Source organism: Saccopteryx leptura, chromosome 13, assembly GCF_036850995.1.
Source record: "Saccopteryx leptura isolate mSacLep1 chromosome 13, mSacLep1_pri_phased_curated, whole genome shotgun sequence".
NCBI lineage: Eukaryota > Metazoa > Chordata > Mammalia > Chiroptera > Emballonuridae > Saccopteryx > Saccopteryx leptura.
Window position 1 is genome coordinate 540,330 of NC_089515.1, and position 72,089 is coordinate 612,418.

The following is a 72,089-nucleotide window of genomic DNA, read 5'->3' on the forward strand; positions in this document are numbered from 1 at the left end:
AGTGATTTGTTTTCTGAGAATTTATTGGTTCTGTGTGTGTGTGTGTGTTTGTGTTTGTGTGTGTGTGTTTGTGTGTTACAGAGACAGAGAGAAGTACTGAGAGGGACAGATAGGGACAGAAATGAGAAGCTTCAATATTTTATTATGGCTCCTTAGTCTCCTTAGTTGTTCATTATTGCTTTCTGATATGTGCCTTCATGGGGAGTGGGAAGGTTTTCAGTAGAGTGATTGACCCCTTCCTCAAGTCAGCAACCTTTGATGTTATGTGTATGATCCCATGCTCAATACAATGACTCTGCACACTCAATCTAGTGAGCCCTGTGCTCAAGCCAGCAACCACGGGATTCAAACCTGGGTCCTCTGTTTTCCAGTCTGAATCTATATCCACTGTGCCACCGTCTGCTTAGGTGGAACGTATTCATTCTGAAAGAGGCATGCTTAGTCTAGAAGGGGAGAGGCATTGTGTTAAATGTGTTATGATTATGCATTTGTTTATTTTTTTTTTTGTATCTCTGTTCTGTATAGAAGAATTTATGTTATTGATCACAGACCAATTTGGAACTCCCTAGTTAACTGAAGTCACTGATATGAAGTTCTGTTCATTTCTGTTAATGCATTTTGCCCTCAAGTGTACTGTATGCTATTATATAATTTTGAATGTAATACAGATAAGTGTGAAAGAAGGTTTACATTTGTAAATATGGAAACAAGACTATTGTTCATAAATAGTAATCCCACAAATAACTGTTGATATACTTAAAAATGTAAACTTACTTTTGTACCAATTGTGTGCCTTTACCCATTCTTTAATTTTCAATTTTTTTGTACCTTTATCAGAGGTGGATTTTCCGATGGAAACACCGGGCATGTACCCCGGTGAGCCCGTGGTACATGAGGAGCCTCACAACTTCTGAGGGGCCTCGCAAATGCCCAGATTGACAGTTTATTCCAATGAAAACGGGCCCAGGATTTTCTTCTGCACCTGAGGCCTCAACCAAACTTAGGCCATCTGTGTCCTCTATGTTTTAAGATTTAGGTGACTCCATGTCCTATATTAGTAATGAATAGTCATTAAAATCTAAATGGAATGGAGTTTGGTCAAGGTTATGATATAAGGCTCCAATATTTTTATTTACATTTTTCACAGTATTTATTATATAATGCATATTGTTTCTACGCAAGTAAAAAGATATCTCAAACAATATTTTCATATGGATATGCAGGTATTACTGGGCATTTTTTTCTGTTTTGTCATTTGGTCTATTCATGTGTCATTTCCCTACTGTTTTAATTATTGTATCTTCATAATGGAATGCACCTCTTGTCTAGTTGTACAAGCTTCTGTGTTTTATTTTGCTTTTCAGAATTGTCCTTGCATTGTGGGTGCTTATTGTTCTCAATTCTGTTCACTTACTGCCTGCCGTTAAGTCCCTTCCTCAGCCCAGGTTCATGACAATCCAAAGTGTCTGAATACAATGCAATTGTCCCAACCTGGGTGAAAAACACATGTTCAAAGATTATTCTTGAACCAGAACAATTGGACTGGTAATGTAGAAACCCTAGCCCATTAATGCAGTGACTTAACCTCGGAGGATTGAAGAGTAATATAGGTATACACCAATGAATATGTAGGGTCACAATGTTTTCTGTGTTCTTCTTCAGGTCTCAGAGTACTGATATGGGGAAAATATTTGCTCACATTCTAGAATTTAAAGCAGGACCTATTGAATCAGTCAGCTCTGGAATGACCATCTTTTCTGTTAGGTTGAATGTGAAACCTTCCCATTAACTTCCCTAATGGCCAGGTAAGATAGTGAGCAAGGAAAAGGTGGAGGGGCTCTTTGGAAGCTTGCTTTCCCCATGTAGCCTCCTATGAGCAGGCAGTTATTTGTTCCAGGAAAGCCAAGGCGCCAAGTGACTTTCCATTCCCATCCTGAGAAACTAAGGGTGAGACCAATCATACATGACTAAAGACAGTCGCATGTCCAGGGGAGACCTCAAGTACATGATGCTTGGCTCTGCTTGAGCTTTCTGCAGGTCAGGATACAGACAGCAGATAATTTGGTGTTATGTCTCAGAAAGGGCAAGAGAAATCTAATTAGTTTTCAAAACTAAATAATATAATTTGACACTGAATTCTGCTTGTTAATTTCTCATGCATGATATTATGTTTCTACTTAATAAATTGGAGAGCTGATTTCTCTCAGGCACCTCAGTCCTTGAGAGATTATGGTCCTTCACTTGCAGTATTGTTGCTGCCTCATTCCTTTGTGGCTCCTTTACCTAGATCCCAAAAAACAACAACAAATGGCACTTAAACAGGGGACATGAGGAGGAAATAAGCCTTCAGGACTGCTCTTAGTTTTTGGCCCAAAGGAACCAGAGGAATTCATGGGGACAGGTAAGTCCCTACTATGGGACAGTGGAGCAATGAAAAATTTTCCATCAAGTGACTATGAAGCCTATGCCTATTCACAGTTTGCTGGCCGGGAAACATACCAATCGATGCTTCCTGCTCCTCCCCACCCTTCTATGTCTTCTCTTTCTAAATTTAATAAATAAAAACTTTTAAAATTAATTAATTTTTAAAAATTTATAAGTTTTAAATATTAATCTTTACAGGACCCGAGTAAAGCCACATTAATTACTGCTACATGTTGGGAATCTCAAATTAGATGCCAGTAAAGAGTTTAGAGAAATCAGCCCAGTGGCCTGTGGGTCAAACCGCTCTGTGCCATAACCAGTTTTCTTATAGAGAAGGTCAAGAGCAAGTCATAATAATGGTGGAGGTTATGAGCACTGAGTCCTTCTGCCCTTTTTCTCCAGATGTGTGCCTTTTCATGTGGCCCCTCAGTGTCCCTTCTCAGACTGTGGTTTCCAAGGAATGAGGAGGTTGTGAGAGTGCAAGGACTGGGACAGTGTCCACAGCTAAGCTTTGATTTCAGGTGCTTGGTCAGATAAGTTTATTATTGGCCTGGACGTTACCTGGAACTGGCGAGGACAGAGTGTAGGGGGGGCATCCTTAGCTCCAAAGTCTCACATGCTATGTGGTGGTGGCTGCAGAAAGGAGGGATCTGATAGGAATGTTGTATGAGACATGGGTCAAAATAGCACAGAGGAAAAGTGCTGGTCAAATGGTTTGCAGGAGGTAATGAGCATTGCTTTCCTGAATCCTCACAGCCACCTGAGTGGGATTGGTTTCCCCATTTGACAGAGGAGGAGACTGAGTTTTTATTTCTTTGCTTGTAGATGTTGGAGCCAGAAGTCAGCTCTCGTGTTAATTCTGAGCCAGTAGGAAGCTTCTTACAGGTGAAGCATCAAAGAAAGAACACATTGGTAGAAGCAAAACAGTGCCCTGGACTGAAGAACAAATTTTAAAATGCCATCAGACAGGAAGGGGGTAGAAGTGGGGAAGACACTCTTAAAGGGATCTGTTGTTGTTTCAGCACCTGGGAAGGCCAGGCCACCTTTTCACTCCCCTCCTTTTCTATCCTATCCTATCCCATTTTCTGCCAAATTTCCACCCCAACTTAAACTTTCTTGAGTGCTTGACAAGCTGGAACAATAGCTTATGTGCAGGTGTTCTTAAAAAAAACCAGTATGCAAAAATACCGAGGACTAATTTGATGGCTGTATGTGTCCCGGATACCATGTGTGTACACTCTTCTGCCCCATCCTGGAACATCGTTTCTGGATTTTGAATTAGGTTAGAATAGGTCTTTAGTTCAAATACATGTGAAATGCAGATAACAATCATCCCTCTCTCATTTGGCAAATGGGAACATTAAGTGAGATGAGGCATGTGCTGTTGTAAAAATAGGAATGAATAGCATGTCTGGATTCTTAGTCAATGCTGTGGGTAGGAAAAATGTTTTCTGTTGCCCTTTTTTTTACTTTATTTTTTTATTTTTTAAATTTTTTATTTTTATTGAATCCAGAGAGAGAGGAAGGGGGGTAAGAATGAGACAGAAACATCAATCTGTTTCTGTATGTGCCCCAATGAAGGACTGAACCAACCACCTATGCATTGCAAGACAGTGATTCATCCAAGCGAGCCATCCAACGAGGACAATTGCTGCTGCGTTTTGCACACATTTAGTTTTACTCGACCATAGGAGTTTCTAGAGAAAAACAAACAAACTTTTCTGCTGCCACCTCATGAATATCTTGAAAATAACAGCTAGGTAAATGTCAACAGAAAAATGTCTTCCTCTGCTGCTATATAATGTACATTTTGAAATTAAAAGCTAGTACATATAACCAGAAACTGTCAAACAGCTTTTGCATCACCGATGTGTCTTTCCATCTATTCACTCTGCATCTCATTGCTTACTTATATTTTAGGGAACTCGATATTTTATATTAGTCATGGAGTGGTATATTCAAATACAGAGAAACAGTTTGGTGAGAGGATTGATATAGAATTCTAATATTTTTTGTATTTTCCTTTTCTCACAATATTTATTTCTATATTGCATCTATTTTCAATTAGATCTGCCATTTATATTTTTTTTTTTCCACTCCATTAAGTGCTGAAGGCATGGATAAAAGGATTGACTGCAGCTGATGCTGATGAACTCTTTCAACATGGCAGCAGTGAGACAGCAGAAGTGACAAGGGGGTTTCTGTGAAATGGCTTGAGTCCCACAAGAGCTTTGGAAAGAAAAGTAAAAGGATTGTGGTGGCAAATTCCTCCCTGATATTCTCAAGACTGGGAAGTGATTGAAACTCAGCCAGGTAAAGAAGCAGTATGTTTGAGAAATGTCAGGGGTGGTAGCAACTCTGAAAGTGTGCAGAGTAGGGCATAGAAAAAATTATAAACAAGTGCTGAGACTGAGCCAGGTAAATGATGTCATAAAAGCAGAAGTGAGAGTGGGGCTTTGTAATGACAGGTTGGTAATGGAAAGATCAGGGTAAAAAGGAAAATGGTTGTGGCATGTTCACCTAGAAATAAATGGGGAATATGTAAGTCAGACTTTACATAAAATAGAAAAGTTATTTAGAAAACGGAGAATTTGTCAGATTTGAGGACAGACTGGAGAATAATTCATGGGCAGTGAAGCATTGGAGGGAGTGAGGTTGGATGGGCAACAGGACAGTGTGCTGCATAGTGGAAGAAATTTGTGTGTTTATTTTCCCTTGGTGGAAGGAATTGTGAGCAAAGTTAAGCAGCATCAGCTGCTAACGATTTTAATTACTAGGGCTTCCAACTTTAATAAGGTGGTAGTGGCATCAGAAAATGGTCATTTGCTGATGAAGAATTGATTTGGCTGAGAGTTCAACTAGATTTACCCTGAAAAACTTACTAAATTACCTCTCTTGTTTGTCTGGCTTATGAAAAAATAAAAGAAAGACAAGGTAGAAAAACTTATGTTACAGAACTGTGGTAGGAGCAAGGAAGTCGTCCAGATTTTAGCAGTGCATCAATGTGTTTATAGTCTTTCTGTTTTGCAGCCATATATGCTAAAGTGGAATTGTGAAAGTTCGGAAAGGGGAGCAGAAAATGAAAACCAGAATGCAGGCAGGCAATGCTGGAGAAGTGTTTCCTTCCTCCACATCCTCATCATCTCTGGTTGTTCATTGATTTGTTAGTGAAAGCTCTTCTGACAGGTGTGAAGTAATGTCTCATAGCAGTTTTAATTTGCATTTCTCTACTGATTTCTGATATGGAGTATTTTTATATGCCCATTTTTAGTTGGAAGTTATTTGAACACAATATCACTTCATTTTCTAAGGTTTATAGTTTCCAATTGTGTTTTGACATTTTTAGAAATCATGGTATATATTGCTTCAGTTCAGCTTGATGTTTCACCAATTTAATGGATTTAAGCAGGAACTGCTAGAAGGAGTCAGCCACTAAACTGAGTGAGGTATAGGCTAATCTGCCCCTTAAGCAGGCATAAGGTACCTGAGCTGCCTCTCTGACCCAAATGGCACTTGCATATTTTTATTATGGTGCACATTTAAGATAAGCTTTACCTTATCTGAAAATGCACCTGAGATAGTGTCTGCTTCTTCTAGTCATGCTGAGGCAATTTAAATTGCTCCAGCAGCCACTTGGGAGGCATTGCCATGGAACTGAGAGAAAAAGATAAGATCAGAAAGAGTCTATATACAGAGGACCAGCAGAGGAATGTTTTGTTATGTAACATTGTGGGTTTTATAAAGAAATTTTTTGTGGTGTAGGGCCATGGAATTTTGCGTAAGAATTAGAATTATACGTTTATTTATGCTTCGCTTTATATTACCAAGAAACTAAGCATATATGTGACAACTAGTAAATATGTCTTGTAAAGTAATGAAAATAATCGTGCTACCAGTAAATACAGCTCAACCAACAACAAGATTGATTTTGTTTATGAATATTAATGTAAAGAATACTGGCATAACATATACAATTACTTAATTTTGGTTTTTACCAGAATTAAAATTTTCTTATAGGATTAGAATACTAGTATATATCAATAAAGCTACAGAAAAATCAATAACAAAATGAACTCTGTATAAAATGAAAAAAAGATATGTTCTAATTGAATTAAAATGTATGATATACTAGGATAAGTTTTTGAGAGAAAGAGAATTAGTTTTGTCTTAAAGTAAAGATTGTTGTTATTGATGCAAATTTGGTTTTATATTACTTTGTTAAGAAAAACAAACTTTTTCTATACTCTGTAGCACAAGGTAAGATATTGTAAATTTTTATCTGCCTATAAAACCTAAAGATACTATGTTTTCATAAATTATGTTACTGATTTCTATTTTTTCATAGAGGTCTTTGATTACTATACGGACAATTTTCTCAATCTTAAATACCAAAGATGTGATAATCATAACTCTATCCAATCCTGATGTGACAGGACCCTTTTCCCAACACTCAGAAGTAAAAGCTTTAGATATTGCATGCCTCACTCTTTCTTGTGTAATTGTGGAAAGGGTCATGCCAAAAAGAGAAAGGTGTTTAGTCACTTTAGTTGTTCTTTGATTGCTTTTCATATGTGCCATGACTGGGGTGCTTATGTTGAGCCAGCAACCTTAAGGCCCAGCCCAGCCACCTTAGGATAATATTGTTGATCCCATGCTTGAGCTAGTAACCACAAGGTTTCCAACTAGGCACCTCAGTGTTTGTGGTTGATGCTCTATCTACTACCACCACTGGTCTGGCTGCAATGTTCTACTTTAGATCCTCAGATTTATTTATGTTAGAGCAGAATGTTTGTACCTTTGTGGGGCCTCTGGCTTGAGTGTGGGATCATAGACATGACCCCATGGTTGCTGGCTTGATCCAAGATCACTGGCTTGAGCAAGTGGTCATTCACTCCACTCTAGCCTCCCTATCAACACATATGAGAAATCAATCAGTGAACAACTAAGGTGCCACAATGAAGAATTGATGTTTCTCATCTCTTTCTTTTCCTGCCTGCTCTGTCTCTATCTGTCCCTCTCTCTATCACTCTCTCTCTCTGTCACAAAAAAAACTTACTTGTTTGATCATATGTTCTAATGTCCTGATGAACTGTGCAGTAATAGTTTGGTTATTTTGGCCTTACAAAGTCAATTTGAACACCATTGTAAGACTTGCCTAAAAATCCATTACTTTTTTTCAACCCATACATTCTGATACAGATGAATATTAGTAAAAATGTCACAGAAGATTTATGTCACTTGAATTTCCCTTTTTAAAGTATGTGTGTAATTTATCTATTTCCTTTTCTATATCTTCACCAATTTGAGTTGATATACACTTTTTAGAATTAAAACATTTGTTGACAAACTACTGTATAATAACTTTCTGGAAATGATGTGCTTCTTTCATAGGATACTAATTTTTATTAATATTCAGATGCCTATAAGTACACATTTTCATAGAGAAAGAGCCCCCTTAGGTTTTATGGTACTAAGCTCAACCCATTGATTGTATGCATACTGTTCAGTACCCTCATGAGATTTGCTTTAGGGATCAAGGCTTCACCAGATCAGCTTTTATGAATGAGAACTAATGGAAATACCAGCAAGGACTCAATGGGGACTGAAAGTGGAGATTCATAATTCTACTTAGAAGCCTGTTAAGTGTAAAATGTCCCTCTGAGAAAGGTAAGCTTGGTCAAGGTCAAGCAGAACATTTCTTCTGGCTGACAATGACAAGAACTCTTGCAAGTCTGCAAAGTGGCACAGACTTCGATGATTTGAAAATCAAAGGTCATCACTGAGACTTTAAAACTCTGTGTCATAGAAGATGACAAGCTTGGCAACTGGCTTAATCTGTTCTCCTAAGCAGTTATATTTCTAATTGTAAAGTAATATACTGGCTTTTGACACATAAGTTTTTTTTTCCCTTTCATGGCCTGAACAAAGCAGGATTTGTGATTCAATGAAGATTCCTAATGTGTAGCCATGACAGAATAGCCCCAGGAACTGGCTGGCGCTTTGTCAGCACAGTGGTACAGGGCCCTAACTGATAAGCTTAAAGCTTGCTGATGATACATTTAGCCTCAGGTATAAAAATGTCAAGATAAAAATTATTCGAAGTTTTTAGTTAATGATGACTGGTAATTTAACCTACTTTTACCCACCCCTGCCTTTTTAGGGTTGACACTTAACAGGGACAGACCGTATAATGTAATGTAGTAGGACTTCTTTGGAAAGATTTAGGCACCCAGTCTCTTATATCCATTCTATCATAAGTCTTCAAAAATGACTCCCACTTTTCTAGGATGAAATATAATGAATTTATCTTCTCTAATTCCTTCCTTCTCTAAGATATTCTGGTGTCTATATATTTATCTGTAGTAAAGTTAGAAAAAATAAAAAAAATATGAGATGGTGTGCAAATATTTATGAAAGAAAAAATGGTGTACAAAATATATAAAGAGGGAGACAATCTGCTTTCTAATTTTTTGAAAAATATTGACACGTGTTTAGTTGAACCAGTAACAACCTCAGTGGGGCTTAAAGTGCCTTAAAGTCACTTAGTGGGGCTTAAAGTGATTTCAGTTATTATTCATTTACCTGAGTGTTCCCAAGTTTACAATGGTCTAAGTCAAAACAGAAAAAAAACATGGCAGTCCTCTGCTGAGAAATCTTAATACTCATTGCCTACTAAATCTGGAATACATCATGTTGAGGGAAAAGAATGCAAGCTACAGAAGTGACATTCACAATATGGTGCTATTATATTTATGTAATTAAAAACATTAATACTTTGTATATTTTATGAATTCTAGGTATGTGGTAAAGAGTGTCATGCATGAGAATGAGGAACTGACAAGTTCAAAATAGTACTTCGCTCTGGGGTAGGAAAAAAAGAGAATACATTTGAGAAAGGATTCATATGTATTTATAACATTTTATATCTCAAGTTTGTGAATGCACAGATGGCCCATTATATTTTCTTAATTTTTTTGTAAAATCTATTTTTTAAAAGTTTAATTTAAAGAGAAGATGAGAATGAGAGGATGTGTTATTTTAATGAATATGTTAAGTCTTTGTATAAGTCAGCATTACTTTATTTTCCTTCATTTCTACAAGAGGTTTGTGTGAGCAAATGCCAAGCCTAGTTTGTGTGACTCTGAGTATTCTCTGCTCCGGACGGTCTGGTAGCCTCCTGTCTGCCTCAGACTGTGAACAGTTGGCCATGTACAGGCTACTTCTGAATGTGTTCTGAACAGCAGCATTCTATGCACAAGTTAACTGCTTTTACCTTTTATTTTGTGCATGCCTACCCTGGGTGTGGTGGGGGTTATTTTTTTTTTTTGACCAGAAAACTACAGTGAGGCTCAAAAGCATTTTTAACCAATAGAATTTTGAGCCACTAAATTCATTTATGGGCTCAGTAATTCTTCCCTTTGAGGGTGGAATCAAGGGTGAGAAGGCCATGACCTGGTGGTTTGTAAATGAAAGAGTATGGTTGACATCTTTTCAAGTGAGAATTTTGTTTTGAGTAGTTTCTGGGTATTATTACTTCTGCATATGTGACTGATCCAGTGTTAAAGACTGATGGAAATTGTTTTATTCCCCTACCCCATTTGTTCTGAAAGCACAACTTGAGTAATTCCTCTTCTCTCTAGGCTCTTGCTAGTTATGAGAATCAGGTAAAGCCTGATAAAAGGAATGTGCATTACAATAAATTGTTGTCTGTGGGTGGCATAGTTGGGTGTACAAAGGAAAAACGCTAAAAGTGAGCTGAGAAAGAAAAAGAGTGTGGAAGCAAACACATAAGCCATAACACATTACATGGATCACAGTCACCTATGTCAATTTACAAGAGACTCCATCAGAGTGTTTTTTAATCAAAATGTTAATCTCCAACAGGTACATTTTTGTATTAACTGAGAAAAGTTTTTTTTCTTATTACACAATAATATACATATACATATGTGTATATATTTATGTGTGTAGTTATATTTCTTTATCATGATTTTACAAAGATTGCAGTCTAAACCAGATGATAAACAAGTACTATCTGTCATTCATAGTTTCTGCCACTGTTATAGTAAAAGAGATGTCCCCTTTCCCCAAGTTTTCAGAGATAGGAAATACAACTACTCTATTGCCCCATGAAAAATATTGGGAAGAACACGTGGTCTCTATTACATTCTCATGGAACTTCTTAGAGGAAATGAGGGACATATGATTGGTGTGTGGAAAATGACAGTTTGATCATAGAGGGCTCAGCCTTGCCCAGGTGTCTCTTGGAATGACTAGTTCTCAGCAGCTCTTTGCTCAAAACTGTGATGAGATCATGATTGTGATGAGCTTTCTAGATAGATCCTGTTCCTACAAGAGGAAGCAGAAAGTTTAATTTAGTGGGGAACATATAACTTGGAGTGTTTAGAGAGTTCTTCACTGGCTACTGGTCAAGCCAAACTCTTTAGCCTTACCAGAAATGATACTGTCCTTTTATTTGTTTTGTTTTCTTTTTTTTCTTTCCTCTACTTTTTAATTTTTCTTGGTTTTTTCTTTGTGACAGAGAGAGGGACAAATAGGAACAGACAGGGAGAGAGATGAGAAGAACCAATTCTTCATTTAGTTCCTTCATTTATGGTATATACTTCTGTCTCCCCTTTTTGCTTGACTTTCTGTTTTTGTTCCTGTGAGTTGAATAAAATTGTCATCTTGCACAGTCTTGAAAAAGTTGACTTTGTTACATTGTGTGTTAAAAGAGATTCAGCCTGCCGGTTTTCACGGGGGAGATGCACACAGTGCCTGTCATGTCACCTGGCCTGAGTGGGTTCTCAATGGGCCACCTGTGGTGTGTGAGCTTCCTTCCCCTTTTAATCTGAGCAGGGCTGCCTGATGTAAAATGGGCTGCATGATGTGTGCTTTGCATTTCCTGTTTTAATTATCTGTTGTCAGAGCACGGTCTGCGCTGGGTCCCTGTTGCTTTCTTGTATCTCACCTCCCATTAGATCCACCCTTTGTCCTGGTGGGGTAGCTTCGGTACACACACAGCCTTAATTTGTTCATTCTTTACCTTCTCGGGGCTTGGCAGCCCTGTGCACATACAGAGCCTTGCCCAACTCAGTCCACACTGGGCTGAAAGGTTTTGCTAGCTTTGTTTTTCTTTGGTTACAGCAGCCCAAACAGTGCGAGCAGCAGCACCCCCAATCTCTGCACATTTTCTTATCAGGCTGTCTTGTGTGCAGAAAAAAAAAGAAACAGCAGGGAGCCTGTGCCAGATAGCTCAGGTGGTTAGGGACATCCACCAGAAACACGAATATTGTGGAGTTGATCCCCAGTTAGGGCATAACCAATGAGTTCACAGCTGAGTGGAACAACAAATGAATGTTTCCCTTCCCACTCCCTTTTCTCTTCTTTATTTTCTTTGTCTCTCTATAAATCAATAAAAATTAAAATCTGGCCAGATAGCTTCATTGGTTAGAGCTTCTTCCTGGACCACAATGTTTGTCGATTTCATTTTTTGGTTAGGGCACATACAGGATCATCTCAATGTTTTTGTCTCTTTCTGCCTCTTTCTCAAAAACAACAACAAAGACAGCAGGGGAGAACTAATTGTAAAACCAAAGACCATAGCCAGTTTTCTACTGTAAAACTCGGGGATTAAAAGAGTTAGGTATTGCCCCTGTCTTCTCAGAAGGAATTCAGTCCCTCGAGGTAGCTCCATACAGAAAATATCAGCTGATGAGGAGGGGAGCTGGTCCTACCCACCCTGCCATGCAGCAGGCTGCACGCTGGTCTGGGGGCTGGTCTGGACAAGAGCTGGGTTGAGGATGAAGGACTCGTGCCAAGCACATCCCTTTTCCCAGAGGAGCCACCGGCCTGTTCAGGGAGACACAGGGCATCCCTGAAAGTGCTGGGCATGAGAGGGAGGGAGATAGAGAGGTGGACCTCCGTTTTTCCAGACATGCCACTAAGAAGGATGCAGCCTGTGGTGACTTGATTAAAAACATTCTCACTGCGGGAGGGTGATTGGAAGCCACATAAAACATGCTGAAGGCCACTCAGGCCAGAGGACCAGGTGAGCCATCTAGGCGTAGTGAGAGGAAAGGCAAGGGCAGGGCCCTGGGAGAAGGAGACACAAGTAGGAGAGCTGCAATGCCACATGCTGAAGACAGAGCCCCTCGATGAGGTGGGGACTGGAGATGAGGGGCAGGTTTCTGGCCAACAGCTTGTTAGGGCAGGGTGAATGAGACCACTGGTGCGGATCCTTGGGAGGTGGGGCTTTGTGGTGGTTAGGGTTAGTGTTAGGGTTAGGGTGAGGGGTTAGTATGAGGGGTGAGGGTTAGGGAGTGTTATGGTGAGGGGTGAGGGTGAGTTGAGGGTTAGGGTTATGAAAAACTGATGCTTCTCACCTCTCCCAGATTGTTTGTATCTCTTCTTTCTCCAAAAAATAATAATAAATAAATTATGAACAGGTGGTATTAGTTTTTTAGCATCTGGGGTCTCCACAGTTTTCTTATATCACTGTGCTGCTCTAGATGTTTTTCTCTGTTGTAGCACCTAGTCATTATTTGGCTTCTCCACCTGACTTGTTGCTTTTAAGCAAAAGGGACTGAGTTTTAACTATCACTGGATTCCCAGTGCCTAGCATGGAGCTTAGCAGATAGTAGGTGCTTAAGTAATATTTATAGAATGAATGAGAAAACTGGGACCTACAGAGAACACGTGTTTCCGCCTTGGTTTTTTTGACTTATGTAAAGACTTTCTTTTGTGCCAGGCACTAATGCTAAGTGCTTAACATGTAGCATCTCATTTAACTCTCATAAATAACCCTGCTTTTCAAATGAGGAAAATAAAATCATAAGTATGAAGCAGTTTCACTTAGTTATAGAGCCTGCAAAGTGTTGCTGAGGTGTTCAGCCCATCTATTGGGACCTTACTCAATTGTCTGCTGGATCTCCAATTCTGAATTGAGGTTTCTGGTGTGTGCTTGTCAAGACCCAATGTGTTGTCATGGGTCTCTCCAGACTCCCTCCTTTAGCAAACTCTTTATTATCTCTGATATACTGTGGCCTAGCCTAGTGTATAAAATATATAGTATGGTGTGCATCATATTTTCTGTTACTGCCATGTAACAGCACTCCAAAAATTGCTACCCTTTGGAATCAGAATTTCTACATCATTTAAAAATTTTACTGGTGGCAGGGGAAGTTTGGGATTATGAGAGATCAAAACTTATTGGCCTGATTGTCACTAATAACTTAAAAAGTGACGCATGAGTTAAAACACCTGAAAGAAAGATTTAGTGGATTTTGGATTTCCAATATGAGGAGTTAAATTTAGTAACTGGTAGAATTTCTACATATCCATATTCTCAGATATAAATAATTAAAAAAAGGAAACTTGTAAACATTTAGTTCATATAAATAACCTGCGGTTTTGCTAAAATGCAGATTCTCATTCTGTAAGTCTGGGATACTACAACACTCCCTTTGCTAGAGTTTAAGAAACCATACATGGAGTAGCCTGGACTAGATGCACCCAGGAGTGGAGGTGTGAGTTGTGGGCATTTTTTCTATGGCAACTGCCAAGGAACCAGAGAGGAGTCTCTGGGGACTGGGATTTTGGGGTGGAGGTTTGTTGACCAGTTATTTTAGTAGAAAAAAAGAAAGGAATTTTTGTGAAACTGAGACTAGAGGTCTCTGTTTGCCTTACCAAATATGCAGGCACTAAAAACAATGCTGTAGTATCTCAGACTGCAGCAAACACCAAGGAGCAGAAAGTAAATTTGAGGAGATAATGAAAAAAAGTGATAGAAAAAAAGCAAAATATAATGGTTTGACATGACTTCAGGGTGAACATTTCACTCCCCTTTTTTTTTGAGAAAGAGAGAGGGACAATCAGGCTGGGAGAGATGAGAGAAGCACTAATTCTTCCTAACCCTAAACCTAACCTAACCCTACCCTCAAACTACCCTAACCCTACTACCCTCACACCCACCCCTAATACTTCCTAACACCCCACCCTCATCTACACTCACCCTCAACACACCTACTAACCCTTACCTAACCCTAATTCCAACCTAACCTAACCCTGAAACCCCCCCAAGTCTGCACCAATGATCTCCTTCACCCTGCCATCAGCTGGCTGCTACATACCCCATCTGCCAGGCCCCACCTCACCAAAGGCTCCATCTTCAGGGATGTCACTCAGCCTGCTCTACCTGTCAGGCTTTTTCTCCATGGCCCTGCCCTTGCCCTTCCACTCACTGACTAAGAGGGCTCACCTGGCTTCTGGCCTGAGTGGCTTTCAAAATGCTTCAAGTGGCTCCAATCGCCCTGCGCAGTTAAGAATGTTTTAAATCAGGATGCCACAGGCTGCCTCCCCTTAGTGGCCAGTCTGGAACAGTGGAGGTCCACCCTCGCTCTACCTCCCTTTTTTGCCCGGCACTTGATAGAAAGCCCTGTTTCTCCTGCACAGGCTGATGGCTCTTATGTGGAAAGGGCAGTGCTTGGCGCGAGTCCTTCACCCTCAAGCCAGCTCTTGCCCCCAGACCAGGCCTCATAACAGCAGGGCAGGGTGGGTGGGACGAGCTTCCTTGCACCATCAGCTGAGATTTCTGCACAGAGCCATCTAGTGGACTGATTTCCTTCTGAGTAGTCAGGGCAATACCTAACTCATTTAATCCCCAAATTTTACAGTAGAAAACTGGATCCGGTCATTGGTTTACAATTATTTCTCCCCTCTGTCTTTGTTGTTGTTTTTGAGAGGGAGGCAGAGAGAGACAGAAACATCGAGATGTTCCTGTATGTGCTCTAACCAAGAAACCAAACCGACAACCTTTGTGGTCCAGGACGATGCTCTAAACAACGAAGCTATCTGGCCAGGGTTTAATTTTTATTGATTTATAGAGTGACAGAAAGAAGAAAGGAGAGAGAAGGGATTGGGAAGGGAAACATTAATTTGTTGTTCCACTCAGCCGTGGACTCATTGGTAATGCCCTGACTGGGGATCAAATCCAAAACCCTTGGTGGATGTTCCTAACAACCTGAGCTAACTGGCAAAGGTTCTCTGCTGTTTCTTTCTTTATTTTCTTTTATTTAGTGAGAGGAAGGAAGGTAGAGAGACCAACTCCCATATGCAGGATCCACCAAGCAAGCCCACTGGGGGGCGATGTTCTGACCATCTGGGGTGTTGCTCCTTTGCTTGGCAACCAAGCTGTTCTTAGCGCCTGAGTTGAACACTATATAGCCACTCTCAGCACCAGGGGCCAACTTGCTCCAATTGAGCCATAGTTGCAGGAGAACCATGGAGGTAGCACTGCACTGCAAATACATCAACAGCAAACCTTCAAAGAGTCACTATGTGGTTATGGCCATGGGCAGCACACTGAGGATACTGTCTTGACAAACACACTGGAGAAACCAGATGAGAACAGCTTTCCCCTGAGCCACCTCATTTTAATATTTTATGAGACTCTGCCCTAAGAGCCGCCCCATGACCCAGACTCTTAATAACACTCCTCACAGTGACACACCACTCTTCCCCTCCTGGGAACATTCACGGACTTTGCAGATGCCTCTCCTTTCCTCCCTCCCCACCATCCTCTCTGAACCCTCTCCCTTCCCACAGGACTGGCACCCAGGGCAGCAGCAGGCAGCACACTCCCGGCTTTCTCCTGCACTGGTCTCCAAGCTCCCTTTCCAGCAACTCCCCCACTCAGCCATGGTGGCCCCACAGACTCCCCCGGGAACTCCCCTGACCAAAATCCTTCCTCGCTTCTCTCCCCCCACAGCAACGCCCTGGACACTGCCCAGACTCACTGGAAGTTTCCGTGACAGTTCTATGACACCAGCGGGAACTGAGGGCCCCACTCAGACCAGTGGGAATGCATCCCTCATAGGCCTACGACTTAAGAGTCCCTAAAACAAAACTGAATGAGCAACCTTAAGATTCCATAGCTCCAGTGCCTGAACTGTGGTGGCGTATTGGGATAAAGCGTCGACCTGGAACACTGAGGTCGCCGGTTCGAAACCTTGGGCTTGCCTGTCAAGGCACATATTGGAGTTGATGCTTCCTGCTCCTCCTCCTTCTCTTTCTCTCTGTCTTTCTCTCTCACTCCTCTCTCTCTAAAAAGTCAATAAATAAAAAATATTAAAAAAAAGAGTTCTTAATAAAAAATAAAAAATAAAGATTCCATAGCTCCATAACGGAAGGTTATGAGCCTCCATTTACATATAAAGTTTATTCAGAATCTAGTACAATCTCATCCTTGTTCCCACAGAGCTATATCACGCAACTCGGACTAGAGAACCGGTTTTAAGAACACCAACGGGCACCTCCTGTGACATGACCAATTTATATCTTCATGTGCACACTGTGCGCCCTCACAGACAGGGTGCTGGCAGGCACTTTGCATTCAAATCCATGACACGTACTTTTTTGGTTTTTTTATTTTTGTTTTTTGGTTTTTTTTTTTTCATTTTAGAGAGGAGGGGGGGGGGGCGAGGGAGAGGAGGGAGAGAGAGAGAGAGACAAAGAGAGAAGAGAGGGAAGAAGAGCAAGGGAGCATCAACTCCCCATATATGCCTTAACCAGCGAGGTACAAGGTTCTGACCAGCCGATCTCAGTGTTCCCCAGCCAACTATTTATCCACTTGCGCCACCAACAGGCTCAGGTCATTTTTTTTTAAATATATGTCTTTCCCAATCAAGGATTCCCTCTTTCTAAACCTAAAATTTTACTTAGGTGACAAATGCTGTATCCCTTCCATCACAATGACCATGAGACATTAACAAAATTTCCTTTCACAGAAAGGGCACAAGTAGGCTCTTTTCTGAACACTTCTTTCTAACAGGGAGGGAGAATCCGCATCTGCCCGCCCCCCCCGCTGCCACCGTCCGCTCGCCATCCCCGCCCCTCTCTGTCCTTTCCCCTTTCCACGCCCCACTCCACAAAGCAGAACGTCTGCCATAAGAAACCCTTGGCTCCCTCTCCAATCCCTATTTCCTCTCCTTCACCTTGTGTCCATGCGCTTTGCCACCCCGTCCTGCTCTGCCCCCATCCCACACCATCCCCATTCCTCCCCACGCCTCACTATCCCTCCCCTTGCCATATTTACCCCTCGACTACTGCCCCACCCCATGTCATTCTAGTGCAGTCCCGCCCTGTGCCTCTTTTTGCCCCCGCCCTGTGCCAGCCAGGCACCTTTCGTGCCCTACCCATCAGGGAGGCTGAGGAAGCTGCTGCTTGGTCTCTGAGGGCGCTCCTCAGCCCTCCTAATACAAGCGGCCGGGGTGGGGTCTAAAAGGCAAAAAGGACCCAGCGCCTCAGCGGTCACGTGACTGTGAAGAAGGCCAGTTTTCCCTATTGAGCCACGCGCTGCTCTTGGGCTTGGGGAGGGTTTCTGGCTGCGTGTCTTGTCGCGGCCTTCGTGTGCGTTTCTGCAAGTGTGTGTGTGTGTGTGTGTGTGTGTGTGTGTGTTTGTGTGTGTGTTTTTGTGTAGTTTACTCTGTATGTGCCAGCTGTGACTGCTCGAGCTATGCGTGCGCGTCCTGCGCGCTGCCCTTCGCCACACCACCTCCAGGCTGTATTGGCCCAAGAGGCCACCCTTGGGGCCACCTCCAGCAGAATCTGGGTTCTTGCCATCGTTTCCTGAACCTTGGAAAAAATTCAGCCTTCAATCTACAGCTTTCCCAACCGAGTTCATGCAGGTTCCAGGGTCAATGGGTGCAAAGAACGATGGAAACAGCTCCAGATCCGCAAAACCGAAAGAACTGTTTGTTCTTGAGCTCCTCAGTCCATCTGGATGAGGCTTGATTTTTGTCATCTGTAAAACGCTGCCATTCGGACTACCCTGTACAGGACCCCGTGCTGAGTGCTGTGGATGCAAAACCCGCAGACTCTAAAGGGAACTCACAGTTTAAATGGGGAACATTCACAGAATAGAAGAATATCTAAAGAAAACATTTTTTAAAAAAATAATTTTATTTTTTTAATGGGGCGACATTAATAAATCAGGATACATATATTCAGAGATAACAAGTCCAGGTTATCTTGTCATTCAATTATGTTGCATACCCATCACCCAAAATCAGATTGTCCTCTGTCACCTTCTATCTAGTTTTCCTTGTGCCCCTCACCCTCCCCCTTTCCCTCTCCCTTTCCCCCCTCCCCCCCATAACCACCACACTCTTATCAATGTCTCTTAGTTTCATTTTTATGTCCGACCTATGTATGGAATTATGCAGTTCCTGGTATTTTATGATTTACTTATTTCACTTTGTATCATGTTATCAAGATCCCACCATTTTGCTGTAAATGATCCAATGTCATCATTTCTTATGGCTGAGTAGTATTCCATAGTGTATATGTGTCACATCTTCTTTATCCAGTCATCTATTGATGGGCTTTTTGGTTGTTTCCATGTCCTGGCCACTGTGAACAATGCTGTAAAGAACATGGGGCTGCATGTGTCTATATGAGTCAATGTTTCTGAGTTTTGGGGGTATATACCCAGTAGAGGGATTGCTGGGTCATAAGGTAGTTCTATTTTCAGTTTTTTGAGGAACCACCATACTTTCTTCCATAATGGTTGTACTACTTTACATTCCCACCAACAGTGTATGAGGGTTCCTTTTTCTCCACAGCCTCTCCAAAATTTCCTATTACCTGTCTTGCTAATAATAGCTAATCTAACAGGTGTAAGGTGGTATCTCATTGCAGTTTTGATTTGAATTTCTCTGGTAGCTAAAGAAGATGAGCATCTTTTCATATATCTGTTGGCCATTTGTATTTCTTCCTGGGAGAAGTGTCTGTTCATATCCTCTTCCCATTTTTTTATTGGATTGTTTGTTTGTTTGTTGTTGAGTTTTATGAGTTCTTTGTATATTTTGGATATTAGGCCCTTATCTGAGCTGTTGTTTGAAAATATCATTTCCCATTTAGTTGGCTTTCTGTTTATTTTGTTCTCAGTTTCTCTTGCTGAGCAAAAACTTCTTAGTCTGATGTAGTCCCATTCATTAATTTTTGCCTTCACTTCTCTTGCATGTGGAGTCAAATTCATAAAATGCTCTTTAAAACCCAGGTCCATGAGTTGAGTACCTATGTCTTCTTCTATGTACTTAATTGTTTCAGGTCTTATGTTTAGATCTTTGATCCATTTTGAGTTAATTTTAGTACAGGGGGACAGACTGTAGACCAGTTTTATTCTTTTGCAAGTGGCTTTCCAGTTTTCCCAGCACCATTTATTGAAGAGGATTTCTTTTCTCCATTGTGTGTTGTTGGCCCCTTTATCAAAAATTATTTGACTATATATATGTGGTTTTATTTCTGGAATTTCTATTCTGTTCCATTGTTCTGAGTGTCTATTTTTCTGCCAATACCATGTTGTTTTGATTGTCATGGCCCTATAAAAGAGTTTGAAGTCAGGTATTGTAATGCCCCCAGCTTCATTATTTTTCTTTAGGATTGCTTTGGCTATTCGGGGTTTTTTATAGTTCCATATAAGTCTGATAATTTTTGCTCTATTTCTTTAAAAAATGTCATTAGAAGTTTGATGGGAATTGCATTAAATTTGTATATTGCTTTGGGTAATATAGCCATCTTGATTATATTTATTCTTCCTAACCAAGAACAAGGTATATTCTTCCATCTCATTATATATTTTTTGATTTCCCTTAACAATGGTTTATAGTTTTCATTATATAAGTCCTTTACATTCTTTGTTATGTTTATTACTAAGTATTTTATTTTTTTTGTTGCAATATTGAAGGGGATTGTTCTTTTGAGTTCATTATCAAATGTTTCATTGTTGGCATATAGAAAGGCTATTGACTTCTGTATGTTAATTTTGTATCCTGCGAACTTACTGTATTGGCTTATTGTTTCTAGTAGTCTTTTTGTGGATTCTTTGGGGTTTTCGATGTATAGGATCATATCATCTGCAAAAAGTGATACCTTTACTTCTTCTTTTCTGATATGGATGCCTTTTATTTCTTTGTCTTGTCTGATTGCTCTGGCTAGAACCTCTAGTACCACATTAAATAAGAGTGGAGAGTGGACAACCCTGTCTTGTTCGTGATTTAAGGGGGAAAGCCTTCAGTTTAGTGCTATTTAATATGATGTTAGCTGATGGTTTATCATATATGGCCTTTATCATGTTGAGATATTTTCCTTCTATACCCATTTTCTTGAGAGTCTTAAACATAAAATTGTGTTGTATTTTATCAAAAGCCTTTTCTGCATCTATTGATAAGATCATGTGGTTTTTGTTCTTTGTTTTGTTGATATGGTGTATTACATTAACTGTTTTACATATGTTGAACCATCCTTGAGATTCTGGGATAAATCCCACTTGATCATGATGTATTACTTTTTTAATATGTTGTTGTATTCAATTTGCTAGTATTTTGTTTAGTATTTTAGCATCTGTATTCATTAGAGATATTGGTATGTAGTTTTCTTTTTTTGTGCCATCCTTGCCTGGTTTTGGTATGAGGGTTATGTTGGCCTCATAAAATGTGTTTGGAAGTATTGCTTCTTCTTCAATTTTTTGGAAGACTTTGAGTAGAATAGGAACCAAGTTTTTTTTAATGTTTGATAAAATTCGCTGGTATAGCCGTCAGGGCCTGGACTGTTATTTTTGGGGAGGTTTCTAATGGTGTTTTCTATTTCTTCTCTACTAATAGGTCTGTTCAGGCGTTCTGCTTCTTCTTGACTCAGTCTAGGAAGGTTGTATTGTTCTAGGAATTTATGGATTTCTTCTAGGTTGTTCAATTTAGTGGCATAAAGTTTTTCATAGTATTCTACAATAATTCTTTGTATATCTATGGTGTCCTTGGTGATTTCTCCTCTTTCATTTTGGATTTTGTTTATATGAGTTCTTTCTCTTTTTTCCTTGGTAAGTCTTGCCAAGGGTTTGTCAATTTTGTTGATCTTTTCAAAGAACCAGCTCCTTGTTCTATTAATTTTTTCTATAGTTTTTCTGTTCTCTATTTCATTTATTTCTGCTCTGATTTTTATTATTTCCTTTCTTCAGCTGGTTTTGGGTTGTCTTTGTTTTCTTTTTCTAGTTCCTTAAGGTGGGAAGTTAAGTGGTTCACTTGGGCCTCTCTTGTTTGTTCATATATGCCTGAAGTGATATGAACTTCCCTCTTATCACTGCTTTTGCTGCATCCCATAGATTCTGATATGTCGTATTGTCATTTTCATTAGTCTGTATATATCTTTTGACCTCTGCACTTATTTCTTCTTTGACTCATTGATTTTTTAAAAGTATGCTGTTTAGTTTCCACATTTTTGTGGGATTTTTTTCCTCTTTTTTGCAGTTGAATTCTAGTTTCAAGGCTTTATGATCAGAAAATATGCTTGATACAACTTCGATTTTTCTGAATTTGCTGATGTTGTTTTTGTGGCCCAACATATGGTCAATTCTTGAGAATGATCCATGTACACTGGAGAAAAATGTATACTCAGTCACTTTGGGATGAAATGTCCTGTAGATGTCTATCATATCCAGGTTCTCTAGTGTTTTGTTTAAGGCCACTATGTCTTTGTTGATTCTCTGTTTGGATGAACGATCTAGAGTCGTCAGCGGTGTATTGAGGTCTCCAAGTATGATTGTATTTTTGTCAGTTTTTGTTTTAAGGTCAATAAGTAGCTGTCTTATATATTTTGGTGCTCCTTGGTTTGGTTCATATATATTAAGAATTGTTATGTCTTCTTGATTCAGTGTCCCCTTAGCCATTATGAAATGGCCATTTTTGTCTCTGAGTACTTTTGCTGTCTTGTAGTTAGCATTATCAGATATGAGTATTGCTACGCCTGCATCTTTTTGGATGTTATTTGCTTGGAATATTGTTTTCCAGCCTTTCACTTTGAATTTGTTTTTATCCTTCTTACTTTGATGAGTTTCCTGTAGGCAGCATACAGTTGGATTTTCTTTTATAATCCATTCTCCTACTCTGTGCCTTTTTATTGGTGAGTTTAATCCGTTTACACTTAGTGTAATTATTGACACTTGTGAGTTCCCTATTGCCATTTTATATCTGCCTTCTTTTAGTTTTGTCTTGTTTGATCCTTCTCTTTCGTTTTTCTATCTTTTGTTTTTATTTGGTTGTATTCCATACATCTTTCCTCTGTTGCTATCTTTTTTATCTCATGTGCTTCTGTGGTGGTTTTTTCAATGGTGGTTACCTTTAAGTAATGAAAAGGGTTCCTACCCTGTTCATTGTAGCGCACTATTTTGTGAGTACTTTTGCACTCCATCGTCCTTTGCTACTGTTAATCTCCATTCTCTCCCTCCCTTTCTTTTTGTTGTTGTCACAGTTTAAATGTGGTTTTATTGTGTTCTTCTTGGAGCTTTTACTTGTGGCTTTGTTTTTTTTTGTTTTTTGTTTTTTGTTTTTTTTTGTTCTTTGTATCTGATTGGAGAACCCCCTTTAGTAATTCCTGGAGTGGGGGTTTTCTGATGATAAATTCCCTCATCTTTTCTGTATCTGTGAATGTTTTTATTTCTCCTTCATATTTGAAGGATAGCTTTGATGGGTATAGTATTCATGGCTAAAAGTTTTTTCTCTTTCAGGACTTTAAATATTGGGGTCCACTCTCTTCTAGCTTGTAGAGTTTCTGCTGAGAAATCTGATGATAATCTAATGGGCCTTCCTTTATATGTTGTATTCTTCTTTTCCCTGGCTGCCTTGAAATTTTTTTCTTTGCTGTTGGTTTGTGCCAATTTCATTATGATATGCCTTGGAGTAGGTTTGTTGGGGTTAAGAAAACTCGGAGTTCTGTTTGCTTCTTGAACTTGAGGATTTAGTTTTTTCCACATGCTTGGGAAGTTCTCATCTATTATTTGTTTGAGTATGTTCTCCATTCCATTTTCTCTCTCTTCTCCCTCTGATATACCTATTATTCTTATGTTATTCTTTTTGATGGAGTCAGATAATTCTTGTAGGGCTATCTCATTTTTTTAAATTTTTGAGTCTCTTTCTTCTTCTCTTTGTTTTGCCTCAAGTTGCTTGTCTTCTATTTCACTAATTCTCTCTTCTAATCTGACCTGTTCCATTAGCTAAGCTTGTTACTTCATTTTTCAACTCGTGAATTGAGTTTTTCATCTCTGTTTTATTTGTTTTTATAGTTTCAATTTTCTTGGAAATATATTCTTTTTGTTTATTGAGTTGTTTTCTGAGCTCTCTAAATTGCCTTTCTGTGTTTTCTTGTATATCTCGGAGGATTTTTAGGATTTCCATCTTGAATTCTCTGTCATTTAGCTCCAAGGTTTCCAATATATTAAATTTTTTCTCCATAGATTTTTTCTCATTTAGCTGTGTTACCTCTCTTTCTTTTGTATCCATGATATTCGATTTTCTCTTCCTTAATGGCATCTGAGGGTGGTTTTGTTGATAGTATTAATGAGATTTAATAAAGAATAAATAGTTAAAAAATAGAAAATCAAAGAGTTGGTTTTTTTTAAAAAATTAATAATAAAATAAAGAAAAATAAAATAAAATAAAAATTTTTAAAAAAGGAAATTATTCCCCCCCTCCTTTTTTCCTCTCCTCTCCCCTCTTTCTTGAGAAAATCTTGTGGTGAACTGTGAATTATAACAAACAATGCCTGTAATGGAGGCCCTGAATTGGGGAAAAGTAATAAAAGGGCAAAAAGAAAAATAAGAAAAAAATAAGAAAAAAGAAGGGGTATGGACCCACAAAAAGCAAATAAGGAAAAAAATTTGGTCAAGAATAAAATGATTTGCTTTTAGGTGTTGGTTGAGTAAGAATTATGATGAGAGGAATAAGAGGGAAACAGAAAAATGGGGTGACAAATTAAAGAATTACTATTGTATTTACTGGAACAAGAACTAGATAAAATGGAGAGCCAGGGATGGGAGCACTGCTAGTGAGTTAAAAAGGTGAAGTAGCTCTGGCTGGTTGGCTCAGTGGTAGAGCATCGGCCTATCGTGCGGAGAACCCGGGTTCGATTCCCTGCCAGGGCACACAGGAAAAGTGCCCATTTGCTTCTCCACTTCTCCGCTGCGTCTTCCTCTCTGTCTCTTTCTTCCCCTCCCGCAGCCAAGGCTCCATTGGGGCAAAGATGGCCCGGGCACTGGGGATGGCTCTGTGGCCTCTGCTTCAGGTGCTAGAGTGGCTCTGGTCACAATATGGTGACGCCCAGGATGGACAGAGCATCGCCCCTGGTGGGCAGAGCATCGCCCCATGGTGGGCGTGCCGGGTGGATCCCAGTCGGGCACATGCGGGAGTCTGTCTGACTGTCTCTCCCTGTTTCCAGCTTCAGAAAAGTGCAAAAAAAAAAAAAGTGAAGTAAAAACCACCCCAAATGCCACAAACATAAGTTTGAGTCCCAGATAAGATAATTTGTTTGTTATTGAGGTTTGAATGAGAGGAGATGTAAAGGAGAAAGGAAGAAACTAATATAGAGGGAGAAAAGAAAGAGAGAGAGAGAAAAAAGAGGGAACTCCTAAAAGAAGAAAAAAGAAAAAAGAGGAGAGAGAGAGAGAGAGAGAGTTAAGGGTTTTGAAGTGCAACCGTCATAGAGAGAAAGGAAGTGGAAAGAAAGATAATGGGAGATGTAACACTTATGGGTAGTGTAGTTCAAGGAGAGGAGAGAGTAAGACCAGCAGAGAGTTAATCAGCCAAATTGGAGGAGGAAAAAAATATCAAAAATTAAGATAAGAGAAACAAACAAACAAATATATTATAATATAATGGGATAGGTTATAAAGTCTGCAGATTATTCTTGATTTTGAGAGGTTATCATCTTGCTTTTACTTTTCTCTCCCTCTTCCTGGTTGGTGACTCTGTACCCCAGGTTCTGCCCCTTTGGCACGCTCAGGTAGAGGTTTGCAGTTGATAAGTCTCTATGGCGATGTCATGTATTGTGCTTCAGTCTCATTGGCAGTCGAGGCTCATTAGCATTTATAGGCTCCGACAGTGAGAGAGTCTGTGTTCCTGGAGCCTTTCTCCTAGTCTTTCCTTCCTCAATTAGTAGCCTGATAATCCAGCTATGGGGTTGCTGCTGCCTCTGCCTGGATAGTAAGGGGCTCAAAGAGCTGACAACTCCCCACTCTATTTCCAGTCAGCACAGGGCTCTGGGTAAGGCTCAGTCAGTCAGAGCTGCTAGCATAATCAGGCGGGGCTTCCGCCCACTCCAAGACCTCTGGCTCTGTCACTCTGTTCGGTAACACAGGCGGGCTCCCACTCCCGGGGCGCTTGGAGGAAACTCTCGCTCACTATCTGCGCATGCAGACCAGGATATCCAGCCAGCAGTCTCACACTCTGAGTGAAACCCCCAAATGCATAGAAAATTTCCAGCGTTGGAATTGGCTCTCGCTTTGTCCCCGTGCGTGGTTTTTAAAAGCGCTAGGGTGGCCCGAGATTCCGCTTCGGCCCACACAAAGGCCAATGACTCTGCCCCTCTGTGCGATAACATGGGCGCGCACTGCCGAGGCACTCGGAGGAATCTCTCGCTCATTATTTGTGCGCGCAGACCAGGATATCAGGCTAGCCGCATTTCCCTCTGAGTGAAACCCCCACCAGCACAGAAAAGTTTCACCATTGGAATTAGTTCTCACTCCCTCCCATGCACGGCTTTCCCAGGGCACTGGGGCTGCCCAGAGATTTCACTAAGAAAGCATTTTATAGCGTACAGCTCCTCCTACAGGCACAGGGAAGACTTCTGAGATGCAAAGCGAAAAAGTGGGTTTTGAGTGATGTATAGGAGTTCATCAAGTAAAAGAGAATGGCTCCTGTGAAGGTTTTCAAGCTTTTCTGGCTGTAGTGATTGGACCTTCAGACCCTAGACGGTGCTCAGTGCACAGAAAAGTGAGTTGTGATGGTGATAGTGGAGTTATATGCCTCAGAAAGGAAGATAACTTTCTGATCTTTCCAAATGATGTGATGTGGTTACATTGAATGAGTGAATGAACAAGTGTAAGGTATATAGCCCCAGACCTTAGAAATAATCAGAGGCAAACCTTGGATAGTTTGCTGGTTTGGTTCCAGACCAACCATGCAATAGAGTGAGCTGTAATCAAAATTTACTAGTGTAGGGTTTTTGCCTTCAGTTTTAAAAGAAAGAAAAAAATAGGGCAACATCTATGAAGCACAATGAAGCTACACACAATAGAATGAGGTCTGCCTATACAACCTTCTTGTTCTCTGCTTCACAGCAGTCTTTCCTGTATTCCCTTTATTTCTGTCTTTCTTCCAAAGCTTGAACACATTGAAGCAAGACTGGATGCCGATGAGCTCTTTTAGACCCGAGATTTCTTTGACTTGGTCGAGTGAACCAGGTTTATGAAATCATTAAGGCTTAAACACAGAAACAGGAAAAACAGCCTCAATTATCTAGAATGTTGTCATCAAAAAATTCAGGAAGATGCTATTTTCATCTCTGTCTCCTACTAGTTTTACAATTGCTATTTTCACTTTAAATTACAAACAGGTGGTGGCCTTGGCTGGTAGTCGCAGCAGTACAGTGTCAGCCCAGTGTGTGGAAATATGGGTTAAATTCCCAGCTAGGACACACAAAAGAAACACTCATCTGGTTCTTCAACCTTCCCCCTCTCCTTCCTCTCTATCTCTCTCTTTTCCTCCTGTACTCAAAGCTCCATTGGAGCAAAATTGGCCCTGAGCACTGAGTAAGGCTACATGGCCTCCACCTCAGGTGCTAGAATGGCTCCTGTTGCAATAGAGAAACACCCCAGATGCGCAGAGCATGGCCCCCTGGTGGTCATGTTGGGTGCATCCCAGTCGGTTGCATGTGTGGAGTCTGACTTCCTTCCCACTTCTAACATTGGAGAATAAATAATAATAAATAAATTACGTTTTGGGGGTATATACCCAGTAGAGGGATTGCTCGGTCATAAGGTAGTTCAAAACTCAGAAACATGGATACATAAAGACACATGCAGCCCCATGTTCATTGCAGCATTGTTCACAGTGGCCAGGACATGGAAACAACCAAAAATCTCATCAATAGATGACTAGATAAAGAAGATGTGGCACATATACACTATGGAATACTACTCAGCCATAAGAAATGATGACATCGAATCATTTACAGCAAAATGGTGGGATCTTGATAACATGATACGAAGTGAAATAAGTAAATAAAAAAAAAAAAACAGGAACTGCATATTCCATACGTATGTGGGACATAAAATGAAACTAAGAGACATTGATAAGAGTGTGGTGGTTATGGGGGTGGGGAAAGGGAGAGGGAAAGGGGAGGGGCACAAAGAAACTAGATAGAAGGTGACAGAGGACAATCTGACTTTGGGTAATAGTTATGCAACATAATTGAATGACAAGATAACCTGGACTTGTTATCTTTGAATATATGTATCCTGATTTATTGATGTCACCACCCATTAAAAATAAATAAATAAATTAACAAACAGGTGGTTTAGCCTTTTAGCATCTGGGGTCTCCAGAGTTTTTTATCTCACTGTGCTGCTCTAGATGTTTTTCTCAGTTGTAGCACCTACTCATTATTTGGCTTCTCCAGCTGACTTGTTGTTTTAAGCTAAAGGGACTGAGTTTTAACTATCACTGGATATGCAGTGCCTAGCATGGTTCTTAGCAGATAGTAGGTGCTTAGTAATATTTATAGAGTGAATGAGAAAACTGAGGCCTACAGAGAGCACGTGTTTCTGCCATGGTTTTTGACTTATGACAAGCCTGTATTTTGTGCCAGGCACTATGCTAAGTGCTTAACATGTAGCATCTTATTAAATTCTCATATAATAACCCTGCTTTTCAAATAAGGAAATAAAATCATAAGTATGAAGGAGTTCACTTAGTCATAGAGCCTGCAAAGAGTGCTGAGGTGTTCAGCCCTTCTGTTGGACCTTACTCAATTGTCTGCTGGACCTCCAATCCTGGATTGAGGTTTCTGGGGTGTGTGCTCATCAAGACCCACTGTGTTGTCATGGGTTTCTGCAAACTCCCTTTTTTCACCAACTTTTTGGTTATCTCTGATATACTGTGGCCTAGACTAGTGTATAAAATATATAGTACAGTGTGCATCATATTTTCTGTTACTCCCATGTAACAGCACCCAGAAAACTGCAACTTTTGGAATCAGAATTTCTACATCATTTAAAAATTTTACTGGTGGCAGGGAAGTCTGGGATTATGGGAGATCAGTGCTATGTGGTCTGATTGTCACTAATATCTTAAAAAGTCACGGATGAGTTAAAACAGCTGACAAAAAGCATTTAGTGGATTTTGGATTTTCAATATGAGGAGTTAAATTCAGTAACTGGTAGAATTTCTACATATCCATATTCTCAGATATAAATAATTAAAAAATAGGGACTTGTCAACATTTAGTGCATATAAGTAACCTGGGATATTGCTATAATGCAGATTCTCTTTCTGTAAGTCTGGGATACTACAACACTCCCTTTGCTACAAATTAAGAAACAATAATCTGAATAGTTTGAGACTAGATGCAGCCAAGAGTGGAGGTGTAAGATGTGGGCTTTTTTTCTGTGGCAACTGCAAGGGAACCAGAGAGTAGTCTCTGGGGACTGGGATCATGGAATGGGGTTTTTTTGACCAGTTCTTTCAGCCACATAAAGAAAAAGATTTTTGTGAAACTGAAACTAGAGATCTCTGTTCGCCTCACCAAATATGCATGCAGTGAAAAAATTGCTGTAGTACTGCAGACTGCAGCAAACACCAAAAAGCAGAAAATAAATTTGAGGAGATAATGAAAAAAGTAATAAAAAATATCAAAACAAAATGGTTTGACATGACTTCAGGGAGAAACATCAATTCTTCATAACCCTAACTGTAACACTAACCCTACCCCTCACCCTGACCCTCACACTCACCCTCACCCTAACCCTCCTAACCCTCAACCTCAACTCACCCTTACCCTAAATTTTACCCTAACCCTAACCACCCCGAAGCCCCACCACCAAAGTTTCCTCACCCTGTGATCTCATTCACCCTGCCCTATCAAGCTGGCTTTCACGACCCTGCCACTCATCTGCCAGGTGCCATCTCCTACAGAGGCTCCATCTACAGCAATGGCACTCAGCCTGCCTTACCTGTCAGGCTCCTTCTCCATGGCCCCACTCTTGCCCTTCCCCTCACTGCCTAAGAGGGCTCACATGGAATCTGGCCTGAGTGGCCTTCAGGAGGCTTCAAGTGGCTCCAATCACCCTCTGCAGTTGAGAATGTTTTAAATCAGGATGCCACAGGCTGCCTCACCTTAGTGGCTGGTTTGGAACAGTGGAGGTCCACCCTCTCTCTCCCTCCCTTTCTCTCCCAGCAATTGCGTGGATTTCCTGTGTCTCCTGCAAAGGCCTGTGACTCCTCTGGGGATAGGGCAGTTTCTGGCATGAGTCCTTCATTCTCAAACCAGCTCTTGTCCCCAGACCAGCTCCCAGATCATTGGGCAGTGGGCTGCAGGACAGGGAGGGCGGGTCCAGCTCTTCTTTCCCATCAGCTGAGATTTCTGTATGGAGCTACCTCGAGGACTGATTTCCTTCTGAGAAGACAGGGCAATACCTAACTCTTTTAATCCCCGAGTTTTACAGTAGAAAACTGGCTATGGTCTTTGGTTTACAATTAGTTCTCCCTGCTGTCTTTGTTGTTGTTTTTGAGAAAGAGGCAGAAAGAGACAAAAACATTGAGATGATCCTGCATGTGCCCTAACCAAAAAATGAAACTGACAACTTTGTGGTCCAGGAAGAAGCTCTAACCAATGAAGCTATCTGGCCAGATTTTAATTTTTATTGATTTATAGAGAGACAAAGAAAATAAAAGAGAGAAAAGGGAGTGGGAAGGGAAACATTCATTTGTTGTTCCACTCAGCTGTGAACTCATTGGTTATGCTCTAACTGGGGATCAACTCCACAACATTTGTGTTTCTGGTGGATGTCCCTAACCACCTGAGCTATCTGGCACAGGCTCCCTGCTGTTTCCTTTTTTTCTGCACACAAGACAGCCTGATAAGAAAATGTGCAGAGATTGGGGGCACTGCTGCTCGCACTGTTTGGGCTGCTGTAACCAAAGAAAAACAAAGCTAGCAAAACCTTTCAGCCCAGTGTGGACTGAGTTGGGCAAGGCTCTGTATGTGCACAGGGCTGCCAAGCCCCGAGAAGGTAAAGAATGAACAAATTAAGGCTGTGTGTGTACTGAAGCTAGCCCACCAGGACAAAGGGTGGATCTAATGGGAGGTGAGATACAAGAAAGCAACAGGGACCCAGAGCAGACCGTGCTCTGACAACAGATAATTAAAACAGGAAATGCAAAGCACACATCACGTAGCCCGTTTTACATCAGGCAGCCCTGCTCAGATTAAAAGGGGAAGGAAGCTCACACACCACAGGTGGCTCATTGAGAACCCACTCAGGCCAGGTGACATGACAGGCACTGTGTGCATCTCCTCCATGAAAACCAACAGGCTGAATCTCTTTTAACACACAATGTAACAAAGTCAACTTTTTCAAGACTGTGCAAGATGACAATTTCATTCAACTCACAGGAACAGAAACAGAAAGTCAAGCAAAAAGGGGAGACAGAAGTATATACCATAAATGAAAGAACTAAATGAAGAATTGGTTCTTCTCATCTCTCTCCCTGTCTGTTCCTATTTGTCCCTCTCTCTGTCACAAAGAAAAAACCAAGAAAAATTAAAAAGTAGAGGAAAGAAAAAAAAGAAAACTAAACAAATAAATGGACAGTATCATTTCTGGTAAGGCTAAAGTGCTTGGCTTGACCTATAGCCAGCGAAGAGCTCCCTAATCTCTCCAAGTTATATGTTCCCCACTAAGTTAAACTTTCTCCTTCCTCTTATAGAAACAGGATTTATCTAAAAAACTCATCACAGTCATGATCTCATCACAGTTATGAGCAAAGATCTGCTGAGAACTAGTCATTCCAAGAGACACCTGGGAAAGTCTGAGCCCTCTATGCTCAAACTGTCATTTCTCACTCACCAATTATATGCCCCTCTTTTTTCTCAGAAGTTCCATGAGAATGTAATAGAAGCCACGTGTTCTTCTCATTCTTTTCCATGAGGCAATAGAGTAGTTGTATTTCCTAGCTCTGAAAACTTGGGGAAAGGGGACATCTCTTTTACTAAATCAGTGGCAGAAACTATGAATGACAGATAGTACTTGTTTATCATCTGGTTTAGACTGCAATCTTTGTAAAATCATGATAAAGAGATATAACTACAAACATACATATATACATATATGTATATTCATATTATTGTGTAAAAAGAAAAGAAAACTTTTCTTAGGTAATAGAAAAATATACCTGTTGGAGATTAACACTGTGATTAAAGAACACTCTGATGGAGTCTCTTGTAAATTGACATAGGTGACCTGTGATCCATGTAACTTGTTATGGATTATGTGTTTGCTTCCACACTCTTTTTCTTTCTCAGCTCATTTTTAGCATTTTTCTTTGTACACCAAACTATGCCACCCACAGACAACAATTTATTATAATGTAATACATTCCTTGTATCTCAAGGCTGTACCTGCTTCTCATAACTAGCAAAAGCCTAGAGAGAACAGGAATGACTCAAGTTGTGCTTTCAGAACAAATGGGGTGGGAGAAACAAACAATTTCCATCAGTCTTTAATACTGGATCAGTCACATATGCAGAAGTAATAATACTCAGAAACTGCTTAAAACAAAAATTCTCAGTGGAAAAGATGTCAACCATGCTATTCCATTTACAAACCACCAGGTCGTGGCCTTCTCACCCTTGATTCCACCCTCAAAGGGAAGAATTACTGAGCCCATAAATGAATTTAGTGGCTCAAAATTCTATTGGTTAAAAATGCTTTTGAGCCTCACTGTAGCTTTCTGGTCAAACAAAGTAACCCCCCACCCCACCCAGGAGTGGCATGCGAAAAAGAAAAAGAAAAAGCAGTTAACTTGTGCGTGGGAGCTGCCTTTCAGAACACGTTCAGAAGTAGCCTGTACATGGCCAACTGTTCACAGTCTGAGGCAGACAGGAGGCTACCAGACCATCCAGAGCAGAGAATGCTCAGAGTCACACAAACTAGGCTTGGCATTTGCTCACACAAACCTCTTGTAGAAATGAAGGAAAATAAAGTAACGCTGACTTATAAAAGACTTAACATATTCATTAAAATAACACATCCTCTCATTCTCATCTTCTCTTTAAATTAAACTTTTAAAAAATAGATTTTACAAAAAAATTAAGAGAATATAATGGGCCATCTGTGCATTCACAAACTTGAGATATAAAATATTATAAATACATATGAATCCTTTCTCAAATGTATTCTCTTTTTTTCCTACCCCGGAGGGAAGTACTATTTTGAACTTGTCAGTTCCTCATTCTCATGCATGACATTCTTTACCACATATCTATAATTCATAAAATGTACAAAGTATTAATGTTTTTAATTACATAAATATAATAGCACCGTATTGAGAATGTCACTTCTGTAGCTTGCATTCTTTTCCCTCAACATGATGTATTCCAGATTTTGTAGGCAATGAGTATTAAGATTTCTCAGCAGAAGACTGACAGGATTGTTTTATGGTTTGACTTAGAAAATTGTCATCTTGGGAACACTCAGTTAAATGAATAATAACTGAAATAACTTTAAGACTCACTAAGTCACTTTCAGTTACTGTAAGCCCCACTAAGATTGTCACTGGGTTCAACTAAATAAACACATGTCAATATTCTTTAAACAATTAGAAAGCAGATTGTCTCCCTCTTTATATATATTGTACACCATTTCTTCTTTCATAAATATTTGCACACCATCCCTCATCTATTTATTCTTTCTAACTCTAGGACAGAGAATATATAGACACCAAAAATATCTTACAGTAGAAAGGAATTAGACAAGATGAATTCATTATGTTTGATCCTAGAAAAATGGGATTTATCTTTGAAGACTTATGATAGAATGGATATAAGAGACTGAGTGCCTGAATCCTTCCAAAGCAGTCCCACTACATTACATCATAGGGTCTGTCCCCCTGAAGTATCAGTGCCAAGAAGGCAGGAGTAAGTAAAAATAGGTTAAATGGCCAGTCGTGAATTCTTAAAAACTTTAAGTAGTTTTTATCTTGATATTTTTATACCTGAGGCTAAATGTATCATCAGCAAGCTTTAACTTTATCAGTTAGAGCCCTGTACCACTGTGTTGACAGAGGGCCAGAGAGTTTCTGGGGCTATTCTGTCATGGCTATACATCAAGAAACTTCATTGAATTACAAATCCTGCTTTGTTCAGGCCATGAAAGGGAAAAGAAAACTTATGTGTAAAAACCCAGTATATTATTTACAATAAGAAATATAACTGCTTAGGAGAACAGATTATGCCAGTTGCCAAGCTTGGCATCATCTATGACACAGAGTTCTAAAGTCTCAGTGATGACATTTGATTTTCAATTCATTGAAGTCTGTGCCTCTTTGTAGCCTTGCAAGAGTTCTTGTCATTGTCAGCCAGAAGAAATATCCTGCTTGACATTGACAAAGCTTACCTTTCTCAGAGGGCCATTTTACACTTAACAGGCTTCTTTTTTTTTTAAGTTTTTTTTAAAAATTTTTTATTTATTTACTTTTTTTAGATTTTATTTATTCATTTTTATTAGAGAGAGAGGGGAGAGAGAGAGGGGGGAGAGATAGAGAGAGAACAGGGGGAGGAGCAGGAAGCATCAACTCCCATATGTGCCTTGACCAGGCAAGCCCAAAGATTTGAACCGGTGACCTCAGCATTCCAGGTTGACGCTTTATCCACTGTGCCACCACAGGTCAGGCAGGCTTCTAAGTAGAATTATGAATCTCCACTTTCAGTCCCATTGAGTCCTTGCTGGTCTTTCCATTAGTTCTTATTCCTAAAAACTGATTTGGTGAAGCTTGATCCCTAAGCAAATCTCATGAGGGTACTGAACAGTATGCGTACAATCAATGGGTTGAGCTTAGTACCATAAAACCTAAGGGGGCTCTTTCTCTATGAAAATTTGTACTTATAAGCATCTGAAGATTAATAAAAAATTAGTATCCCATTAAAGAGGCACATCTCTTCAAGAAAGTTATTACACAGTAGTTCATCATGAAATGTTTTAATTCTAAAAAGTATATATCAACTCAAATTGGTGACAGTATAGACAAGGAAATAGATAAATTACACACATCCTTTAAAAAGGGAAATTCAAGTGACATAAATTTTCTGTGATATTTTTACTAATATTCATCCATATCAGAATGTATGAGTTAGAAAAAAAAGTAATGGATTTTTAGGCAAATCTTACAATGGTGTTCAAATTAAATTTGTAATGCCAAAATAACCAAATTTTTACTACACAGTCCATCAGGACATTAGAACATATGACCAAACAAGTAAGTTTTTTTTGTGACAAGAAAGAGAGAGATAATGAGAGGGACAGATATGGATAGACAGGCAGAAAAAGAGAGAAATGAGAAACATCAATTCTTCATTGCGGCACCTTAGTTGTTCACTGATTGCTTTCTCATATGTTTTGATAGAGAGGCTACAGTGAAGTGGGTGACCTCTTGCTCAAGCCAGTGATCTTGGACTCAAGCCAGCAACCATGGAGTCATGTCTTTCATCCCACACTCAAACCAGAGACCCCACAAGGGTACAAACTTTCTGCTATAACATAAATAAGATCTGAGGATATAAAGTATAACATGGCTGCCTGACCAGTGGTGGTACAGTAGACAGAGCATCAACCAGAAACATTGAGGTTCCTGGTTGTAAACCCTGTGGGTATTAGCTCAAGCATGGGATCAACAATATGATCCCAAGGTGGCTGGTTTGTGCCCAAGGTTGCTGGCTCAACATAAGCTCCCCATTCAAGGCACATATGAAAAGCAATAAATGAACACCTAAAGTGACTAAAAACCTTTCTCTTTTAGGCATGATCCATTCTACCATTACACATGAAAAAGTGGGGCATGCAATCACTAAAGCTTTTATTTCTGAGTGTTGGAAAAAGGGTCCTGTCACATCAGGACTTGACAGATGTATGATTATTACACCTTCGTTCTTAGGATTGAAAAGATAATCCATAGAGTAATCAAAGACCTCTATGAAAAAATAGAAATCAGTAACATAATTTATAAAAACATAGTATCTTTTCTTTATAGGCAGATAAATATTTATAATACCTTATCTGGAGCTACACAGTATGTAAAAGGTTTGTTTTTTTCACAAATAAAATAGAACCAAATTTGCATCAATAAAAACAATCTTTTCTTTAAGACAAAACTAATTCTCTTTATCTCAGAAACTTATCCCAGTATGTCATATATTTTAATTCAATTAGAACATATATTTGTTTAATTTTATACAGAATTCACATTGTTATTGATTTTTCTGTAGCTTTATTGATATATACTAGTAGTCCAATCCTTTAAGAAAATTTTAATTCTGGTAAAAACCAAAATTAAGTAATTGTACATGTTATGCCAGTATTCTTTACATTAATATTCATAAACAAAATCAATCATGTTGTTGGTTGAGCTGTATTTACTGGTAGCACAATTATTTTTAATATTTTACAAGATATATTTATTAATATTTACATATATACTTAGTTTCCTAGTAATATAAAGCAAAGCATAAATAAACTTATAATTCTAATTCTCACGCAAAACTCCCACTGCCCTACACCACAAAAATTATCTTTTAGAAAACCCACAATGTTACATACCAAAACATTTTTTTGCTGGTCCTCTGTATATAGACTCTTTCTGGCCTTATCTTTTTCTTTCAGTTCCATGGCAATGCCTCCCAGGTGGCTGCTGGAGCAATTTAAATTGCCTCAGCATCACTAAAAGAAGCAGAGATTATCTCAGGTGCATTTTCAGAGAAGGTAAAGCTTATTCTTTTTTATATAAATAAATTTTTATTTTAATGGGGTGACATCAATAAATCAGGGTACATATATTCAAAGAAAACATTTGCAGGTTATCTTGTCATTTAGTTATGTTGCATACCCATCACCCAAAGAGAGATCGTCCTCTGTCAACCTCTATCCAGTTTTCTTTGTACCCCTCCACCACCCCTCTCCCTCCTTCCCTCCCCCCACCCCCTGTAACCACCACACTCTTTTCCATGTCTCTTAGTCTCGTTTTTATGTCCCACAAATGTATGGAATCCTGCAGTTCTTGTTATTTTATGATTCACTTATTTCACTCCATATAATGTTATCAAGTTTCCACCATTCTGCTGTAAGTGATCCGATGTCATCATTTCTTCTAGCTGAATAGTATACCATGGTGTATATGTGCCCCATCTTCTTTATCCAGTCTTCTATTTCTTTACAGTGATTAAAAGCCTTTAAGCAAAATCTTGGCCAAAACAGCAAGAATCCTGAAGGTAAAGCTTATTCTAAATGTGCACCATAATAAAAATATGCAAGTGACATTTGGGTCAGAGAGGCAGCTCACTTAACTTATGCCACCTTAAGGGGCAGACTAGCCTATACCTCACACAGTTTAGTGGCTGACTCCTTCTAGTAATTCTTGCTTAAATCCATTAAATTGGTGAAATATCAAGCTTAACTGAAGCAATATATAACATGATTTTTAAAAAAGTCAAAACACAATTGGAAAGTATAAACCTTAGAAAATGAAGTGATAGAGTATTCAAATAACTCTCCAATAAAAATGGGCATATAAAAATATTCCATGTAAGAAATTAGTAGAGAAATGCAAATTAAAACTTCTATGAGACATTATTTTATGCCTGTCAGAAGAGCTTTCACTAACAAACAAATGAACAACCAGAGATGATGAGGATGTGGAGGATGGAAACACTTTTCCAGCATTGCCTGCCTGCATTCAGATTTTCATTTTCTGCTCCCCTTTCCGAACTTTCACAATTCCAATTTAGCATATATGTCTGCAAAACAGAAAGACTATAAACACATTGATGCACTGCTAACATCTGGATGACTTCCTTGCTCCTACCACAGTTCTGTAACTTGTTTTTCTACCTTGTCTTTCATTTATTTTTGCATAAGCCAGACAACCAAGAGAGGTAATTCAGTAAGTTTTTCAGGGTAAATCTAGTTGAACTTTCAGCCAAATCAATTCTTAATCAGCAAATGACCATTTTCTGATGCCACTACCACCTTATTAAAGTTCAAAGCCCTAGTAATTAAAATTGTTAGCCGCTGGTGCTGCTTAACTTTGCTCACAATTCCTTCCACCAAGAAAAAATAAACACACAAATTTCTTCCACTATGCAGCACACTGCATTGTTGTCCATCCAAACTTATTTCCTCCAATTCTTCACTGTCCATGAATCATTCTTCATTCTGTCCTCAAATCTGAAAATTCTCTGTTCCCTAAAAAACTTTTCTATTTTATGTTAAGTTTGCCTTACATATTCCCCATTTATTTCTTGATGACCATGCCACAACCATTTTTTCTTTTTACCCTGGTCTCTCCATTACCAACCTGTCATGAAAAAAGCCCCACTCCCACTTCTGCTTTTAAAACACCCTTTACCTAGCCCAGTCTCAGCACTTGTTTATAACTTTTTCCATGCCCGACTCTGCATACTCTCACAGTTGCTACCACCGCTGACACTCCTCAAACATACTGCTCCTTTACCTGGCTGAGTTTCAATCACTTCCCAGTCTTGACATTCTCAGGGTTGAATTTGCCACCAAAATCCTTTTAATTTTTGTCCAAAGCTCTGGTGGCACTCAATCCATTTCACTTCTGCTGTCTCACTTCTGCCATGCACAAAGAGTTCATCAGCATCAGCTGCTGTCAATCCTTTTATTTGTGCCTTCAGCATTTAATAGGGTTAAAAAAATAAAATAAAGGGCAAGTCTAATTGAAAAGAAGATGCATTATACAATAAGTACTGTAAGAAAAAATATAATTTTTTTTTATAATCTTATATCATCCCCTCGACCAAACTGTTCCTCTGTATTTTAATAACTACTCAGGACTAATGTAAAATATTGAGTTCCCTAAAACATAAGCATACAATGAGATGCAAAGTGAAAAATGGAAAAAGACACATTGGTGAAGCAAAAGCAGTTTGACAGTTTCTGGTTATATGTACTAGCTTTTAATTTCAAAATGTAAATTAAATAGCAGCAGAGGAAGATATTTTTCTGTTGACATTTACCTAGGTGTTATTTTCAAGATGTCCATGAGATGGCAGCAGAAAATGTCATTTGCTTTTTTCTAGAAATGCCCATGGCCCTGTTAATCCAAATGTGTGCAAAATGCAGCAGCAATCGTCCTGGCTGGATGGCTCGCTTGGCTAAAGCATTGTCTTGCAATGCAGAGGTGGCTGGTTCAGTCCTTGGCTGAGGCACATACAGAAACAGATTGATGCTTCTGTCTCCCTCTTACCCCCTTCTTCTCTCTGGATTCAATAAAAATATAAAATTTGAATAATAAAAAAAACAAATACAAAAAAATTAAACAGAGAACAATTTTCCTGCCCACAGCATTCACTGAGAATCCAGACATGCTATTTATTCCTATTTTAAGACCCTCACATGCCTCACCTAATTTAATGTTCCCATTTGCAAAATGAGACACAGACAATTGTTATCTGTGTTTCACAAGTATTGAAACTAAAGACCGATTCTAATTTAATTCAAAACCCTGAAATGATGGTATAGGATGGGCCAGAAGAGTGTACACACACGGTATTCTGGACACATACAGACATCAAAGTAGTCCTTGCAATTTTTGCATACTGATTTTTTTTAAGATCACCTGCACATAAGCTAATGGTCCCGCTTGTCAAGCACTCAACCAAGGTGGAGTTAGGGTCCTAATGGGGCAGGAAATGGGATAGGATAGGGTAGAATCAAAGGGGAGCGAGGAGGTGGCCTGGACCTTTCCAGGTGCTGAACCAACCACAGATCCCTTTAAGAGTGCCTTCCCCACTTATACCTCCTCCCTGTCTGATGGCATTTTAAAATCTGTTTTTCAGTCCAGAGCACTGGTCTGCTTCTTCCCATGTGTCCTTCCTTTGAGGCTTCACCTGACAAAAGCTTCCTACAGGCTCAGAATTGACTGGAAAGCTGAATTCTGGCTCCAACATCTACAAGCAAAGAAATGAAAACTCAGTCTCTTCCTCTGCCAAATGGGGAGAACCACTCCTGCTCAGGTGGCAGTGAGGATTAAGGAAAGTTGTGCTCATTAGCTCCTTCCCACTGTGTGACCAGCACTTTCCCTCTGTACTATCTTGTCCCATTTCTCATACAACATTCCTATCAGTATCCTTTTCTCTGTAGCCACCACCACATAGCATGGGAGACCTTGGAGCTCAGGATGGCCCCCATGCACTCTGTTTTTGCCATTCCCAGCTGATGTCTAGGCCAATAATAAACTTATCTGGTCAAGCACCTGGAAGCCCAGGCTTAGCCGGGGACATCCTCTCAGTCCTTGCACTCTCACAACCTCTTCATTCTTGGAAACCACAGTCTGAGAAGGGACACTGAGGGACCACCTGAAAAGGGAAGGCATCCAGAGGAAAAGGGCAGAAGGACTCAGTGACCATATCCTCCCCCATATTATGTCTTGCTCTTGACCTTCCCTAGAAGCAAAGTAGTTATGGCACAAGTGGTCCAACCCACAGGCCACTGGGCTGTTTTCTCTAAACTGATTTCTGGCATCTAATATGAGATTCTCAATATGTAGCAGTAATTCATATGACCTTACAGGGACCTTAGGGTCCCTGTAAAGATTAATTTATAAAACTTATGGATTTTTAAATATTAATTAATTTTAAAAGTTTTTATTTATTAAATTTAAAAAAAGAGAGAAGGGTGGGGAGGAGCAGGAAGCATCGATTGGTAGTTGCTTCTCCTATAATTCTTCACCAGCAAACAGTGAATAGGCATAGGCTTCATAGTCACTTCATGGAAAACTTTTCATTGCTTCACTGTCCCAGAGTAGGGATTTACCTGTCCCCATGAATCCCTCTGGTTCCTTTAGAATAAAAACCAAGAGCAGTCTTGAAGGCTTATTTCCTCCTCATGTCCCTTGTTCAGGTGTCATTTGTTGTTTTTTGGGTTTCATGTAAAGGAACCACAAAGAAATGAGACAGCAACAATACTGCAAGTGGAGAACCATAATCTCTCCAGGACTGAGGTGCCTCGGAGAAATTAGCTATCCAATTTATTAAGCAGAAACATAACATCATGCATGAGAAACTAACAAGCAAAGACCAGTGTCCAATTTTATTATTTAGTTTTGAAAACTAATTAGATTTCTCTTGCCCTTTCTGAGACATAACACCAAATTATCTGCTGTCTGTATCCTGACCTGCAGAAAGCTCCATCAGGGCCAAGCATTGTTTACTTGAGGCCTTCTTTGGATGCGCAACTGCCTTTAGTCATGTATGCTTGGTCTCACTGTTTATTTCCTCTGGATGGGAATGAAAAGTCACTTGGCACTTTGGTTTTCCTCCAACAAATAACTGCCTGCTTATAGCAAAATACATTGGGAAACCAGGCTTCCTAAGAGCCCTTTCACCACTTCCATGCTCCCTATCTTACCTGGCCATTAGGGAAGTTGATGTGGAGGTTTCACATTCAACCTAACAAAAAAGATTGTCATTCTAGAGTTGACTCATTCAGTATGTCCTGCTTTAAACTCTAGAATGTGAGCAAATATTTTCCCCATCACAGTACACTGAGACCTGAAGAAGAACACAGAAAAAATTGTGACCCTGCATATTCATTGGTGTATAACTCTATATAACTCCTCAATCCTCATATGTTAACTCACTGCATTAATGAAGTGTGGTTTGTACATTCCCAGGCCAATCATTCTGGTTCCAAAATAATCTTTGAACATGTTTTTCTCACCCAAATGGGATAATTGCAGTGTATGTGGACACTTTGGATTGTCATGAGACTGGGCTGAGAGAGGATCTTAACAGAAGGCAGTGAGTGAACAGAATGGAGAACAATAATCACCCGCAATGCAAGGACAATTCTGAAAAGCAAAATAAAACACAGAACCTTCACAACTATACAAAAGTTGCATTCCATTATGAAGATAAAATAATTAAAACAGTAGGGTAATGACATATGAATAGACCAAATGACAAAATAGAAAAAAATGCCCAGTAATACCTGCACATCCATATGAATATTTTGTCTGAGATATCTTTTTAGTTGATGGAAACAATATGAATTATATAATAAATACTGTGAGAAAAGTAAATAAAAATATTGGAGCCCTATATCATAACTGTGACCAAACTCCATTCCATTTAGATTTTAATGACTATTCATTACTAATATAAAACAAGGAGTCACCTAAATTCTAAAACATAGAGGACAGAGATGGACTAAGTTTGGTTGAGGTCTTGGGTGCAGAAGAAAATACTGGGCCCCTTGTCATTAGAAAAAACTCTCAAGTTGGGCTTTTCCGATCCCCTTCAGAAGTCAGGCCCAGGGTATATGCCTGGTGTTTGCACCTTTAAATCCACCTCTGATAAAGGTACAAAGAAATTGAAAATAAAAGAATGGGTAAAGAAACGCAGGTGGTACAAAAGTAGTTTTCTACTCAAAAGAACTTGTAAATATCAATTCATATTTTTGAAGACACATCTTTTCAACACAAATCATAATGCTTTATTATGCTGCTCATTTAGTTATTATTTGAATGTGGGTTTCTGCTAACATGAGTTTCAAGTTATCTGAGTTAGTTTCACTGATACGTATGTTTGTGTTCAAATTAATGTAGTATTTAAAAGACTTGCACAGTTGTGTGCTCTTTAGGAAAAGCAGAGTTAATAACTGAAATAGGACTCAGTTTTGTTACACAGTAGTGAACCTATACTGTGTATGCTTAACCTCTCAAACTGAATGAAAAAGTTATGTTTCAAATAACTGCTAGTTTTCTTCACAAAAGAACTTCTAAATATCAATTCATATTTTTGAAGACACATCTTTTCAACACAAATCATAATGCTTTATTACGCTGCCTGTTAAGTTATTCTTTGAATGCGGGTTTCCACTAACATGAGTTTCAAGTTATTTGAGTTAGTGTGACTCAAGTGTATGTTTGGTTTCAAATTTACTGTAGTATTTACAAGACTCGCACAGTTGTGTGCTCTTTAGGTAAAGCAAAGTTAGGAGTTGAAATACGATGCAGTTTTGTTACACGGTAATGAACTATACTGTGTATGCTTAACTTGTCAATCTGAATGAAATAATTATGGTTCAAATAACTGTTATTTTTCTTCTCAAAAGAATTTGTATATAACAATTCATACTTTTGACGATACATCTTTTCAACACAAATCATAATGCATTATCATGCTGCTCATTTAGTTATTCTTTGCATGCAGGTTTCTCCTAACATGAGTTTCAAGTTATCTTAGTTACTGTCACTCAAGAGTATGATTTCAAATTTACTGCAGTATTTACAAGAGTTACACAGCTGTTTGCTCTTCAGGTAAAACACTCTTAGTAATTGAAATAAGACTCAGATTTCTTACACAGTAATGTTGCTAAACTGCTTTTGCTTAGCATAGCAAAGTGAATGAAAGAATTACGTTTCCAATAACTGTTAGTTTTCTTTCCAAAAAACTAAAAAAGTCAATTCATACTTATAAAGAAAGATATTTTCAACATATTTTTTAATGTATTGTTAAACAACTCATTTAGTTATTCTTTGCACGTGAGTTTCTGCTAACAGTAGTTTCAAGTTATCTGAGTTAATGTCTCTAACGTGTATAGTTTCAAATTTACTGCAGTATTTACAAAAGTTACACAGCTATTTGCTCTTCAGGTAAGGCAGTGTTAGGCATTTTAATTCGACTCAGTTTTATTACACAGCAATGTTCTTTTACTGCTTCTGCTTAGCATCACAAAGTGAATGAAAGAATTATGTTTCAAATAACTGTTAGTTTCCTTCTCTAAAAAACTGGTAAAAATCAATTCATACTAATAAAGACATATTATTTCAAAACATTTCTTAATAAATTGTCAAACGACCCATCTAGATATTCTTTGCACGTGGGATTCTGCTAAAAAGAATTTCAACTTGTCTGAGTTAATATCTCTCACGTTTAAGTTTTCAAATTTACTGCAGTATTTAAAAGAGTTACACAGCTGATTGCTCGTCAGGTAAAGCAGTGTTAGAAATGAAAATAATACTCAGTTTTTATACAAAGTTATGTACCTGTACTGCTTCTGCTAACTATGTCAAAGTGAATAAAAAATTATGTTTCAAATAACTGTTATTTTCCTTCTCTAAAAAACTAGTAAAAATCAATTCATTCTTATGAAGATATATTTTTTCAACACCTTTCTTAATGTACTGTTAAACAACTCACTTAGCTATTCTATGCACGTGTGTTTCTGTTAACAAGAGTTTCAAGTTATCTGATTTAGATTCTCTCAAGTGTATGGTTTCAAATTTACTGCAGTATTTACAAGAGTTACACAGCTGTTTGCTCTTAAGATAAATCAATGTTAGGAATTAAAAATGAACTCAGGTTTGTTACACGGAAATGTACCTCTACTGCTTCTGCTTAGCATCGCAAATTGAATAAAGGAATAATGTTTAAATAACTATTAGTTTTCTTCTCTAAAACACTAGTAAAAATAAATACATACTTATGAAGATATATTTTTTCAAAACATTTCTTAATGCATTGTAAAACGACTCCTTTAGTTACCCTTTGCACCTGGGTTTCTACTAGCAAGAGTTTCAATTTTTCTTAAAGAAAACTCATTTTTTTTATACAGTAATGTATTTGTTCTTCTTCTGCTTAGGAAGTCAATGAAAGAATTAGGTTTCAAATAACTGTTAGTACACTTCTCTAAAAAACTAGTAAAAACCAATTTATACTTATGAAGACATATTTTTTTAAGAAATTTCTTAATGCATTATTAAATGACTCATTTTGTTATTCTTTGCACGTGGGATTCTGCAAACTAAAGGTTCAACTTATCTGAGTTAATGTCTCTCACGTGTATTGTTTCAAATTTACTGCAGTATTTACAAAAGTTACACACCTGTTTTCTCGTCAGGTAAAGCAGTGTTAGGCATTTTAATAGAACTAAATTTTGTTACACAGTAATGTACCTGTGCTGCTTCTGCTTAGCACTGCAAATTGAGTAAAAGAATTATGTTTCAAATGACTGTTAGTTTTCTTCTCTAAAAAACTAGTAAAAATCAGTAGATACTTATGAAGACATGTTTTTTCAAAACATTTCTTACTGTATTGTCAAATGACTCATATCATTATTCTTTGCACGAGAGTTTCTGCTAAAAATAGTTTCACGTTATCTGAGTTAATGTCTCTCACGTATATGGTTTCAAATTTACTGCAGTATTTATAAAAGTTACAGAGCTGTTTGCTCTTCAGGTAAAGCAGTGTTAGCCATTTTAATAGGACTCAGTTTTATCACACAGTAATGTTCTTGTATTGCTTCTGCTTAGCATCTCAAAGTCAATGACAGAAATACTTTTCAAACAGTGTTCAGGTTACAGGGTGGGGGGAGGAGGGGGAAGGGGTTCGGAGAGGGGAGGGGCACAAAGATCATGGCTTTTCAGCATTTGCCATGTTCCCCCCTTAATCTGTGGACAGACAGCAAATATTTACGTATGGTGTTCCCAACTGCTGTCTTAGGGACAAATGCTGATGAATTATTTCAGCAGTTCCTAATTCTTCAAAGACTTATATGTCAACATAGAGCTCCATGTTTCATAGGACATACTCCAGCTCACTCCATGCTCCCTGGAGCTTTAACACAAGGGAATGCCCCCCCCATTTTTGTCCTCTTTTTTGTTGTTGTTGTTCTTGTTTATTTTCTTTTATTTATTTATTTTTTATATTTTTCTGAGGATGGAAATGGGGAGGCATTCAGGCAGACTCCCTCATGAGCCTGACCGGGATCCACCTGGCATACCTACCAGGGGGAAATGCTATGCCCATCTGGGGTGTAGCTCTGTTGCGACCAGAGCCATTCTGGCGACTGGGGCAGAGGCCATGGGGCCATCCTTAGTGCCCGGGATGGCTTTGCTCCAGTGGAGCCTTGGCTGCGGGAGGAGAAGTGAGAGACGGAGAGGAGGGAGGGGAGGGAGAGGGGGAGGGGTGAAGAGGTAGATGGGCGCTTCTCCTGTGTGTTCTGGCCAGGAATCAAACCCGGGAATCCTGCACACCAGGGCAATGACTCCTACGGTTCTACCATAAAATGCTTTTTACTTAAAAAAATTACATTTCTTTTGAAGGCTGATGAACAGAAGACACCAAATCTTTTACACCTGCAAACTACTACCTTCTTTATTAGATCCAGCTAATAACATTGTTTTGTCCTTTTCCAAATAGCTCCAGATATATGGAAAATATTTATATAGGCAGATGGGGATCCTCAAACCCCTCAGCGAGATCTTCTGAGCACGGCTTTTATTATACCTAGAGGCAGAAAAAGCCCAATAGAGATCAGGGGAACTACCAGCTTTTAGGATACACCCTAAAAGGCTCCAATGCCTCAAAGGGGTCTCACAGGAAGCCATCTGGTCCTGCTTCAATAGTGGAAAGGAAGGTCATTGAGCTAAAGCCTGCCAGGCTTACATGCCTCTGCTGTGAGGAAACAGGGACACTGAAAGTAGGCTATGACCTAACCTTGCCCAGAAACCTGAGGTTTGCCACTGAAGGCTGAATGTGCCCTGGGTTGTCAGCCCCATCTATGACACTGTGGACGAGCCTAGGGTATTTTTTCCAAGAAGCAGGTAAACTGATCTCATTTGCACAACTGAACTATGTTTTGCCTGAATAGTCAGGTTTTTTATTCTTCCCTCAAAGATCTCTGTTGTGGGTGTTGATAGTCCTATTTTCTGCTGCTTTGCTTAGTATATAGTGTTTCCTTTATCCCTCCTACCTCAATGCCCCACTCATATTTCAGGCTGGGACCTACTCCTAATGTAGAGCTCTCCTTCCCCCTTTTGCCAACTTGTATTATGAATTCACCTTTGCCACCCAGCTTAGTGTATCCCAAGTTCCCTTTACCATGCCACAGTCGGAGAGCTCCAGGGAAAAGCAACCTGGTCTCAACTCTCCAGGCAGAGGAGAACAGAAGCTTCATATCCACACATGCTGCACATGGCTTTTCCAGTCTACCTGAATTATTACCAGCTAGAAGCAGCTGTCATTGGGACTTGGACATGAGCTGCAAAGTATAGAATGTTGACAACAATTCCAGGGCCATGTGGACTTTTCATGTGCGGACTTTTCCTGGATTCTTGCTCCCTGTGACAGCTCCTAACAGACTGAACTGTGGTTGGGTTGCATTTCTCAGGGATTTGGCATGGTGATGGGGCCAACTTGGACTTGGTGAACATGTTAAGGACACTACTCTTTTATGGATTCTTGCTGTATTGGCCAAGAGTTGGCTTAAAGGCTTTTAATCACTGTAAAAAAATAGAAGACTGGATAAAGAATATGGGGCACATATACACCATGGTATACTATTCAGCTAGAAGAAATGATGACATCGGATCACTTACAGTAGAATGGTGGAATCTTGATAACATTATGCGGAGTGAAATAAGTGAATCAGAAAAAAAACAAGAACTGCAGGATTCCATACATTGGTGAAACATAAAAGCAAGACTAAGAGACATGAACAGGAGTGTGGTGGTTATGGGGGGTGGAGGAGAGAAGGAGGGATGGGGGGGAGGTGGAGGGGTACAAAGAAATCTGGATAGAGGGTGAAGAAGTATGATTTCTCTTTGGGTGATGGGTATGCAGCAGAACTGAATGACAAGATAACCTGGAAATGTTTTCTTTGAATATATGTACCCTGATTTATTGATGTCACCCCATTAAAATATCAATTTATTAATAAAAAACTGTTAGTTTACTTCTCAAAAAAACTAGTAAAAACCTGTTTATATTTATAAAGACATATTTTTTCAACAAATTTCTTAATGCATTATTAAACGACTCATTTCGTTATTCTTTGCACATAAGATTCTGCTAACAAGTGTTTCAACATATCTGAGTTAATAACACTCACGTTTATGTTTTCAAATTTAATGCCTTATTTACAAGAGTTACACAGCTGTTTGTTCTTCAGGTAAAACAATGTTAGTAATTGAAATAGGACTCAGTTTTCTTACATAGTAATGTTCCTGAACTGCTTCTGCTCAGCATCGCCAAGTGAATGAAAGAATTATGTTTCCAATAACTGTTAGTTTACTTTTTAAAAAATCTAGTAAAAATCAATTCATACTTATGAAGATATATTTTTTCAAAACATTTTTAATGCATTCTTAAACGACTCATTTAGTTATTTTTTCCACCTGGGTTTCTACTGACAAGTGTTCCAATTTATCTGGAATACATCTCATTTTTTTTACACAGTAATGTATTTGTACTTCTTCTGCTTAGCATTTCAATATCAATGAAAAAATTAGGTTTCAAATAACTGTTAGTTTACTTCCCTAAAAAACTAGTAAAAACCAATTAATACTTATAAAGACATATTTTTTCAACAAATTTTTAATGCATTATTAACCAACTCATTTTGTTATTCTTGCATGTGAAATTCTGCTAACAAGAGTTTCTAATTATCTTAGTTAATGTCTCTCACATTTATGGTTTCAAATTTACTGCAGTATTTACAAGAGTTACACAACTGTTAGCTAGTCAGGTAAAGCAGTGTTAGAAAATAAAATAGAACTCAGTTCTGTTACACAGTAATGTACCTGTACTGCTTCTTCTTAACATTGCAAAGTGAATGAAAGTATTATGTTTTAAAGAACTGCAAGTTTTTTTTCTCTAAAAAACTAGTATAAATCAATTAATACTTAAGAAGATATATTTTTCAAAACATTTCTTATTGCATTGTTAAATGACTCATTTAGTTATTCTTTGTATGTGGGTTTCAGCTAAGAAGGGTTTTAAGTTATTAGAGTTAATGTGTCTCACGTGTATGGTTTCAAATTTACTGCAGTGTTTACAAGAGTTACACAGCTGTTTGCTCTTCAGGTAAAGCAGTGTTAGGAATTTAAATTGGACTCAGTTTTGTTACACAGTAATGTATCTGTACTGCTTCTGTTTAGCATCTCAAAGGGAACGAAAAATTATGTTTCAAATAACTGTTTAATTTTCTAAAAAATTAGTAGAAAACAATTTATACTTATGAAGATATATTTTTCAAAACATTTCTTAATGCATTATTAAATGACTCATATAGTTATTCTTCGCACATGGGTTTCTACTAACAAGAGTTATCTGAAATAGAACTAATTTTTTTATTCAGAAGAAGTATTTGTACTACTTCTGCTTAGCATCTCAATATCAATGAAAAAATTACATTTCAAATAGTTCTAAGTATACCTCTCTAAAAATCTATTAAAAATCAATTCATACTTAAATGACATATTTTTTCCACAAATTTCTTAATGCATTATTAAACGACTTGTTTTGTTTGTCTTTGCTCGTGGGATTCTTCTAACAAAAGTTTCAACTTATCTGAGTTAATGTCTCTCACGTTTATGCGTTACCAACTTCTAACAACCAGTATTTAGAAGAGCTACACAGCTGTTTGCCCAATCAGGTAAAGCAAGTGCTTAGACAATTGAAATAGCGACTCAGTCTCTTGTTACACAGTAATGTACCTCTTCTGCTTCTGCTTAGAATCGCAAAGTGAATGAAGAATTATGTTTCAAATAACTGTAAGTTTCCTTCTCTATAAAATAGGTAAATATCAATTCATACGTATGAAGATATATATTTTTAAAAACATTTCTTAATGAATTGTTAAGTGACTTATTTAGTTATTTTTTGCACCTGGTTTTCTACTAAGAAGAATTTCAATTTATCTGAAATAGAACTCTTTTTTTTACACAGTAATGTATTTGTACTTCTTCTGCTTAGCATATCAAAGTCAAAGAAAGAATTCAGCTTCAAATACCTGTTAGATTGCTTCTCTAAAATACTAGTAAAAACCAATTCATACGTATAAAGACATATTTTTTTCAACAAATTTCTTTAATGCATTATTAAAAGACTCATTTCCATCTATAAACTTTGCATGTGGGACTCAGGTAACAAGATTTCAACTTATCTGAGTTAATGTTTCCTCACGGTTTATGGTTTCAAATTTACTGCAGTATTTACAAGAGTTACACAGCTGTTTGCTCGTCAGGTAAAGCAGTGTGATAAATTGAAAAAGGACTCAGTTTTTTACACAGTATTGCACCTGTATTACTTCTGCTTAGAATCATAAATAAATGAAAGAATTTTGTTTTAAATATCTTTTAGTTTTTTTTCTAAAACACTAATAAAAATCAATTCATACTTATGAAGATATATTTTTTAAAAACATTTCTTAATGCATTGTTAAATGGCTCATTTATTTATTCTTTGCACGTGAGTTTCTGCTAACAATAGTTTCAAGTTACCTGAGTTAATATCTCTCTTCTGTATAGTTTTGAATTTACTATAGAATTTAAAAAAGTTACACAGCTATTTGCTCTTCAGGAAAGCAGTGTTAGGAATTTTAATAAAACTCAGTTTTATTGCACAGTAATGTTCTTTTACTTCTTCTGCTTAGCATCACAAAGTGAATGAAAGAAATATGTTTCCAATAACTGTTAGTTTACTTCTCTAAAAAACTAGTAAAACCCAATTCATACATATAAAGATATATTTTTTCAACAAATTTCTTAATGCATTATTAAACGACTAATTTCGTTATTTTTTGCATGTGGGATTCTGCTAACAAGAGTTTCAACTTATCGGAGTTAATGTCTCTCACGTTTACGGTTTCAAATTTATGACAGTATTTGAAAGAGTTACACAGCTGTTTGCTCCTCAGGAAAGCAGTGTTAGGCATTTTAATAAAACTCAGTTTTATTGCACAGTAATATTCTTTTACTTCTTCTGCTTAGCATCACAAAGTGAATGAAAGAAATATGTTTCCAATAACTGTTAGTTTACTTCTCTAAAAAATTAGTAAAAAAAATTCATACTTATGAAGATATATTTTTTTAAATATTTCTTGAGAGTAATGGCGGGGTAGGAAGCAATACTGATAAATCTCCCCAAAAACTCAAAAAGATCTTCAACCAGAAACAGAAAAACCTATCCTTGGAGCCTCCAGATGTTTCACAATACACCCAAAGGTATGGTCGAGCAAAAAATTGGCTAAATATATAACCAAACCCCGAAGGAAATAGGGAGTAAGAAATGATCTGCCTTCCTCACTAACATAAACAGGGCGGCTTTCTCTGGGAACTGTGAATATAGAAACTGAGATGGGCAAAGGGGGTGAATAGATCCAGGCCATGGCACAAACGGCCAAACCAGGCTGTGGCACGGAGATCCAAGCCAAGGAAAAACTGTTCCTGTGGCAACCCGGGCAATACAAGCTAACACTCGCGCCAAACCCAGACAAAGAAAGACAAGCGGGGCAGCCATTTTACCTGATCTCCTGGTTGGCGCACGCAGATAGTGGGCAAGAGATTTCTTCCAAAGCCCCAGGAGTGGGTGCCCGAGTTACCCCACAGAGAGGTAGAGTCAGAGGCCTTTGTGTGGGCCTAAAGTGGAATCTCTGGGCAGCCCCAGCGCCCTGGAAAAGCCGCGCATGGGAGGGAGCGAGAACTAATTCCAACAGTGGAACTTTTCCATGCGGTTGGGGGTTTCACTCAGAGGGAAACACGGCCGGCCTGATATCCTGGTCTGCGCATGCAGATAGCGAGAGATTCCCCCGAGTGCCTCGGCAGTGCGCACCCGTGTTATCGCACAGAGGGGCAGAGTTAGGGGCCTTTGTGTGGGCCAAAGCAGAATCTCGGGCCGCCCCAGTGCCTTGCAAAAGCCATGCACAGGGACAGAGTGAGAGCCAATTCCAACACTGGAACTTTTTAATGCTGTTGGGGGTTTCACTCAGAGCATAAGACTGCTGCCCGGATATTTCGGTCTGCGTGTGCAGATAGTGAGTGAGAGTTTCCTCCAAGCACCCCGGGAGTGGGCACCCACCTGTGTTACCAGACAGAGTGGCAGACCCAGAGGTCTTTGAGTTGGCGGCAAACCCGCCTGATTATGCTAGCAGCTCTGACTGACTGAGCCTTACCCAGAGCCCTGTGCTGAGTGGAAATAGAGAGGGGAGTTGCCAGCTCTTTGAGCCTCTTACTATCCAGGCAGAGGCAGCAGCAAACCCATAGCTGGATTATCAGGCTACTAATTGAGGAAGGAAAGACTAGGAGAAAGGCTCCAGGAACATGGACTCTCTCACTGTCAGAGCCTATAAATGCTAATGAGCCTCGACTGCAAACAAGACTAAAGCACAATACATGACATCGCCATGTATTGAGACTAATCAATTGCAAACTTCTACCTGAGCATACCAAAGGGGCAGAACCTGGGGTACAGAGTCACCAACCAGGAAGAGGGAGAGAAAAGAAAAAGCAAGAAGATAACCTCTTAAAATCAAGAATAAACTGCAGACTTTAATAACCCTATCCCAATTTTATTATATTTGTTCATTTGTTTCTCTTTTCTTCATTCTTGATATTTTTTTTCCTCCTCCAATTTGGATACCGATTAACTCTCTGCCGGTCTTACTCTCTCCTCTCCTTGAACTACACTACCCATAAGTGTTACATCTCCCATTATCTTTTCTATCCTCTTCCTTTATCTCTATGAGGGTTGCACTCCAAAACCCTTAACTCTCTCTCTCTCCCTTTTTTTCTTATTTCTTCTTCTAGTGGTTCCCTCTTTTTTTCTTTCTCTCTCCTTCTTTTCTCCCTCTATATTAGTTTCTTCCTTTCTCCTTTACATCTCCTCTCATTCAAACCTCAATAACAAACAAATTATCTTATCTGGGACTCAAACTTATGTTTGCGGAATTTGGGGAGTTTTTACTTCACCTTTTTAACTCACTAGCAGTATTCCCATCCCTGGTTCTCCATTTTATCTAGATCTTGTTCCACTAAATACAATAGTAATTTTTTAAATTGTCCCCCCATTTTCCTGTTTCCCTCTTATACTTCTCATCATAATTCTTACACAACCAACACCTAAAAGCAAATCATTTTATTCTTGACCCAATTTTATTTCTTATTTGCTTTTTGTGGGTCAATACCCCCTTCCTATTTCTTTCTCTCTTTTTTTGCCCCTTTATTACATTTCCCAAATTCAGGCCCTCCATTACAGGCATTGTTTGTTATAATTCACAGTTCACCACAATATTTTCAAAAGAAAGAAAAGAGAGGAGAGGAGAGGAAAAAAGGAGGGGGGGAATAATTTCCTTTTTTAAAATTTTTATTTTATTTTATTTTTCTTTATTACATTAATTTTTTTTAAAAAAACAACACTTTGATTTTTTATTTTTTTAACTTTTTATTCTTTATTAAATCTCATTAATACTATCAACAAAACCACCCTCAGATGCCATTAAGGAAGAGAAAATCGAATATCATGGATACAAAAGAAGGAGAGGTAACACAGCTAGATGAGGGAAAATCTATGGAGATAAAATTTAATATATTGGAAACCTTGGAGCTAAATGACAGAGAATTCAAGATGGAAATCCTAAAAATCCTCTGAGATATACAAGAAAACACAGAAAGGCAATTTAGGGAGCTCAGAAAACAACTCAATGAACACAAAGAATATATGTCCAAGGAAATTGAAACTATAAAAAGAAATCAAACAGAGATGAAAAACTCAATTCACGAGCTGAAAAATGAGGTAACAAGCTTAGCTAATAGAACAGGCCAGATGAAAGAGAGGATAAGTGAAATAGAAGACAAGCAACTTGAGGCACAACAGAGAGAAGAAGAAAGAAACTCAAAAATTAAAAAAAATGAGATAGCCCTACAAGAATTATCTGACTACATCAAAAAGAATAACATAAGAATAATAGGTATATCAGAGGGAGAAGAGAGAGAAAATGGAATGGAGAACATACTCAAACAAATAATAGATGGGAACTTCCCAAGCCTGTGGAAAGAACTAAATCGTCAAGATCAAGAAGCAAACAGAACTCCGAGTTTTCTTAACCCCAACAAACCTTCTCCAAGGCACATCTTAATAAAAGTGGCACAAATCAATGGCAAAGAAAAAATTCTCAAGGCAGCCAGGGAAAAGAAGAATGCAACATATAAAGGAAGGCCCATTAGATTATCATCAGATTTCTCACCAGAAACTCTACAAGCTAGAAGAGAGTGGACCCCAATATTTAAAGTCCTGAAAGAGAGGAACTTTCAGCCAAGAATACTATACCCATAAAAGCTATCCTTCAAATATGAAGGAGAAATAAAAACATTCACAGATACAGAAAAGATGAGGGAATTTATCATCAGAAAACCCCCACTCCAGGAATTACTAAAGGGGGTTCTCCAATCAGATACAAAGAACAAAGAAAAAACAGAGCCACAAGTAAAAGCTCCAAGAAGAACACATTAAAACCAAATTTAAACTGTGACAACAACAAAAAGAAAGTGGGGGAAAAGATGGAGATTAACGATAGCAAAGGACGATGGAGTGCAAAAGTACTCACAAAATAGTTCGCTACAATGAACAGGGTAGGGACCCTTTTTATTACTCAAAGGTAACCACCATTGAAAAAACCACCACAGAAGCACATGAGATAAAAAAGATAGCAACAGAGGAAAGATGTATGGAATACAACCAAATAAAAACAAAAGATAGAAAAACAAAAAAGAAGGATCAAACAAGACACAAAACTAACAGAAGGCAAGATATGAAATGGCAATAGGAAACTCACCAGTGTCAATAATTACACTAAATGTAAATGGATTAAACTCACCATTAAAAAGGCACAGAGTAGCAGAATGGATTGAAAAAGAAAATCCAACTGTATGCTGCCTACAGGAAACTCATCTAAGTAACAAGGATAAAAACAAATTCAAAGTGAAAGGCTGGAAAAGAATACACCAAGCAAATAACATCCAAAAAAAAGCAGACATAGCAATACGCATATATGATAATGCTGACTACAAGACAGCAAAAGTACTCAGAGACAAAAATGGCCATTTCATAATGGCTAAGGGGACACTGAATCAAGAAGACATAACAATTCTTAATATGTATGCACCAAACCAAGGAGCACCAAAATATATAAGACAGCTACTTATTGACCTTAAAACAAAAACTGACAAAAATACAATCATTCTTGGAGACCTCAATACACCACTGACTGCTCTAGATCGGTCATCCAAACAGAGAATCAACAAAGACATAGTGGCCTTAAACAAAACACTAGAGAACCTAAATATGATAGACATCTACAGGACATTTCATCCCAAAGTGACTGAGTATACATTTTTCTCCAGTGTACATGGATCATTCTCAAGAATTGACCATATGTTGGGCCACAAAAACAACATTAGCAAATTCAAAAAATAGAAGTTTTACCAAGCATATTTTTTGATCATAAAGCCTTAAAACTAGAATTCAACTGCAGAAAAGAGGAAAAAAATCTCATAAAAATGTGGAAACTAAACAAAATTCTTTTAAAAAATGAATGGGTCAAAGAAGAAATAAGTGAAGAGATCAAAAGATATATACAGCCCTGGCCAGTTGGCTCAGCGGTAGAGCATCAGCCTGGCGTGCGGGGGACCTGGGTTCGATTCCCGGCCAGGGCACATAGGAGAAGCACCCATTTACTTCTCAACCTCTCTCTCCTTCCTCTCTGTCTCCCCTTCCCCTCCCGCAGCCAAGGCTCCATTGGAGCAAAGATGGCCCGGGCGCTGGGGATGGCTCCTTGGCCTCTGCCCCAGGCGCTAGAGTTGCTCTGGTTGCGGCAGAGTGACCCCCCAGAGGGGCAGAGCGTCGCCCCTGGTAGGCGGGCCGGGTGGATACCGGTCAGGCGCATGTAGAAGTCTGTCTGACTGTCTCTCCCCATTTCCAGCTTCAGAAAACACACACAAAAAAAAGATATATACAGACTAATGAAAATGACAATACGACATATCAGAATCTATGGGATGCAGCAAAAGCAGTGATAAGAGGGAAGTTCATATCACTTCAGGCCTATATGAAAAAACAAGAGAGAGCCCAAGTGAACCACTTAACTTCACACCTTAAGGAACTAGAAAAAGAAGAACAAAGACAACCCAAAACCAGCTGAAGAAAGGAAATAATAAAAATCAGAGCAGAAATAAATGAAATAGAGAACAGAAAAACTATAAAAAAAATTAATAGAACAAGGAGCTGGTTCTTTGAAAAGATCAACAAAATTGACAAACCCTTGGCAAGACTTACCAAGGAAAAAAGAGAAAGAACTCATATAAACAAAATCCAAAATGAAAGAGGAGAAATCACCAAGGACACCATAGATATACAAAGAATTATTGTAGAATACTGTGAAAAACTTTATGCCACTAAATTCAACAACCTAGAAGAAATGCATAAATTCCTAGAACAATACAACCTTCCTAGACTGAGTAAAGAAGAAGCAGAAAGCCTAAACAGACATATTAGTAGAGAAGAAATAGAAAAAACCATTAAAAACCTCCCCAAAAATAAAAGTCCAGGCCCTGAAGGCTATACCAGTGAATTTTATCAAACGTTCAAAGAAGAATTGGTTCCTATTCTACTCAAAGTCTTCCAAAAAATTGAAGAAGAAGCAATACTTCTAAACACATTTTATGAGGCCAACATAACCCTCATACCAAAACCAGGCAAGTATGACACAAAAAAAGAAAACTACATACCAATATCTCTAATGAATACAGATGCTAAAATACTAAACAAAATACTAGCAAATCGAATACAACAACATATTAAAAAATAATACATCATGATCAAGTGGGATTCATCCCAGAATCTCAAGGATGGTTCAACATACGTAAAACGGTTAACGTAATACACCATATCAACAAAACAAAGAACAAAAACCACATGATCTTATCAATAGACGCAGAAAAGGCTTTTGATAAAATACAACACAATTTTATGTTTAAGACTCTCAACAAAATGGGTATAGAAGGAAAATATCTCAACATGATAAAGGCCATATATGATAAACCATCAGCTAACATCATATTAAATGGCACTAAACTGAAGGCTTTCCCCCTTAAATCAGGAACAAGACAGGGTTGTCCACTCTCTCCACTCTTATTTATTGTGGTACTAGAGGTTCTAGCCAGAGCAATCAGACAAGACAGAGAAATAAAAGGCATCCATATCGGAAAAGAAGAAGTAAAGGTATCACTTTTTGCAGATGATATGATCCTATACATCGAAAACCCCAAAGAATCCACAAAAAGACTACTAGAAACAATAAGCCAATGCAGTAAGGTCACAGGATACAAAATTAACATACAGAAGTCAATAGCCTTTCTATATGCTAACAATGAAACAATTGAGAATGAACTCAAAAGAATAATCCCCTTCATGATCACAACAAAAAAATAAAATACTTAGGAATAAACATAACAAAGAATGTAAAGGACTTATATAATGAAAACTATAAACCATTGTTAAGGGAAATCGAAAAAGATATAATGAGATAAAAGAATATACCTTGTTCTTGGTTAGGAAGAATAAATATAATCAAGATGGTTATATTACTCAAAGCAATATATAAATTTAATGCAATTCCCATCAAACTTCCAATGACATTTTTTAAAGAAATAGAGCAAAAAATCATCAGATTTATATGGAACTATAAAAAACCCCGAACAGCCAAAGCAATCCTAAAGAAAAAGAATGAAGCTGGGGGCATTACAATACCTGACTTTAAACTATATTATAGGGCCATGACAATGAAAACAGCATGGTATTGGCAAAAAAGTAGACACTCAGACCAATGGAACAGAATAGAAAGTCCAGAAATAAAACCACATATATATAGTCAAATAATTTTTGATAAAGGGGCCAACAACACACAATGGAGAAAAGAAAGCCTCTTCAATAAATGGTGCTGGAAAAACTGGAAAGCCACATGCAAAAGAATAAAACTGGACTACAATCTGTCCCCCTGTACTAAAATTAACTCAAAATGGATCAAAGATCTAAACATAAGATCTGAAACCATTAAGTACGCAGAAGAAGACATAGGTACTCAACTCAGGGACCTGGGTTTTAAAGAGCATTTTATGAATTTGACTCCACAGGCAAGAGAAGTGAAGGCAAAAATTAATGAATGGGACTACATCAGACTAAGAAGTTTTTGCTCAGCAAGAGAAACTGATAACAAAATAAACAGAAAGCCAACTAAATAGGAAATGATATTTTCAAACAACAGCTCAGATAAGGGCCTAATATCCAAAATATACAAAGAACTCATAAAACTCAACAACAAACAAACAAACAATCCAATAAAAAAATGGGAAGAGGATATGAACAGACACTTCTCCCAGGAAGAAATACAAATGGCCAACAGATATATGAAAAGATGCTCTTCTTCTTTAGCTATTAGAGAAATGCAAATCAAAACTGCAATGAGATACCACCTCACACCTGTTAGATTAGCCATTATTAGCAAGACAGGTAATAGCAAATGTTGGAGAGGCTGTGGAGAAAAAGGAACCCTCATACACTGTTGGTGGGAATGTAAAGTAGTACAACCATTGTGGAAGAAAGTATGGTGGTTCCTCAAAAAACTGAAAATAGAACTACCTTATGACCCAGCAATCCCTCTACTGGATATATACCCCAAAAACTCAGAAACATTGATACGTAAAGACACATGTAGCCCCATGTTTATTGCAGCATTGTTCACAGTGTCCAGGAATGGAAACAACCAAAAAGCCCATCAATAGATGACTGGATAAAGAAGATGTGGCACATATACACTATGGAATACTACTCAGCCATAAGAAATGATGACATTGGATCACTTACAGCAAAATGGTGGGATCTTGATAACATGATACGAAGCGAAATAAGTAAATCAGAAAAAAACAGGAACTTGGCCCTGGTCGGTTGGCTCAGCGGTAGAGTGTCGGCCTAGCGTGCGGAGGACCCGGGTTCGATTCCCGGCAAGGGCACACAGGAGAAGTGCCCATTTGCTTCTCCACTCTTCCGCTGCGCTTTCCTCTCTGTCTCTCTCTTCCCCTCCCGCAGCCAAGGCTCCATTGGAGCAAAGATGGCCCGGGCGCTGGGGATGGCTCTGTGGCCTCTGCGTCAGGTGCTAGAGTGGCTCTGGTCACAACATGGTGATGCCCAGGATGGGCAGAGCATCGCCCCCTGGTGGGCAGAGCGTCGCCCCTGGTGGGCATGCCGGGTGGATCCCGGTAGGGCGCATGCGGGAGTCTGTCTGACTGTCTCTCCTTGTTTCCAGCTTCAGAAAAATGAAAAAAAAAACAAAAAAAAAAAACCAGGAACTGCATTATTCCATACTTAGGTGGGACATAAAAGTGAATCTAAGAGACATTGATAAGAGTGTGGTGGTTACGGGCGGGAGGTGGGAAAGTGAGAGAGAATGCGGGAGGGGGAGGGGCACAAAGAAAACTAGATAGAAGGTGACAGAGGACAATCTGACTTTGGGTGATGGGTATGCAACATAATTGAATGACAAGATAACCTGGACTTGTTATCTTTGAATATATGTATCCTGATTTATTGATGTCACCCCATTAGAAAAATAAAATTATTTAAAGAAAAAAAAACATTTCTTAATGCATTGTTAGAAGACTCATTTAGTTATTCTTTCTATGTGGGTTTCTGCTAACAAGAGTTTCAAGTTATCTGAGTTAGTTTCTCTCAAGTGTATAGTTTCAAATTTACTGCAGTATATAAAAGAGTTTCACAGCTGTTTTCTTGTCAGGTAAACAGTGTTAGGAATTGAAGTTGGACTCAGTTTTGTTACACAGTAATATACCTCTACTTCTTTTGCTTAACATATCAAAGTGAATGAAAAATTATGTTTCAAATAACTGTTAGTTTCCTTCTCTAAAATACAAGTAAAAATAAATTCATATTATGAAGATCTATTTTTTTAACACCTTTCTTTTTTTTAAATAATTTTATTTTTTTAATGGGGCGACATCAATAAATCAGGATACATATATTCAAAGAAAGCAAGTCCAGGTTATCTTGTTGTTCAAATATGTTGCATACCCATCACCCAAAGTCAGATTGTCCTCTGTCACCTTCTATCTAGTTTTCTTTGTGCCCCTCCCCCTCCTCCTTTCCCCCCTCCCCTCTCGTAACCCCCACACTCTTATCAATGTCTCTTAGTTTCACTTTTATGTCCCACCTACGTATGGAATAATGCAGTTCTTGGTTTTTTCTGATTTACTTATTTTGCTTCATATCATGTTATCAAGATCCCGCTGTAAATGATCCGATGTCATCATTTCTTATGGCTGAGTAGTATTCCATAGTGTATATGTGCCACATCTTTTTTATCCAGTCATCTATTGACAGGCCACATGCAAAAGAATGAAACTGGACTACAGTTTGTCCCCCTGTACTAAAATTAACTCAAAATGGATCAAAGATCTAAACATAAGACCTGAAACAATTAAGTACATAGAAGAAGACATAGGTACTCAACTCATGGTCCTGGGTTTTAAAGAGCATTTTATGAATTTGACTCCACAGGCAAGAGAAGTGAAGGCAAAAATTAATGAATGGTACTACATCAGACTAAGAAGTTTTTGCTCAGCAAGAGAAACTGATAACACCTTTCTTAACGCACTGTTAAATAACTCATTTAGTTATTCTTTGCACGTGGGTTTCTGCTAACAAGAGTTTCAAGTTATCTGAGTTAGTTTCTTTAAAGTGTATAGTTTCAAATTTACTGGTATATTTACAAGAGTTACACAGCTGTTTGCTCTTCAGGTAAAGCCGTGTTAGGCATTGAAATAGGACTCAGTTTTCTTACACAGTAATATTCCTGAATGGCTTCTACTGAGCATCGCATAGTGAATGAAAGAATTATGTCTTCAACAACTGTTAGTTTTCCTCTTAAAAAAACTAGTAAAAATCAATTCATACTGATGAAGATATATATTTTTAAAACATTTCTTAATACATTATTAAATGACTCATTTATTTATTCTTTGCTCGTGGGTTTCTGCTAACAAGAGTTTCAAGTTATCTGATTTAATGCCTCTGACGTGAATAGTTTCAAATTTACTTCTATATTTACAAAATTTACACAGCTGTTTGCTCTTCATTTAAAGCCGTGTTAGGAATTGAAATTGGACTCAGTTTTGATACAAAGTAATGTACCTCAACTGCTTCTGCTTAGCATCTCAAAGTGAATGAAGAATTATGTTTCCAATAACTGTTAATTTTCCTCTCTAAAAAACTAGTAAAAATCAATTCATACTTATGAAGATATATTTTTTCAAATCATTTCTTATTTCATTACTAAACAGTCATTTAGTTATTCTTTTCACGTCATTTTCTGCTAACAAGAGTTTCAAGTTATCTGAGTTAGTTTTTTTGAAGTGTATGGTTTTACATTTACTGCAGTATTTACAAGAGTTACAGAGCTGTTTGCTCTTCAGGTAATTCAGTGTTACGCATTGAAATAGAACTCAGTTTTCTTACACAATAATGTTCTTGAACTGCTTCTGTTTAGCATTGCAAAGTGAATGAAAGAATTATGTTTCCAATAACTGTTAGTATTCTTCTCTTAAAACCTAATAAAAATCAATTCATACTTATGAAGATATATTTTTTCAAAACATTTCTTAATGCATTTTAAAGGACCCATTTAGTTATTCTTTGCACCTGGGTTTCTGCTAACAAGAGTTTCAATTTATCTGAAATAGAACTCATTTCTTTATTCAGAAGTACTTTTACTTTTTCTGCTTATCATCTCAAACTCAATGAAAGAATTAAGTTTCAAATAACTGTTAGATTACTTCTCTAAAAGATTAGTAAAAACCAATTCATATGCATAAAGACATATTTTTTCAACAAATTTATTAATGCATTATTAAACGACTCATTTTGTTATTCTTTGCACGTGGGACTCTGCTAACAAGAGTTTCAACTTATCTGAGTTAATGTCTCTCACGTTTATGGTTTCAAATTTACTGCAGTATTTACAAGAGTTACACAGCTGTTTGCTCATCAGGTTAAGCAGTGTTAGAAATTGAAATAGAACTCAGTTTTGTTACACAGTAATGTACCTCTACTGCTACTGCTTAGAATTGCAAATTGAATGAAAGTATTATGTTTCAAAGAACAGTTAGATTTTTTCTCAAATAACTAGTAAAAATCAATTTATACTTAAGAAGATAAATTTTTTGAAATCATTTCCTATTGCATTGTTAAATGACTCATTTAGTTATTATTTCCATGTGGGTTTCAGCTAAGAAGGGTTTTAAGTTATTAGAGTTAATGTGTCTCACGTGTATAGTTTCAATTTTACTGCAGTATTTACAAAAGTTACACAGCTGTTTTGCTCGTCAGGTAAAGCAGTGTTAAAAATTGAAATGGGACTCAGTTTTGTTACACAGTAATGTACCTGTACTGCTTCTGCTTAGCATCATAAATGAATCAAAGAATTATGTTTTAAAAAACTGTTAGTTTTTTTCTCTAAAAAACTAGTAAAAATCAATTCACACTTATGAAGATATATATTTTTAAAACATTTTTAATACATTGTTAAACGACTCATTTATTTATTCTTTGCACGTGGGTTTCTGCTAACAAGAGTTTCAATTTATCTGAAATAGAACTCATTTCTTTTTTCAGAAGAAGTACTTGTACTTTTTCTGCTTATCATCTCAAAATCAATGAAATAATTAAGTTTCAAATAACTGTTAGATTACTTTTCTAAAAGACTAGTAAAAACCAATTCATATGCATAAAGATATATTTTTCAACAAATTTATTAATGCATTGTTAAATGACTCATTTTGTTATTCTTTGCACATGTGACTCTGCTAACAAGAGTTTCAACTTATCTGAGTTAATGTCTCTCACGTTTATGATTTCTAATTTACTGCAGTATTTACAAGAGTTACACAGCTGTTTGCTTGTCAGGTAAAGCAGTGTTAGAAATTGAAATAGGACTCAGTTTTGTTACACAGTAATGTACCTCTACTACTTCTGCTTAGCATTGCAAAGTGAATGAAAAAAATTATGCTTCCAATAACTTAATTTTCTTTAAAAAACTAGTAAAAATTAATTCATTCTTATGAAGATATATTTTTCAAAACATTTCTTTATGCATTGTTATATAACTCATTTAGATATTTTTTTCATGTGGGTTTCAGCTAAGAAGAGATTTTAGTTATTAGAATTAATGTGTCTCATGTCTCTGGTTTCAAATTTACTGCAGTACTTACAAGAGTTACATAGCTGTTTGCTCTTCAGGTAAAGCAGTGTTAGGAATTGAAATTGGACTCAATTTTGTTACACAGTAATGAACCTGTGCTTCTTCTTCTTTGCATTGCATAGTAAATGAAAAAATTATGTTTGATAGAACTGTTAGTTTTTTTCTCTAAAAAATTAGTAAATTCAATTCATACCTTTGAAGATATATTTTTTCAAACAATTCTTAATGCATTGTTAAACGACTCATTTAGTTATTGTTCAAACCTGGGTTTTTACTAACAAGAGTTTCAATTTATCTGAAATAGAACTCACTTTTTTTTACACAGTACTGTATTTGTACTTCTGCTTAGAATCTCAATGTCAATGAAAGAATTACGTTTCAAATAACTGTTAGTTTACTTCTCTAAAAAACTAGTAAAAACCAGTTCATACTTATAAAGATATTTTTTTCAACAAATTTCTTAAGGCATTATTAAACAACTCTTTTCATTATTCTTTGCACGTGAAATTCTGCTAACAAGACTTTCAACTATCTGAGTTAATGTCTCTCAAGTTTATGGTTTCAAATTTACTGCAGTATTTACAAGAATTACACAGCTGTTTGCTCATCAGGTTAAGCAGTGTTAGAAATTAAAATAGAACTCAGTTTTGTTACCAGTTATGTACCTGTATCGCTTTTGCTTAGCATTGCAAAGTGAATGAAAGTATTAGGTTCCAAATACTCTTAGTTTTTTCTCTAAAAAACTAGTAAAAATTTATTCACACTTATGAAGATATATATTTTATAACATTTCTTAATGAATTGTTAAGTGACTCATTTAGTTATTCTTCACAACTCGTTTTCTACTAAGAAGAGTTTCAATTTATCTGAGTTAGAACTCATTTTTTTTTACACAGTAATGAATTTGGACTTCTGCTTAGTATCTCAGTGTCAATGAAAAAATTAGCTTTCAAATAACTGTTAGTTTACTTCTCTAAATAACTAGTAAAAACCAATTCATACTTGTAAAGATATATTTTTTCAACAAATTTCTTAATGAATTATTAATCAACTCATTTTGTTATTCTTTGCACGTGAAATTCTTCTAACAAGAGTTTCAACTTAGCTTAGTTAATGTCGCTCACGTTTATGGTTTCAAATTTACTGCAGTATTTACAACAGTTACACAGCTGTTTGCTAGTCAGGTAAAGCAGTGTTAGTAAATGAAATAGAACTCAGTTTTGTTACACAGTAATGTACCTGTACTACTTCTTCTTAGCATCGCAAAGTGAATGAAAGTATTATGTTTTAAAGAACTGTTAGTTTTTTCCTCTAAAAAAACTAGTAAAAACCAATTCATCCTTAAGAAGATATATTTTTTTAAACATTTCCTATTGGATTATTATATGACTCATTTCATCGTGGGTTTCAGCTAAGAAGGGTTTTAAGTTACTAGAGTTAATGTGTCTCACATGTATGGTTTCAAATTTACTGCAGTATTTACAAGAGTTACACAGCTGTTTGCTCTTCAGGTAAAGCAGTGTTAGGAATTTAAATTGGACTCAGTTTTGTTACACAGTAATGTACCTGTACTGCTTCTGCTTAGCATCTCAAAGGGAACAAAAAATTATGTTTCAAATAACTGTTAGTTTACTTTTCTAAAAAATTAGAAGAAAACAATTTATACTTATTAAGATATATTTTTTTCAAAACATTTCTTTTTTTTTTTTTTTTCATTTTTCTGAAGCTGGAAACAGGGAGAGACAGTCTGACAGACTCCCGCATGCGCCCGACCGGGATCCACCCGGCACGCCCACCAGGGGCGAAGCTCTGCCCACCAGGGGGCGATGCTCTGCCCATCCTGGGCGTCGCCATGTTGCAACCAGAGCCACTCTAGCGCCTGAGGCAGAGGCTACAGAGCCATACCCAGCGCCCGGGCCATCTTTGCTCCAATGGAGCCTTGGCTGCGGGAGGGGAAGAGAGAGACAGAGAGGAAAGCGCGGCGGAGTGGTGGAGAAGCAAATGGGCGCTTCTCCTGTGTGCCCTGGCCGGGAATCGAACCCGGGTCCTCCACACGCTAGGCCGACGCTCTACCACTGAGCCAACCGGCCAGGGCCTTCAAAACATTTCTTAATGCATTGTCAAATGACCCATTTAGTTATTCTTTACACGTGAGTTTCTGCTAATAGTTTCAAGTTATCTGAGTTAATGTCTCTCACATGTATGGTTTCAAATTTATTGCATTATTTACAAGACATGCAAAGTTGTGTGCTCTTTGGGTAAAGCTGAGTTTGGATTTGAGATAAGACTCAATTTTGTTACACAGTAATGAACCTATACTATGTATGCTTAAATTCTCAATCTGAATGAAATAATTATGGTTCAAATAACTGTTAGTTTTCTTCTCAAAAGAATTTTTAAATATCAATTCATACATTTGAAGACACAACTTTTCAAGACAAATCATAATGCTTTATTATGCTGCTCATTTACTTATCTTTGAATGCGGGTTTCTCCTAACAAGAGTATCAAGTTATCTGAGTTAGTGTCACTTAAATGTATGTTTGGTTTCAAATTTACTGCAGTTTTTACAAGACTTACACAGCGGTTTGCTCTTCAGGTAAGGCAGTGTTAAAAATTGAAATTGGACTCAGTTTTGTTACAGAATAATATAGATGTACAGCTTTAGTTTAGCATCGCAAAGTGAACAAAAGCCTTATGTTTCCAATAACTGTTAGTTTTCTTCTCTAAAAATCTATTTAAAATAAATTCATACTAATGAAGATATATTTTTTCAAAACATTTCTTAATGCATTGTTAAATGGCTCATTTAGTTATTCTTTGCACCTGGGTTTCTACTAACAAGAGATTCAATTTTTCTGAAATTCAACTAATATTTTTACACAGTAATGTATTTGCACTTCTTTGGCTTAGCATTTCAATGTCAATGAAAGAATTACGTTTCAAATAACTGTTTGTTTACTTCTCTAAAAAACTAGTAAAAACCAATCCATATTCATAAAAACGTATTTTTTCAACAAATTTATTAATGCATTATTAATCAACTCATTTTGTTACTTTTTGCACGTGGGATTCTGCTAACAAGAGTTTCAACTTATCTGAGTTAATGTCTTTCACGTTTATGGCTTCAAATTTACCAAAGTAGTGCCAAGAGTTACACAGCTGTTTGTTCATCAGGTAAAGCAGTGTTAGAAATTGAAATAGACTCGGTTTTGTTACTCAGTAATGTACCTGTACTGCTTTGTGTTAGCATCACAAAGTCAAAGAAAAAATTAGGTTTAAAAGAACTGTTAGTTTACTTCTCTAGAAAACTAGTAAAGTCAATTCATACTTATGAAGATATAATTTTTCAAAACATTTTAATGCATTTTTAAACGACTCATTTATTTATTTTTTGCATGTGGGTTTCAGCTAAGATGAGTTTAAAGTTATTAGAATTACTGTATTTCATGTATGTGGTTTCAAATTTACTGCAGTATTTTCAAGAGTTACACAGCGGTTTGTTTTTCAGGTAAAGCAGTTTTAGTAATTGAAATAGGTCTCAGTTTTCTTACACAGTAATGGTCCTGAACTGTTTCTGCTTAGCATTGCAAAGTGAATGAAAGTCTTATGTTTCCAATAACTGTTAGTTTTCTTCTCTAAAAAGCTAGTAATGAGGAGTGACGTCATGGAAATGGCGCCAAGAGCAGCGCGTCCGACAGCTCTCCCCTAAATCACAACAAATTTATCAACTAGAAACAGAAAAATCTATCCTCGGAGCATTCCGGAATTCCACACAAACTGATAGCAAAAGGACTGTTATCACTTGCATCTGAGAGACGAGGGTGTGGAGGAAGCTACCGCAGGGACGTTCATTCAAGCCGCGAGGAAGTGCGCCTGTGGTGAGTTAGCCCACACTCGGGAGCCGCGAGCCAAGCCGCCACGAGCCACCGCGAGCCGAGCCGCCGCGAGCCACCGTGAGCCGAGCTGCCGCGAGCCGAGCCGCCGCGAGCCGCCGCGAGCCGAGCCGCCGCGAGCCGCGGGACGCGCGCCCGGTCCGGTTGCAGAGTGAGCACCGCTTACGTTCCCAGCGGCCCGCGCACTACGAGTGAGAGTCGCAAGACACCGGTGCCCGGAGCACCCCATTCGCGCGCGTGCCCTGGGCATTCCACATGTCCAGAGCGCCCTACTGGCCCGCACACCCAGGGGGCCCCATTATCCTACACCTGGTGCAAACCAGCCGCCAGCGGCAGGGCGAGCGGGAGAGGCTCGGGAGATTCTCTCCATGGGCGGGGCACCTCACCCAGCCATTCAAGCTAACAATCAAGTGTTGGGGGAGGGGCGCGCACAGGCAGCCTAAAATACCTTCAGGAGCACAGCTGCGACCCAATCACTGAAATTAGCTTAACCCATGAAATCTGCGCACCCTCGGTTCTAATTGATAAGATCTCTCTCAGTTCAGCGATCCAAGACAAGAGGCGTGATATTTTTTAGTGCCTCTCGCTAAAGGGGCGGGGGCAACTTCTGATTGATAGAGCCTCCATATTCAGGGATAAACGCTAACAAGAAGGACTTGGCAGATAATAAGATCTATACTACACTAGTCGCAAGCAGAGACTAGTGCCTCTTCTTCCCAGCAAAAACAGGCTACAAAATGTGGAAAGCCTGGGTTGAGAGGTCCAACTGAATGATAGGTGCTGAACTGTCACCTTGACAACAATTGACTCCCACCCCCGCCTGATTACACTGGAGGCCCTGACTGCCAGAGCCTTTCCCAAAGCTTTGCACTGAGTGGGGATAGAGTGGGGATTTCCCAGCTCTTTGAGCCTCTTACTCCCCAGGGAGAAGCAGTTGCAGTCTTATAGCTGGATCACCAGGTTGCTAATTCAGAAAGGGGGGACTAGGAGAGAGAATCCAGGAAAGCAAACTCTCTCATCATTGGACCCTGCAAATGCCAACAAGCCTTGACTACCAGCAAGACTAAAGCCAATTATATGACATTGCCATAGAATCCCATCAACTGCAAATCCCTACCTAAGTGTGACACAGGGGCAAAGCCTGGGGTACAGAGTCACCGACCAGGAAGAGGGAGAGAAAAGAAAAAGGAAGAAGTTAACCTCTCAAAATCAAGAAAAATCCACAGACCTTACAACTTGTTCCACTAATTCTTTTTTTGTTGTTGTTGTTTGTTTCTTCTATCTTATTGCCTTTATTTCCTCCACCTTGGTCCTTCTATTCTCTGCCCATCTTATGCTTCCCTTTTCTTGAACTACACTACCCATGAGTGTTACATTTTATTTCTCTTCTTCATCCTCACCCTCCTTTAAGGTTATACTCCAAAACACTTAACTCTCACTCTCTCCTCTTTTGCTTTTTTTTGTCTTGCTTTATTTTGTTTTTTTCTCTTCCTATTTTATTTCTTTCTTCGTTTTTCTCTTTTTCTTATTTTTTCCTTTCTATTCGTTTTTTCTTTTCTCATTTTACTTTCCTCCCATTTAATCCTCAATCACAAACAAATTAGTTAATTTGGGACTCAAGGCATTTTTTGGATTTATTTTTCTTTTTTGCTTTTGTTTTTATTTTTTTTCTTGTTTGTTTATTTTTGTGGCATTTTGGGTCCTCCCAACCCAAGGTCTCCATTGTATTTAGTCTTCGCTCCACTTAATACAACAGACTTTTACTTATTATTTTTATTTTTTTCTTCTTTATTATTTTTTTTTGGTCCTTTTTTCTGGTTCCCTCTTATCCCTCTCATTATATCTCTTAGTTGACCATCACTTACAAGAAAATCATCTTATGCTTGTCTAAGATTTTCTTCCTTTTTTTTTTTTTTTTTTTTTTTTGCATTTAGTAGGTCCCTACTCCCTTTTTTTGCCCCTTGACACTTCACCCCAAATTAAGCCCTCCATTATAGCCACGATATTTCCCTGAGGAGGGGAGAGGAGGGAAAGAGAAGAAAGAAAAAAGAGGGAAATAATAAATTATTACTGTTTTTTTTTTGTGGGGTGTTTTACCTGTTTTTTTTTTTTTTTTTTTTACTTTTTACTCTTTATTAATTCTAATTAGTGCTATCAACAAGACCACCCGCAGATGCCAATAAGAAAGAGGAAATCGAATATTATGGATACAAAAGAAAGAGAGGTAACACAAATAGATGTGGAAAAATCTATGGAGAAAAGACTTAACATATTGGAAGCCTTGGAGCTAAATGACAGAGAATTTAAAATAGAAATCTTAAAAATACTCAGAGATATACAAGAAAACACGGAAAGGCAATATAGGGAGATCAGAAAACAACTCAATGAACACAAAGAACATATTACCAAGGAAATTGAAACTATAAAAACAAATCAAACAGAAATGAAAAACTCAATTCACCAGCTGAAAAACGAGGTAACAAGCTTAGCTAAAAGAACAGCCCAGATTGAAGATAGGATTAGTGAAATAGAAGACAAACAACTTGAGGCATAACAAAGAGAAGAAGAAAGAGACTCAAAAATAATAAAAAATGAGAAAGCCCTACAGGAATTGTCTGACTCCATCAGAAAGAATAACATAAGAATAATAGGTATATCAGAGGGAGAAGAAAAAGAAAATGGAATGGAGAATATACTCAAACAAATAATAGACGAGAATTTCCCAAGCCTGTGGAAAGAACTAAAGCCTCAAATTCAAGAAGCAAACAGAACACCGAGTTTTCTTAACCCCAATAAACCCACTCCAAGGCACATCATAATAAAGATGACACAAACCAATGACAAAGAAAAAATTCTCAAGGCAGCCAGGGAAAAGAAGAGTACAACATATAAAGGAAGGCCTATTAGATTATCATCAGATTTCTCAGCAGAAACTCTACAAGCTAGAAGAGAGTGGACCCCAATATTTAAAGCCCTGAAAGAAAGGAAATTTCAGCCACGAATACTATACCCATCAAAGCTATCCTTCAAGTATGAAGGAGATATAAAAACATTCACAAATACAGAAAAAATGAGAAAATTTATCAACAGAAAGCCCCCACTCCAGGAAATACTAAAGGGGGTTTTCCAACCAGATTCAAAGAACAAAAGAAAACAACACCACAAGTAACAGCTCCACCAAAAACACAATAAAACCAAACTTAAACTGTGACAACAAAGGAAAAAAAGGGGGAAGAGAATGGAGATTAACAGTAGCAAAGGACGATGAAGTGCAGAAATACTTATAAGATAGGGTACTACAATGAATATGGTAGGTACCCTTTTCATTACTTAATGGTAACCACCCTTGAAAAAACCACCACAAAAACAATTGAATTAAAAAAGGTAGCAACAGAGGAAAGAAGTATGGAACACAAACAAACAAAAACAAATGATAGAAAAACAAAAGAGAAGAATCAAACTAGATACAAAACTAACAGAAAGCAATTTATAAAATGGCAGTAGGGAACCCACAAGTGTCAATAATTACACTAAATGTAAATGGATTAAACTTACCAATAAAAAGACACAAAGTAGCAGAATGGATTAAAAAAGAAAATCCAACTATATGCTGCCTACAAGAAACAGATCTAAGCAACAAGGATGAAAACAAATTCAGAGTGAAAGGCTGGAAAACAATACTCCAAGCAAACAACACCCAAAAAAAGCAGGTGTAGCAATACTCATATCTAATAATGCTGACTACAAGACAGAAAAAGTACTCAGAGACAAAAATGGTCATTTCATAATGATTAAGGGGACACTGAATCAAGAAGACATAACAATCCTTAATATATATGCACCAAACCAAGGAGCACCAAAATATATAAGACAGCTACTTATTGACCTTAAAACAAAAACTAACAAAAATACAATCATACTTGGAGACCTCAATACACCGCTGACAGCTCTAGATCGGTCATCCAAAAAGAGAATCAACAAAGACATAGTGGCCTTAAACGAAATACTAGAACACCTGTATATGATAGACATCTACAGGACACTTCATCCCAAAGCGACAGAGTATACATTTTTCTCTAGTGTACATGGAACATTCTCAAGAATTGACCATATGTTGGGCCACAAAGACAATATCAGCAAATTTAGAAAAATTGAAATTGTACCAAGCATATTTTCTGATCATAAAGCCTTGAAACTAGAATTCAACTGCAAAAAAGAGGGGGAAAAACCCACAAAAATGTGGAAACTAAACAACATACTTCTAAAAAATGAATGGGTCAAAGAAGAAATAAGCGCAGAGATCAAAAGATATATACAGACAAATGAAAATGAAAATACGACATATCAGAATCTCTGGGATGCAGCAAAAGCAGTAATAAGAGGAAAGTTCATATCACTTCAGGCCTATATGAACAAACAAGAGAGAGCCAAAGTAAACCACTTAACTTCACACCTTAAGGAACTAGAAAAAGAAGAACAAAGACAACCCAAAACCAGCCGAAGAAAGAAAATAATAAAAATCAGAGCAGAAATAAATGAAATAGAGAACAGAAAAACTATAGAAAAAATCAATAAAACAAGGAGCTGGTTCTTTGAAAAGATCAACAAAATTGACAAACCCTTGGCAAAACTCACCAAGGAAAAAAGGCACAGGACTCAAATAAATAAAATCCAAAATGAAAGAGGAGAGATCACCACAGACATCATAGATATACAAAGAATTATTGTAGAATACTATGAAAAATTATATGCCACCAAATACAACAATCTAGAAGAAATGGATAAATTCCTAGAACAATACAACCTTCCTAGACTGAGTCATGAAGAAGCAGAAAGCCTAAACAGACCAATCAGCAGGGAGGAAATAGAAAAAACTATTAAAAACCTCCCCAAAAATAAAAGTCCAGGCCCAGACGGTTATACTAGTGAATTCTATCAAACATTCAAAGAAGACTTGGTTCCTATTCTACTCAAAGTCTTCCAAAAAATTGAAGAAGAAGCAATACTTCCAAACACATTTTATGAGGCCAACATAACCCTCATACCAAAACCTGGCAAGGATGGCACAAAGAAAGAAAACTACAGACCAATATCTCTAATGAATACAGATGCTAAAATACTAAACAAAATACTGGCAAACCGAATACAACAACATATTAAAAAAATAATACATCATGATCAAGTGGGATTCATCCCAGAATCTCAAGGATGGTTCAACATACGCAAAACGGTTAACGTAATACACCATATCAACAAAACAAAGAACAAAAACCACATGATCTTATCAATAGATGCAGAAAAGGCTTTTGATAAAATACAACACAATTTTATATTTAAGACTCTCAACAAAATGGGTATAGAAGGAAAATATCTCAACATGATAAAGGTCATATATGATAAACCATCAGCCAACATCCTATTAAACGGCATAAAACTGAGGACTTTCTACCTTAAATCAGGAACAAGACAGGGTTGTCCACTCTCTCCACTCTTATTTAACGTGGTGCTAGAAGTTCTGGCCAGAGCAATCAGACAAGACAAAAAAATAAAAG

The 72,089-nt window shown here is 38.0% G+C and overlaps 1 non-coding gene across 1 annotated transcript; it reads left to right on the forward strand.

The window, feature by feature from the left end:
- Positions 1 to 24,318: 24,318 nt before the first annotated feature.
- TRNAD-AUC (transfer RNA aspartic acid (anticodon AUC)) lies at positions 24,319 to 24,394 on the forward strand. The gene has a single exon. It is a non-coding gene; the product is annotated as a tRNA-Asp (tRNA).
- The last annotated feature ends 47,695 nt before the right edge of the window (positions 24,395 to 72,089 follow it).